This window comes from Trachypithecus francoisi, unplaced genomic scaffold (assembly GCF_009764315.1).
Source record: "Trachypithecus francoisi isolate TF-2019V2 unplaced genomic scaffold, Tfra_2.0 Lachesis_group11, whole genome shotgun sequence".
NCBI classification, from domain to species: domain Eukaryota; kingdom Metazoa; phylum Chordata; class Mammalia; order Primates; family Cercopithecidae; genus Trachypithecus; species Trachypithecus francoisi.
The window spans coordinates 109,285,867-109,357,955 of record NW_022681456.1 but is presented as its reverse complement, the minus strand read 5'-3'; the positions used below and the strand labels follow the sequence as shown (position 1 = coordinate 109,357,955).

The following is a 72,089-nucleotide window of genomic DNA, read 5'->3' as shown; positions in this document are numbered from 1 at the left end:
TATTTGAAGTGACATTGTCAAAATCTTGTTCTTTCAAGTGGAATTAAAGCTTTGCAAAATTTGTTCAGGCACAGTGGCTCATGCCTGTAATCACAGCACTTTGGGAGGCCAAGGTGGGTGGATTGCTTGAGGTCAGGAGTTCATGCCTCTAATCTCAGCTACTCAGGAGGCTGAGGCAGGAGAATCACCTGAACCTGAGGGGCCAAAGTTGCAGTGAGCTGAGATCACACCACTGCCCTCCAGCCTGGGCAACAGAGACCCGGTCTCAAAATTTATGACACTTTGGCTCTGAATTCTGGCTCCACCACTCCATCACAGATTAATTGATGAGTAATCTTCAGCCAGTTAGGTAACCTCTAGCAATTTCTTCCTCCAGAACAACAGAAACAGTGTTAACTTTCTCAGAATTGTCACAAAGAGTAAAAGAGATGGGCTATAGAAAGCACTTAATTTAGAACCTGGCATATAGTAACATTCAATAAATCGTTCAATAGGCTTTTCTATAGCTTGAAGTCTGCTCAAAAGATAGCTAATCAAGGTTTTATGCGAAGTAAAGTAATTCCTCATAGCATAAGAATCAGATCTTCCTCAGTCTTAGAAATACAAGGGCTGGGGAGCCCCACTGGACTTTGATAATACAACAACTAAAACAACATTTAACAAAGAAACGGAAAACCTCCCTGAACCCTTCCAACTTTATCCATACTCCAAATTTTTTTCTGTTTGGCAGGGAACATAATTTGAGTTTCATAGGAGTATAACAGAACTACATAACAAAATAACATAACAAAATGATTTCCTGCTTTTGGGTAAACTGCTACTCTATTTCAATTGCTTTGGATGCTTCATTAATACCCGGCTGAAACTGCTAATTCATTTTATCCCTGTGATTGGTGGTGGCCAACAAGAGTAGTATCACTATGTTGAAAGAAATTGGAAAGCAATTGATAATATCCACTTGTTGTAAGTGTGATTCTTGCTTTTGTTTTGTGAGGTACCAGGTTCAAATTATAGCCCTTTCTTTCTGCTAGATGCTCATGGCAAAGATTGAATGTAACTCGCCTTTGAACCTCAAGCTTAATTCCTAGCATATCAATCATGATACGTGGTTGTTGATCTGAGCTGTACCACATCATATCTCAGTCCTCCTTGTCCTTTCTGCTGTATCACCAGGGCTTTGTGTTGGCATGAGCAAGAACAGTGTGAAGGTAACACTAAGCCCAAAGTCACAGAGAATGGTCTTTCATTAACTCATAGATGTTGGAGGTTTACGATTCTCCCTCTTCCTTTCCCCCACAGAATGGCATAGGAGGACTTCTTGTGTTATATTATCTCAGCTACTCAGCTACTTTACATAACCTTAAATTGGCCCCTCAGGTCACCAGAGAACTAAATTGACTCTCATAAGCAAGGAAGCTGTTCATGTGGGAAGTGTTATTCCCATGGGATCTTTTGCAGAACCGTTCAAATTTAAACAATATATCTGGGGAAAAGAAAAAATGTGGGAAAGAAATATAGTAAATTGTTCCTGCATGTTTGTATAATTTCTGCTTTTTGGCCAAAAGGAGTAATATGTAATCAATGGTTTTACGTTTTTTTGGCACTTGGTCCTGAGCCAAATTGAAAAATAGCTCCTCTCCCACTGAGGATTATTCTAAGGCTTTAGTGTCTCCTTTGTGTTGTGAGAACCACAACCCAGGATGTTTCCCTTGTTGGGAAATGGGGAGAGTGGACGTGCAGACCTGAGCGCTGTGGGCCTGGTCATTAACACTCACCAGCTGTGTCAAGACATGTGATCTCAAAATAAAAGTCATGCAGAACATCCTCAAGCCTCAAAAGTCACTCGACTAACACCGGGGCATGAGAGAGGAAAGAACTTTCTGGGAGTCTGAGTTGTAGCTTAAGTGCCAAGGGAACACTTTCCCTGGTGGTAGTGCCACAAAACGGGTATGGGGAGAATCTGGGCTCTGTTTGATCATTAGCCGTCTCCAGAAAGCAGGGGTGGGCAGCAGATGTGTGAGTTAGGCGATTTCATTTCATTTCAAAACAACAGATGACCCTTGCATGCACTTTGCTTATGTTTTGCCCTTTGAGTCATTATCATCTGGAGGCTGGGACCGGAAGCAGAATCTACTTCAGACAGAAGAATTTTGTTCTATTTTTTTTTTCCATCCAAGTTTAGGAGAGGAGATAGATAGGGTAATTTTTTTTGGGAATCAACTCAAAATCTAGCTTGGCGGGGATCAGGTGGATTTTATTATAAAGATTACCTTGTTTTGTAATTTATGATGGAACCAAAGAGTTGAATGTACAATAGGACTTGAAAAACACTACCTTCAGTTATCCAGATATAGAGCACGAAGGGACCTCACATGAGTGTTTCTTTTTAATCTATTTCTTATCTAAATCAAAATAAAATAAAATAAAATTCACCCTGGACCAAGGTTGAAATTGGAGGTGGGTCTAGAAGTTGAGGTATCTCCGGACCATAAACGTTAGCAAATCACTGATTTGTCTATCTGATTTTTTATTTACCTGTACTTGGTCTTGGCACAACAAATACATTCTGTTAAAGATTTAAATATATTTCCTCTTAAAGAATAGTGAGGCAGAATCATGTCATTAATGACCATGAGCTTAGGAATCAAAACTGGATTTGAACCCCAACTGTGCTCCCAAGTAGTATGTGATGGTGGTCAAGTAATTATATGTTCCCAAGCCAAAACCTCCAAGTCAGCAAAATTAGGGCAATACCTACATCCCAGAGTTGCAAGGAGTAAGTGATAATATGTGTGTGAAAGACTTGTAGTGCCATATGTATGTTAATAGCCCGATCAATGTCAATTTCCTTTCTTACTAGGCAATCTGGATATTCAATATATTAAATATTTCTCAAATCTTAGATACCTTCTTATTATACCTTAAATTGTGTGAATTATATTTTTAACTAGGCCAGCTGTATAACACTTTGAAATTTCATTCTAGTTGAACCTACCATTGGTTCAATCAACTTTAAAGAAAAAAAAACTACTATATCAGTGAATCATCCTTAAAAATCTGAGTGATCATTTCTAAATTAACAATCTAAGCAATCTTTAGAGATCCTGAATACTGAAAAGTTTGTGGTGAACTATCTTCCCACCATTCATTCATTCATTTATTCATATTTAATATTTATTGATTACCTATAATATTTATTAACTACCTAAAATTAGGCATTGTTCTAATCACTAATAGAGGATTGATTCAAAAAGACAATCTCTGTTCATATGAAGCTTATATTTTAGTACAGAAAATAATAAATATAATAAACCATTATATAATTTCTATATTAGTTATAAATGTATATTAGCTATAAATGTATCTATATTATTTCTAAAATATGTTTATATTTTTATATACTATATAAAAACAATATATACATTATACCAAAGATGACATATTATTTGGTGAAAATAGAGAGTAGGGTAAGAAAGACGCGATGCTGGGGCCAGTGATAAAGTTTGAAACTGTAAATAGTAACTTCACTATACCCCTCAAAGTGACAGGAGAAGAGAACAAGGAGGAGAGAGAGAGCAAGACACAGAAAGAACAAAAGGATGTCCGGGCACAGTGGCTCATGCCTGTAATCCCAGCACTTTCAGATGCCAAGGCAGGCAGATCCCCTGAGGTCAGGAGTTCAAGATTAGCCTGGCCAACATGGTAAAACGCCGTCTCTGTAAAAATACAAAAATTAGCCAGGCGTGGTGGCACGTGCCTATAATCCCAGCTACTAGGGAGGCTGAGGCAGGAAGATCACTTGAACTCAGGAGACAGAGGTTGCAGTGCCTGAGATTGCACCACTGCACTCCAGCCTAGGCAACAAAGTGAGACTCTATTAAAAAATAAGTAAATAAAGAAGAATAAGAGGGAAGCTTTTCAGGTAAAGGAGACACCTTGTACAAAGACCCTGAGATAGGAGTGCACCTGCTGTGTTTGAGGAATAGTAAGAGAGGCCAGTATGGTTGAAGTGGATGAAATGGAGTGAGAGAACGGGAGTAGTAAGAGATGAGCTTAAAGAGGTAATAAGGACTATGTTATGTTAGGCCTTAAAGTATATTTTAAGGACTTTGATTTTTATTCTGCATGAAAAGAGGAATCACTACAGAATTTTGAACAAGTGTGAAATAAACTGACTTCCACTTTGAGAGGAACTCTGGCTGCTGTGTTGAAAGTGGATTGTAAGGCAGTCAGGATGGAGGTTGAGAGGTTAGTTGGAAGGCTAATGCAATAACTCAAGTGAAACGTGATAAATGATTGGATGGTGGTAACAGTGGAGATAGTGAGAAGTGGTCAGATTCTGGGTATATGTTGAAGGTACAACCAACAGGACTTCCTGGCGGGTTGAAAATAAAAGAGTCAAGACTGCTTTCAATGGTTTTGGCCTGAGCAATGGAAAATATATGTAGTTAACATTACCTGAGCTGAGTAAGACTGAGGTGGAGGAGGTTTGGTGGTGGGAAAAAAATTGGGGAACATTTAATTTGAGATTTTAATTAGATATCCAAGTAGAATTGCCAAGTAGGTAGTTGAATTATATTTGAAATTCAGAGAGGAGGTCTAAGCTAGAGATGTACATTTGGGAGTTTTCACCATAGGAATGGTGGTACACAGAGATTACCATAACACATCTCATGATTTTGTGGAACTTAAATGTAACTTGATTTGCAATCAGGTTCCCCTTAAAATACTGTAATAGCTCCTTTCATACAACCGAAGCTTTTGAACTCCACTTAAAATATGAAACTTTTACTTATATTTAAAACTATAAATCTGGATGATATCAGTGAGGTAATGAGTGTGGGTAAGAAAAAAATTGACCAAGAACCGATCTCTAGGGCATTCAACATTAAAAGATTCAGGGCAAGTTGAAAAAGCAAAGAAAACAGAGAAGGACCAGTCAGTGATACAGAATGAATACTAGAAAGGTGTGGTGTCCTAAAAGCTTAGGGAGGATAAAAAGATGTTTTCAGGAGAAAAGCGTAGGGCTGGGAGCAATGGCTCACACCTGTAATCCCAGCACTTTGGGAGGCCAAGGCAGGTGGATCGCTTGAGGTCAGAAGTTCAAGACCAGCCTGGCCAACATGGTGAAACCCTGTCTTTACTAAAAATACAAAAAATTAGCCAAGTGTGGTGGCAGTCACCTGTACTCCCAGCTACTACAGAGGAAGAGGCGGAAGGATCACTTGAGCCTCAGGGGTGGAGGTTGCAGTGAGCCGAGATCACGCCACTGCATTCCAGTCTGGAAAATAAAGAGAGACTGTCTCAAAAAAAAAAAAAAAAAAAAGAGTAATCTGCTGTGTGAAATACTGTTGATACGTCAAACATCATGAGGCCTGAGAATTGAAAACTGGATTTAGCAGCGTGGAGGTCAGTGGTAACATTTTTTAAAAGCACATTAAAAATTCAAAGTAAAAAAAAAAAACTAAGAAGACCAACAAAATTCTAACTTTGACATTAAGTCTACTTTTTTTTTTTTTTTTAAGACCGTCTCACTCTGTCATCCAGGCTGGAATAAGTGGCATCATCATGGCTGGCGACTGAGCTCCAAGGCTTAAGTGATCCTCCCACTTCCACCTCCTGAGTAGCTGGGACTACAGACACATGTCACCACACCTGGCTAATTTATTTATTTTTATTTTTTTGTAGAGATTGGATCCCATTATGTTTCCCAGGCTGGTCTCAGACTTCTGACCTCAAGCTATCCTCCTGCCTTGGCCTCCCAAACTGCAGAGATTACGGTCATGTGCTACCATGCCTGGCCTGATTTCCTCTTTAAAAATCAGTATTTAAAAACTGGGGGAAAGGTAGCTCGTTTGTCAGTGCCTAAGGAATATACTCAGTCTTTATTTTGGATAATGTAACACTGAAATGATTGACTCATTAAAATTATTCACTATACTAAATTAAACAATAATTTGGTATTGCAATATCAATAACATAATATTTTTCTACTCTCTCTCACATACAGACACGCACACACCCTTAATAGCTATAAATGATAGTATTTCAAATGAATTTTGGATATACATTCTAAATATATCAGAAATGTATTTCTAGACATTAGACAATGGTCCATTTTTTGAACAACGTTAAGTGCAACAACTTCAAGTATTAAATACAAATTACATGTTGGAGTTTATTATAAATTAATTTGGTCTCTAATGAATGCATACTTATAGTGCCACCTACTGTCTGGTAGTAAAATCATAACATCAATCATCCATACAGGTGAATTAAGATAAAGAAATAAAACACATAATACTCTTATTATCAGTAATCTCTTTTTGGAAATCAGGCATTCTGTGTGATAACACTAACTTAGAGAACATATCACATTATCTCAATGAGGAAAAAGTTAACAAACACTACTTATCAACCTGCAACTCCTATCAATTTTATAAAATACACGAAAGCCTACTAAAACACACACACACACACACACACACACACACACACACACAGACACACCCCAAATTATTATGTTAAGATGTAAATGCTTAAAACATTACTTTTTGATTACCAATCACGATAGTTTTTAGTAAGCAGCTCTTTCGTAGTATGTGGTAACATTTGTTGACCACTGACATATATTCCAAAAGTCTACAAATGATTGCAATTTTATTTGTGGTGTTACTTTAGGTTTTTTCCCTAATCATTCTGTTAAATATTTATATCTACTATAATACTATAGAGTTACCTGTAGGGTCTATCATTAAGCTTAAAAATGTAAGGTAGAAAACATTGGCCATAATCTATCATTTATTTAAGAAAAAGAGGAAAATATTATAATATACAGTGACCTTTGAGCAGCATGTGTTTGAACGGTGGGAGTCCACTTAATGCACAGATTTTCTCTTTCTCTGCCATTTCTGAGACAGCAAAACCAGTCCTTTCTCTTCCTGTTCCTCCTCAGTCTACTCAACATGAAGACAATGAGGATGAAGACCTTTACGCTGATCCACTTTCACTTAATAAACAGTAAATGTATTTTCTCTTCCTTATGATTTTCTTTCACATTTCCTTTTCTCTTGATACTTTTTTGTAAGAATACAATATATAGGCCGGGCGCAGTGATTCATGCCTGTAATCCCAGCACTTTGGGAGGCCGAGACGGGCGGATCACGAGGTCTGAATAGCGAGACCATCCTGGCTAACACGGTGAAACCCCGTCTCTACTAAAAATACAAAAACTTAGCCGGGCGCAGTGGCGGGTGCCTGTAGTCCCAGCTACTCGGAAGACTGAGGCAGGAGAATGGCGTAAACCCGGGAGGCAGAGCTTACAGTGAGCCGAGATCGGGCCACTGCACTCCAGCCTGGGCGACAGAACAAGACTCCGTCTCAAAAAAAAAAGAAATAAAGGATATTCAGTTAGGAAAAGAAGAAGTCAAATTGTCCCTGTTTGCAGATGACATGATTGTATATTTAGAAAACCCCATCGTCTCAGCCCAAAATCTCCTTAAGCTGATAAGCAACTTCAGCAAAGTCTCAGGATACAAAATTAATGTGCAAAAATCACAAGCATTCTTATACACCAGTGACAGACAAACAGAGAGCCAAATCATGAATGAACTCCCATTCACAATTGCTTTAAAGAGAATTAAATACCTAGGAATCCAACTTACAAGGGACGTGAAGGACCTCTTCAAGGAGAACTACAAACCACTGCTCAATGAAATAAAAGAGGACACAAACAAATGGAAGAACATTCCATGCTCATGGATAGGAAGAATCAATATCGTGAAAATGGCCATACTGCCCAAGGTGATTTATAGATTCAATGCCATCCCCATCAAGCTACCAATGACTTTCTTCACAGAATTGGAAAAAACTGCTTTAAAGTTCATATGGAACCAAAAAAGAGCCTGCATTGCCAAGACAATCCTAAGTCAAAAGGACAAAGCTGGAGGCGTCACGCTCCCTGACTTCAAACTATACTACAAGGCTACAGTAACCAAAACAGCATGGTACTGGTACCAAAATAGAGATATAGACCAATGGAACAGAACAGAGTCCTCAGAAATAATACCACACATCTACAGCCATCTGATCTTTGACAAACCTGAGAGAAACAAGAAATGGGGAAAGGATTCCCTATTTAATAAATGGTGCTGGGAAAATTGGCTAGCAATAAGTAGAAAGCTGAAACTGGATCCTTTCCTTACTCCTTATACAAAGATTAATTCAAGATGGATTAGAGACTTAAATGTTAGACCTAATACCATAAAAACCCTAGAAGAAAATCTAGGTAGTACCATTCAGGACATAGGCATGGGCAAGGGTTCATGTCTAAAACACCAAAAGCAACGGCAGCAAAAGCCAAAATTGACAAATGGGATCTCATTAAACTAAAGAGCTTCTGCACAGCAAAAGAAACTACCATCAGAGTGAACAGGCAACCTACAGAATGGGAGAAAATTTTTGCAATCTACTCATCTGACAAAGGGCTAATATCCAGAATCTACAAAGAACTCAAACAAATATACAAGAAAAAAACAAACAACTCCATCAAAAAGTGGGCAAAGGATATGAACCGACATTTCTCAAAAGAAGACATTCATACAGCCAACAGACACATGAAAAAATGCTCATCATCACTCGGCATCAGAGAAATGCAAATCAAAACCACAATGAGATACCATCTCACACCAGTTAGAATGGCAATCATTAAAAAATCAGGAAACAACAGGTGTTGGAGAGGATGTGGAGAAATAGGAACACTTTTACACTGTTGGTGGGATTGTAAACTAGTTCAACCATTATGGAAAACAGTATGGCAATTCCTCAAGGATCTAGAACTAGATGTACCATATGACCCAGCCATCCCACTACTGGGTATATACCCAAAGGATTATAAATTATTCTACTACAAAGACACATGCACACGTATGTTTATTGTGGCACTATTCACAATAGCAAAGACTTGGAATCAACCCAAATGTCCATCTGTGACAGACTGGATTAAGAAAATGTGGCATATATACACCATGGAATACTATGCAGCCATCAAAAAGGATGAGTTTGCGTCCTTTGTAGGGACATGGATGCAGCTGGAAACCATCATTCTTAGCAAACTATCACAAGAAGAGAAAACCAAACACCGCATGTTCTCACTCATAGGTGGGAACTGAACAATGAGATCACTTGGACTCGGGAAGGGGAACATCACACACTGGGGCCTATCATGGGGAGGGGGGAAGAGGGAGGGATTGCATTGGGGAGTTATACATGATATAAATGATGAATTGATGGGTGCTGACGAGTTGATGGGTGCAGCACACCAACATGGCACAAATATACATATGTAACAAACCTGCATGTTATGCACATGTACCCTAGAACTTAAAGTATAATAAAAATAAAAAATAAAAAAATACAATATATAATATATAGAATATAAAAAATATGTGTTAATCAACCATCTATGTTCTTGGTAAGGCTTCTGGTCAACAGTAGACTATTAGTAGTTAAGTTTTGAAGAGACAAAAATTATGCATGGATTTCTGACTGCATGGGGAACCTGCATTCCTAACCCCCACGTAGTGCAAGGGTCAATTATCTATATATAGTTATATAAACAAATAAGTATATATAGTTACATGTGTGTTAAGTAGTATCCTATAAAAGGAGGAAGAAACTCCAGCAGAGAAAAAAAATGGAAACAAATTTTCCTTAAATATACCTTGCTTAGTAGATTCAACTACATAATTATAAAGCACAATTAAATAGGAGAAGCAATTCAATTAAATACTGTGAAAGAAATTAAAAGCTGTATTGGGTTTTAGCAATGTAAATAGAAAATATATAAACCAGCGAAAAAAATTGCAGTAAGGAATAAATATGTTCTATGAAGTTAGGGTATGAAACACCAACAGCCATTTTTAACAGGAAACTGTTGAATAGGGAGAGTTCTGTGGGGGCCTGTGGACTTTGGCACATTGAGGAGAGTAAGGACTAAATTTCTATTAACTAATGTCTGTGTGTTGCACAGACTTGTCACATCTTTGATAGACAACAACCTGACCTGGATTCAAATATTATCACTTAATTTCAGATATTCACAAGCTTTAACAAAATTTTATATTCAACATTTTCTCACCTTATGCTCCCTTTTTAAAATTCCCTTTAAAATTACACAAAGATATTTTGTTTGATAAGATGACTTTAATTTAAAAACTACTAGGATACAAATCTTTGTGTTTTCATAATGCAAGATCATTGTTTGACTCTTTTATTTTTTTCTGGGCTTTAAGTTCTCTGCATCTACAACAAAGTTAAGTGTCATTTTACCTGTCAACATTCTAATTATTCTACAATAAGTTTACAGAAAAACTGGTAAACATTAAAGATGTGAGGTTATTAAAATAAAATGAAGGAATTGTAAGTGCAAATATCTTTATGCAGCTGAGCACGGTGGCTCCTAGCACTTTGGGAGGCTGAGGCAGACAGATCGCTCGAGGTCAGAAGTTCAAGACCGGTCTGACCAACATGGTGACATCTCTACTGAAAATAGAAAAATTAGCCAGGCATGGTGGTGCATGTCTGTAATCCCAGCTACTCCAGAAGCTGAGGCAGAAAAATCACTTGAACCCGGGAGACGGAGGTTACAGTAAGCCAAAATCATGGTACAGCACTCCAGCCTGGGCGATAGAGAGAGACTCTTGTCTCAAAATGAACAAACAAAAAGTCTTTAGGCTTTCCTCTGTTCCTTCCTCGCCTCTATACTTGCATTTGGTTAGTCATTCAGCAAATATTTATTGAATTCCTGCCACTTGTAGCCTGCGGGTATGCAGTGGTGAGCAAACTTTGGTGTCATGAAATGAAGTGTGAATCATAGGAATAGAAATGGCAAGGAGAAAACAAAGACAAAAAGTATATATGCAGAAGATCTCAGTAGGTTTTCATTTTATTTTAGCCCATTATTCTTCAGCCCATAGTAATACTCTATTGTGTTAAAAATAAAAATGAACTCTCAAATTCACTTGTGTCCTCAAATTCACTTAGTAGGCCAAGAAAAAGAGGCTTTGGAGGAAGAGGGCGCGAGAGAGAAAAAGGTAGTGATGAGAGAGAAATAAAAACACCTGTAGTATCTAATAGCATAAATTTTCCTGTCCCATCCCATCAATATCTGTTAAAATTCCCATACCTTTGTAGGGCTCATTTCAAAGGGCCATATAATCCTTGAAGTCTTTTCTGATCCTCCAAACTTGCTGTAATTTCTCCGAACTCAATGTAATTTGTTTCTCCCTTTAAACAGCCAAACTCTACTATTCACTTTTTGGTACTTATGTTTCTCCACTTATCTTCTGTTAAATCTGTTTGTATAATGCCCTTCAATAATTCCCTTAGGACAGAAACTGTCTCTTATTCACGCTAGTGTCTTCTACATGACGTGAGCTGAATAAATGTTGATTTGATTGAACCTCGAAAAGGTATAATTCATCTGCCTGTAAGCACGTTACTCAAATCAAACTGACTTGTTTACCACCTATTGTCATTACACAGCTTGCAATGTAAATGTGCTCATTTCAAAACTGTATACACTCACACACACACACACACACACACACATATATATATATACACATGGTCACACATATTTATAAAAGTATATATTTGTATTTTATTTAGTGAAATGTTTCAGTTTACATGCTATTCTATTGCATTTCCTAGGAGATCACTTTAAATTTGAAAGATTACTTCTTCAGCACTTCCAAACTGATCTAATTTAAATAAAATAAAATCATTTTCCAGGTTACTGAGCTATCTTTCATCTTCAATTCATAACCTTTTACATGAAAGTAAAAGTTATGATAAAAATTATTTGTTCATTTGAAACCTCATAGGATATAACCCCCCAGCACTGTGTGAGGCCTATGAAAGAGTATTTGTGATTGAAAGATCAAATCAAAAGGAGGTAACAAAGGTAAAAGTAATATTTACACAATTTTGTTTACTTAGCAAAGTGAACAGTATTACAAAATCTGTCATATCATTCAGGAATTGAGCATAATGCAAAAATGACATTTTGTAGTCATCTCTGGGGAAGGCCTCTTTCCACATTTTCTGAAAATAAAATGCCTATGAATTAAATTTACTAAAAACCCAAAAGAAAGTGGCAGGTTACAATGTAGGTAGTCAGAGAAACAGTCCAGGCTATTAGAATAACCATAAAGATGCTTAGTGCTAGAACCCAAAATGTTCAAAATAGATTTAGAATTAGAATCATGGTAACTAAGGTACCAGACATATAAAATATGACACCAGAACAAGTGCTTCCTATAGGTACTCCCTTGATTCATGTCTATAGTGGAGACAAACATCTACTCAAGCAATAGTTTTTGTTAGGATTTTTAATCTTCATTAAAAGAGTATTATGAATAACTGATAACAGTAGTTAAGCATGTAGGTAGTAAATTAAGGCAAAATAGTAGCATGATTGTTAATCTTATTTGTCAACATGGTGGGGCCAAGGGGTGCTCAAACAGCTGATAAAATATTATCTGTGTGTCTGTGAGGATACTTCTGGGATAATCTGAATCAGCAGACTGAGTAAACATCACCCTCAGCAATGTGGGGGAGTATCATCCAATCCACTGAGAGCCTGAATACAACATGAAGCTGGACCAGATCAAGTTATTGATATGGGCTCACTAAGCAGATTCTGCACTTAATGTTGCAGCTACAGAAATCTGCGCAAGTAATGAGGAACCAAGTGTTAACCACCAAGAAAGTGGGGAAAATGTCTCCAGGGCATGTCACAGATCTTTGCAGCTGCCCCTCCCATCACAGGCCTGGAGGCCTAGAAGGAAAGAAATGGTTTTGTTGGCCCTCTTGCTATGTGCAGCCTAGAGATTTAGTGCCCTGGGTCCTAGCCCTTCTAGCCATGGCTAAAAGAGATCAAGGTACAGCTTGGGCCATGGCTTCAAAGGGTGCAAACCCCAAACCTTGGCAGCTTCCGTGTGGTAAGTGCACAGAAGTCAAGAATTGGGGTTTAGGAAGCTCTGCCTAGATTTCAGAGGATGTATGGACATGCCTGGATGTCCAGGCAGAAGTTTGCTGTGGGGCAGGGCGCCTGTGGAGAACCTCTGATAGGGCAGGGCAGAAGAGAAATGTGGGGTGGGCACCCCCACACAGAGTCCCCACTGGGGCACTGTCTAATAGAGCTGTGAGAAGAGGGCCACTGTCCTCCAGATCCCAGTATGGTAGATCTGCCAACAGCTTGCACTGTACACCTGGAAAAACAGCAGACACTCAATGCCAGCCCATGAAAGCAGCCAGGAGGGAGGTTGCATTCTGCAAAGCCACAGGAGGAGCTACCCAAGACCATGGGAACCCATCTTTTGCATCAGTGTAACCTGAATGCAAGACATGGAGTCAAAGGAGATCATTTTGGAGCTTTAAGATTTGACTGCCCTGCTGGATTTCAGACTTACATGGGGCCTGTCATCCCTTTGTTTTGGCCAATTTCTCCCATTTGGAACAGCCATATTTATGCAATGCCTGTACCTCCATTGTACCTAGGAAGTAACTAACTTGCTTTTGATTTTACAGGCTCATAGGTGGAAGGGACTTGCCTTGTCTAAGATAAGACTTTGGGCTGTGAACTTTGAGTTAATACTGAAATGAGTTAAGATTCTGGGGGACTGTTGGGAAGGCATGCTTGGTTTTAAACTGTGAGGATATGAGATTTGGGAGGGGCCAAGGATGGAATGATGTGGTCTGGCTGTGTCCCCACCCGAATCTCATCTTTAATTGTAGCTCCCAAAATTCCCATGTGTTGTGGGAGGGACCTGGTGGGAGATAATTGAATCATGGGATCTGTTTCCCCCATGCTGTTCTCGTGGTAGTGAATAAGTCTCATGAGATCTGATGATTTTATAAGGGGAAACCTCTTTCGCTTGGATCTCATTCTGTCTCTTGCCTGCCACCATGTTAGAGGTGTCTTTTGCCACCCACCATGATTGTGAGGACTCCTCAGCCACATGGAACTGTGAGTCCATTAAACCTCTTTTTCTTTATAAATTACCCAGTCTCAGGTATATCCTTATCAGCAGCATAAAAATGGACTAATATAGCCAGGCTGGTCTTGAACTCCTGACTTCAATTAATCTGCCCACCTCTGCCTCCCAATGTGCTGAGATTACAAGCGTGAGCCACCATGCCTGGCTATGTGATGGTTAATTTTATGTGTTAACTGAGCTGGTAAAACATTATTCCTGGGCATGCCTGTGAAAGTGTTTGTAGAAAAGATTAGAATTTGAATCAATAAACTGAATAAAGATCACCCTCACTAATGTGGGTGGGTATCATCTAATTTATTTAGGGCCTACAAACAGAACAAAAATGCAGAAGCAGTATGAATTTTCCCTCTGCTTCAGTTGGGACACCCTCTTTTCAGACATCAGTGCTCCTGGGACTCAAACTATTGGCTCCATTCTCAGGCCTTTGAGTTTGGACAGAAACAACATCAGAAGTTTTTCAGGGTCTCCAGCTTACAGATATCAGATGAACTTTTCAGACTCCATAGTAGCATGGGCCAAATCTTCATAATAAGTATTTTTCTATTTCTTACAGTAGCAATATTTATAATAGTAAAGACATGGAAACAAAACAAATGTTCATGAAGAGTTAACTGTATAGAGAAAATGTAGTATACACTGCAATAGAATGTTGATCAGCCTTTCAAAAAAGCAGGGGAATCCTACCATTTGTGACATCAGAGAAAAACCTACAGGTTATTACACTACATGAAATAAGCCAGTCACAAAAAGACAAATGCTCATGATTCTACTTACATAGGGTACCTGAAATAATCAAACTCATAAAAAGCAAAGAATAAGTGGAGATTGCCAGGGGGTGGGGGAAAGGGAAAATGGGAAATTATTTTCAATAGGAATAAAGGTACAAAGTTTTAATAGGTATAAAGTTTTAGTCATGCTAGATAAATAAGTCCTAGAGATCTTGTGTACAATATAGCGCCCTAGTTAATAGTACAGTATTGTGCACTTTAAAATGTGTTGAGGATACATCTCATGTTAAGTGTTCTTACCAAAACACACACACACACACACACACACACACACACACACACACACATACACTTTTGGAGGTGATGGATATATTCAGTACCTTGGTTGTGGTGATGATATCACAGGTTTATGTATACATTCACATTCATGAAATTGTATACATTAAATATGTGCATTTTTTGTATATCAAATATACCTCATTAAAGCTTTTAAAAATACTGATATGATACTAAAATATATTCACATTGAAAAATATTAAAAATAAATGCAAACCATTCTGTTATATAATGAATACTTAAAAGTTATTAACATTATTAAGTATTTGCAAATTTAATTAAAGATTTTATTTTATTATTGTGCGTCTAAGTAAGCCAAAATTAAATAAGCCAGGCAGAATAAACATTCTGAAGTAATCCGACGTTTCTCTATTCCTTATCAACTTGCAGAGGATTATAATTTTAGAGCAAGGAGTTATTTTATATATCAGCAAACACATGAGGAAACTTTCATGCAAATGCTAAAGGAAAAGTTTATAGTGCTAAATGCCCACATCAAAAAGTCTGGCAAATCACAAACTGACAACCTAACAGCATACCTCAAGGAACTAGAAAAACAAGAACAAACCAAAACCCAAAGCTGGCAGAAGGAAAGAAATAACGAAGATCAGAGCAGAACTCAATGAAATTGAAACCAAGAAACAATACAAAAGATTAATGAAACAAGGAGTTTATTCTTTGAAAAGATAAACAAAATTGATAGATCATTAGCTACATTAACCAAGAAGAGAGAAGATTCAAATAAGTTCAATTAGAAACGAAAATGAAGACATTATGACCAACACCACAGACATACAAAATATCATTCGAGCCTACTATGAACACCTCTGTGCATACAAAGTGAAAAATCTAGAGGAAATGGATAAATTCCTGGAAACATACAACCCTCCTAGCTTGAATCAGGAAGAAATAAAAACCTTGAACAGACCAGTAACAAGCAATGAGATTGAATCAGTAATTTAAAAATTGTCACAACTAAAAAATTCCAGGGCCAGACAGATTCACAGCCAAACTCTACCAGACATTTAAGAAAAATTGGTACTGGTCTTACTGAAACTATTCCAAAAGACTGAGAAAAAGAGAATCCTCTCTAACTCACTCTATGAAGTTTTACTCTGATACCAAAGCCAGGAAAGAACATAACAACAACTACAACAACAAAAAAAAAAAAAAAAAAAAAGAAAAGAAAGCTACAGAACACACTAATATCCCCAATGAACATGGATGAAAACATCTTCAATAAAATACTAGCAAGCTAAATCCAACAGCACATCAAAAAGATAATACAACATGATCAAGTGGGTTTCATTCCAGGAATGCAGGGAGAGTTCAACATATTCACCTCAATAAATATGATTCATCACATAAACAGAAGTAAAAACAAAAACCATATAATCATCTCAATAGATGTAGAAAAAATATTCAATAAAATCTAGCATCCTTTTATGATTAAAAAACCTCAACAAACTAGGAATAAGAGGAAATAACTCAAAATAATAAAAGCCATGTATGACAGACCCACAGCCAACATCATACTGAGTGGGGAAAGGTTGAAAACATTCCCCCTAAAAACTGGAACAAGACAAGGATGCCCACTTTTACCACTTATTTTCAACATATTACTGGAAGTCTTAGCCAGGGAATCAGGCAAGAGAAAGAAATAAATGGAATCTAAACTGGAAAAGAGGAAGTCAAATTATGTTTGCTGATGATATGATCATATACCGACAAAAGTCTAAAGACTCTTCCAAAAGACTCCTAGATTTGATAAAGGGATTCAATAAAGTCCCAAATTACAAAATCAATGTGCACAAATTAGTAGCACTGCAATACATCAATAATGACCAAGCTGAGAATCAAATAAAAAACTCAGCTCCTTTTACAATAACTGCAAAAATAAAATAAAGCAGAATCCCTAGGAATATACTAAGCCAAGGAGGTAAAAGATCTTTACAAGCAGAACTACAAAACACTGCTAAAAGAAATCACAGATGACACAAACAAATGTAAATACTTTCCATGCTCATGGATTAGAAGGATCAATGTTGCAAAAATGACCATGCTGCCCAAAGCAACCTATGGATTCAAAGCAATTCGTATCAAACTACCAAAATCATTTTTCATGGAATTAGAAAAAAAAATCCAAAAATCCATATGAAACCCAAAAAGAGAGCCCAAATAGCCAAAGCAATCCTAAGCAAAAAGAACAAACCTGGAGGCATCACATTACCCAACTACAAATTATACTCTAAGGCTATAGTAACCAAATCAACATGATACTGGTATAAATGTAAATACACAGACCAATGGAACAGAAAAAGACAAGGCAGAAATAGAGCCAAGAACTTATAACCAACAGATCTTTGACAAAGCATACAGAAATGTAAATTGGGGAAAGGACACCCTATTCAATAAATGGTGTTGGGAAAACTGGATAGCCACATGTAGAAGAATGAAACTAGATCCCTATCTATCACCATATACAAAAGTTAACTCAAGATTGATAAAAGATTTAAATCTAAGACCTGACGCCACAAAAAGTCTAGAAGAAAACCAAAAAAACCTCTTCCGGACATTGGCCTAGAGCAAGAATTTATGACTAAGACCCCAAAAGCAAATGTAACAAAAATAAAAATAAATAAATGTGATCTGATTAAATGAAAATGCTGCTGCACAGCAAAAGAAATAATCATCAAAGTATACAGACAACCCAGAGAATGGGAGAAAATATTTGCAAACTGTACATCTGACAAAGAACTAATATTTAGAATCTACAAGGAACTCGAACAAATTAGCAAGAAAAAAAAATCCCATCAAAAAGCAGGCAAATGATATGAATAGATCTTTCTCAGAAGGAGATATACAAATGGCCAAGAAACGTATTTAAAAAGTTCAACATCACTAATTATCAGGGAAATGCAACTTAAAAGCATAATGAGATGCCACCTTACTCCAGCTGGAATGGCCATTATTAAAAAGTCAAAAAACAGTAGATGTTGGTATGGATGTGGGGAAAAAAAAAAAAAAAAAAAACAAGAAACACATACACTGCTGGTAGGAATGTAGATTAGTACAAACTCTGTAATGAAAAACAGTATGGAGATTTCTCAAAGAATTAAAAGTAGATCTACCATTTGATCCAGCAGCATCAAAGGAAAGGGAAAAGAAGTCATTACATCAAAAAGACACCTATGCACATATTCATCACAGTACAATCCACAATAGCAAAGATGTGGAACCAAGCTAAGTGCCCATCAACCAGTGAATGGATAAATAAAATGTGGTATATATACACCATGGAATACTAGTCAGCCATAAAAAGAATGAAATATGTCGTTTGCAGCAACTTGGATGGAGCTGGAGGCCATTATTCTAACTGAAGTAACTCAGGAATGAAAAACCAAATCGCATTATGTTCTCACTTATAAGTGGGAACACAGAGGCATACAGAGTGGTATCATGGACACTGGAGACTCAGAAAAGGGGAGAAGAGGAAGTGGGTGAGTGGGAAAAAAAGCATATATCGGGTATAATGTACACTACTCAGGTAACTAGTGCACTAAAATCACGGACTTCACCACTATATAATGCATCCATGTATCCAAAAACCACTGTACCCCTAAAGCTATCGAAATTTTTTTCAAAAAGAGAAAGAGACTTGGCCAAGTTATCAAAGCTGGGTAAGTTAAGAACCAGGACGAAGTATTGAATTGGTATTGAGGTGATGAAGCTAAAATATGACATTCGACTGTGTTTTAAGTTCTCTTTTTTTAACCAGTTTTATCAAGGTGTAATTAACAAATGAAAATCGTATATATTCAAAGTGTACAAAATTATGCTTTGATATATGTATACACTGTGAAATGATTACTGCAATAAAGCAAATTAACATATGCATCAAATTTAGGTCTGGGTAAGGGAATTAAGAAGGGAAACTTGGGCCGGGCGCGGTGGTTCAAGCCTGTAATCCCAGCACTTTGGGAGGCTGAGACGGGCGGATCACGAGGTCAGGAGATTGAGACCATCCTGGTGACACACGGTGAAACCCCGTCTCTACTAAAAAATACAAAAAACTAGCCGGGCGAGGTGGCGGGCGCCTGTAGTCCCAGCTACTGGGGAGGCTGAAGCAGGAGAATGGCATGAACCCGAGAGGAGGAGCTTGCAGTGAGCTGAGATCCGGCCACTGCATTCCAGCCTGGGTGACAGAGCAAGACTCCGTCTCAAGAAAAAAAAAAAAAAAAAAGGGAAACTTGGTGTGATAAACATGCAAGAGTAGCAGCATAGGGGACAGGGTCTGCATGTCTTGTTCCAATAGCTATCTTGAGTTATTGTCAGTCTGGTACAGACTTGTATCATCTTGACAATGGCTGTGTTGTAGATGAACCAGCCTGAGGTAATCTCTAGATGGGGAGGATTCCACAGCCGGATCTCCATGCTGGGTTTATTTCAAGATTAGCCCCTGTAATTTCTAAGCAAGTACATAATTAGATAAACTAGCCCAGTGCAAAAAGTACCCAGCGAAGGGAGGGAAATAAAGGGCTTCAAAGTACATGTCAAGGCCAGAGAGAAGAAAAAAAAGCATTTTAAAATGAATTATGAAGCTAAGTTACTTGGTTATGTTATTACATATTATAAAATGAAATTCAGTGAAATACTTAAAAATATTGTATTAGTAAAATCAAAATTATAAAAATATTTAAATAAATACAGATTAAAGCCAGGCATGGTGGCTCACACCTGTAATTCCAATACTTGGAGGCCAAGGCAGGCAGACTGTTTGACTCCAAGAGTTCAAGACCAGCCTGGATAACATGGTGAAACCCCATTTCTACAAAAAAATGATACAGAAGAGGGTCAGGGAAGTGCTGGGTTGAGAGGGTGGGGTCTCTGGCAAGCGGTCCACCATTGGGCCTGTGACCACAGACCTAAATGAGAACAGGCACTCCTGTTCTCATGCCTAAATGTTGCATTTTCCAAGACCATTCTGGCCCACCCTGTGCCCATATAAACCCAGGACCTTAGTGGGCACACATGCAAGCAGCTGAATGTTGAGACCTGCAGGCCAGCAGACCAGACATGGCAGAATGACGTGACAAGAAAGAGAGAAGAGGAGGGACATCTGGATGCTGAGGGGGGTTCGGCTGGGGGCTTTCAGAGAAGAGTTTGGCCACTGGGCAGCCCGACTCCAAGGAAAGACCACCTTCCCACTTGATCCCTGCTTCTGGCTTCCCATCCTTCTCATTGAGAGCCACCTCCACTACTCAACAAAGCCTTGCACTCATCCTTCAAGCCCGTGCGTGATTCAATTCTTTTGGGACACTGGGCAACAACTCAGGATACAGAAGGCCGTCACACCGGCCCTCTGTCCTTGTGATAAGGCAGAAGGTCCATTGAGCTGATTAACACACAGGCTGTCTGCAGACAGGAAATCTGAAAAAGCCATGCCAATGCCCACTTGGGCTTCGGGAATTGCAGACATCCACCCCTAGACACTGCCATGGGGCCAGAGCCCAAAAATTGCTTGCGCTGGCCTCTGCACCTGCCTGTCTGCATGCTCTCCTTACCCTCTATGGGTTTGAGATTTGGGGCAACCAAGCAGGTGAGCCACACCCCTGTCACATGCCCTGAGAGGGGAATCGAGGAACTCTTCTGTTTCAAAAATACAAGAAAACTAGCAGGGTGTGGCGATGCATGCCTATAGTCCCAGCCACTCAGGAGACTGAGGTGGGAGGATCACCCTAACCCAGGAGGCTGAAGCTGCAGTGAGCTGAGATCATGCTATTGCACTCCAGCCTGGGTGACAGAGTGAGACCCTGTCTCAAAAACTAAAAAATAAAACAATACACACAGATTTGTTGATTTCAAATATCACAATTACTATACATTAAATATTGCTATGGCTTAATTAAATGTTTATGTCCCCTCAAAATCCATATGTTGAATTCCTGCCAAGCTGTCTCTTATGGGGAAACTCTACAATCTGAAGAGAATCCCCTTCCTTTTTGAGGTCTTTTTCCTTGATCCAGGAGAAAATTAACTAGAGTCTGGCTCCCTTTTAATTCTAATAAGAGACAATCTATTCTCTCTGAAGCCTGCTACCTGGAGTCTTCATTTGCATAAAAATCCTCTTGATCTCTACAAGTCCTTATCTTAATATAGACACTCAATACTATTGATTCCAGGTCTTTAGATAAACGCTCTCAACCAATTGCCCTGTGAATCCACCTGGAAACTCCCACTTCGAGTTGTCCTGCCTTTTCAGATCAAACCAATGTACATCTTACATGTATTGATTGATGTCTTATGTTTCCCTAAAATGTATAAAACCAAGCTGTAGCCTGACCATCGTGGGCACATGTTCTCAGGATCTCCTGAGGGCTATATCACAAGCCACTGGGTGGCCATATTTGGTTCAGAATACATTTCTTTAAAGATATTTTTTAAATCTATATATTGAAATTCTAATCACCAAGGTGATGGTGTTAGAAGGTGGAGCCTTTCAGAGATGATTAGGTTGTGAGGCTTCTGTCATCACGAATGGGATTAGTGCACTTATAGCCAGTCCCTTCCACCATATGAGGGTGCAGCAAGACTTCTATGAACCAGATGGTCCTCACCAGACACCAAATCCACTGACTCCTTGATCTCGAATTTCCAGCCTCAAGAACTATAAAAAATAAATTTACGTTTTCTTGATTTATTGCATTTTATTATAGCAGCTCTAAAAAACACTTTATATTTATTTCATTTTATTAGAGCTACTATAAAATAGCAATAAAATAAAATTATTTGGTTTTATATGTATATATAAAATTGGCCAGTTATATATATATATGAAACAATTTTATATGATTTGAGATATATATTCACACTACACATAAAAAATACTTTTTATACTATATATAAAAAAATTTGGATATATATTCAAAAAATATATATACGTATTCAAAGTCAAATACAATCAGTAGGATACACTAGAAATATATTAGCACAAGTTATTTAAATTCAAATCAAAGAATCGTATCCACTCTGCAAGAACCTGTGTTATGTAGTGTGGTTAATATAAGCTGAAAAAGGCATGGCTCCTGTGCTTCAGGAAATCCAAAAGTAATGAGGAAGGCAGACACATACATGGCATGCATTGTTGGGTATAACACTTAAGTTGAGAAAAGGAAAAAAGAAGGCCAGGTGCAGTGGTTCACACCTGTAATCCCAGCCTTTTGAGAGGCTGAGGCAGGCGGATCACTTGAGCTCAGATATTTGAGACCAGCCTGAGCAACATGGTGAGACTCCCATCTCTACTAAAAATACCAAAAATTAGCCAGGCGTGGTGGTGCATGCCTGTAGTCCCAGTGACGCCAGAGGCTGAGGTGACAGAATCGCTTGAGCCTGGGATGCAAAGGTTGCAGTGAGCTAAGATCACACCACTGCACTTCAGCCTGGGCAACAGAGTGAGACCCTGTCACAAAAAAAAAAAAAAAAAAGAGAGAGAGAGAGAGAGGAAGGAAGGAAGGAAGGAAGGAAGGAGAGTGTAAGGAAAGGAGTGACTTGCAAATGGACATTTTGAAAGGTCCTCTTTAAGCATAACCTTGAATTAGCTTGATTCAATCATTCCATATTGTATACACATGTCAGAACATCCTTGTGTAGCCCATATTTATATGTAATTATAATTTATCAAAAAAAAATAATTGTTTTTAAGAAGAAGATCCTTGCAAGCTAATCATGACATCAGCAAATGGGGATAAATAAATAGTCCTATCAGGAAAAGAATGAAAAATAAAAAAAGTTATAGCAATCGATGAATGAAGAGTAGAAAAGAACCAATAATTTTATGTTAGTAGAGACTTTAGATGCCAGTTTATGGAAGGTTAAAGAGATTATTCTGTGTTGGAGAACCACAAAGAGTTCACAGGAAAGAGTAACATGAACAGATAGATAGATAGATAGATTTTAGATAGATATATATATTTTTTCTGTCATCTGGGCTGGAGTGCAATGGCACGATCTCAGCTTACCACAACCTCCACCTCCCAGGTTCAAGTGATTCTCCTGCCTCAGCCTCCCAAGTAGCTGGGATTACAGGTGCCTGCCACCATGCCCAGCTAATTTTTTGTATTTTTGGTAGAGATGGGGTTTCACTACTTTGGCCAGGCTGGTCTTAAACTCTTGACCTTTGATCCGCCTGTCTCAGCCTCCCAAAGTGCCGGGATTACAGGCGTGAGCCACCACTCCAGCCAGGTCAGATATATTTAAGGAAGCTAACTGTGGTACAATAACCAGGCTAATTAGATAAGACAACCAAGAATATTAGGTGGTATTCAGATGTGGGGTCCAGACTAGGGTCTTATTAGCAGAAATAAAAAGGAGACAATGAGACAAGCGATATTTTGAAAACAGAATGAACAGAAACATGGCATCAAATAGGATTCCAGTCGTTTCAGCCAGGTTAGCTGGGAGAACCTGTGATGCCATTGATATAGAGAATGACAATAATGGAAGTCTCCTGGGAATATCCATGTGAAAATGACATTAGGGCAAAAAAGAGACTAACCAATAGGAGAAAAGCAAGAAAAAGACAATGATTCCATAGTTATTTCATTTAGATGAAACTGTGAGCAAAGATGAAATCACAGAGAAGAGTATAAAGTGAAAGAACAGGGGGAAGAAAAGCAAGTGCAAGAAATGTCCAAATTCGAGAAGGAGATATTTGTTTCAAAATAGTAGTGTAGAGTTGCCATTTCCGACTTTTCCTAGAACTCATCCAAAAGCAATGAGGAAAAAGAGGAATAAAAGAGTAAAACTATTTTTGGCAAGACGAGAAGTCAGTTAAAACTTTACCATAATATAGGTGAAAGCAGTAAATTCTTATAAGGAAGCAGAAAAAAAAAAAAAAACAAAAAACATGCTGCTGCTGTTTACCTTGGAAGGAGCCAGAAAAAAAGGACATTTCATGAAATAGGGTGACACCCTAAAGGACAAAAATCTATGTCCCTGGTCCACAATGGTAGGAAGAAGAAGCATGCACTAAATGTAAGAAGTCAGTTTATTTTCAAATGGTGCAGGCTAGGCCACATGAGGAACCACACACAGGGGCCATTTTGGTTGAAGCAGCCTGTCTCTGTGGCAGTAGAGGAGAGACTTTGCCTTGCTAAAGAAACAAACAAAACTTAGCTTGTCTATCCAGCTATTCTGACACAAGACCTTGGTCCTCCCTCATGGCCCCAAATTCCTGTAGATATCTGGAGGAATGTACTTGTTTCAGTGATAAATAATAAGGAGGAAGTCTGTTCAGAATCCACACAAAGATACTAGAAGGAGAAGGAAAATAAGAATGGGGTGAGAGGAGAAAAAGAAATAGGAAAATCAACTGACAAATTAGGGACACTCAGTAGAATAAATTTGCAAAGGAGTAAATATACACCATGGAATACTATGCAGCCATCAAAAAGGATGAGTTTGCGTCCTTTGTAGGGACATGGATGCAGCTGGAAACCATCATTCTTAGCAAACTATCACAAGAAGAGAAAACCAAACACCGCATGTTCTCACTCATAGGTGGGAACTGAACAATGAGATCACTTGACTCGGGAAGGGGAACATCACACACTGGGGCCTATCATGGGGAGGGGGGAGGAGGGAGGGATTGCATTGGGGAGTTATACATGATATAAACGTTTGCACAGTACCCTAGAACTAAAGTATAATAAAAAATAAAAAAAGAAAAAAAAAAAAAAATTCTCACCGGATGTTTGATAAAATGAGAAAATCTTAATGTAGCAATTGCCTCTGTGGAAGAAAAAAAAAAAAAAAAAAGAAGCAGCAGCAGCAGCAAAGATCCACCAACTCAGCAAAGATTTAGTGAGAAAATAGAATGAGATGAAATAAAAGCCGGGAGAAATCAGAAATGAGGGGAATACATAGAATCATTACTAAACCAATATGAGGTGGAAGAGACACAGCGGGAAACAGGTACTTGTGAAAGTATAGCAAGTGGCATCAAAGATAAAAATAAAGTGAGCCCACAAAATTAAATGAAAATGAAGAGTTACAAATGATCAAAGAAAAAGTAATAGAAATTGACAAAAGGCAAAGACAGATAACACACATCACCAAAATTCCCATGTTAAATAAAACTTCAATAATAGGATAGAAGATGCATTTGAAGTGACAGATGACCCCTGAACAACACGTTTGAACTGCGAAGTCCACTTATATGTAGTGTTTCTTCCACCTCTGCCACCCCTGAAACAGAAGATCAACTGCTCTTCTTTCTCCTCTTCCTCTGTCTACTTAATGTGAAGATGACGAGGATAACTTATTACGATTTTCTTAACAACATTGTCTTTTCTCTAGCTTACTTTATTGTAAGAATACACTATAAACACATGGAACACTCAAAATAAGTATTAATAGATGGTTTACGTTATCAGTAAGTCTTCCAGCCAACAGTAGGCTGTTAAGTAGTTAAGTTTTTGGGGAGTCAAAAGTTATACGCAGATTTTTGACTGCACAAGGGGTTAGCACTCCTAACCCCAATGTTGTTCAGGGATCAACTGTGTACTAAAAAAATTTCCTGAAATAAAAGTGGATATGAATCTTTTCAGGGAAACAATCAACCCTAACTCTGAAGTCTTACCATTTCCCCAGTCTCTGCTTAGGAACAGGGCATTGGTCTCTTCTGCTTCTGGCATCTTCAAGGTTATCTGGTATTTTTGCTCCCCTCCTTATACCAGTAGCCTGGTATATATTCTGGACACACTTAAGTGAAAAAAGGAGTTTTGTTTTAGTACATAGTATTTTTAAAGTACAGAAACCAAAGCTACATCCACATATACATGCGTAACCAAAGACATATATGAACCATAATAGGGTAAGTGTCTGTGAACAGGAATAGAAAGTTAGTAGGGAGTAAGAATGAAAGGGAAAAAAATAAAATTAGAGGGAAAAATAGAATTAGGTCTCATAGACCAGTGATAACAGAATGTAGTAAACAAGACTGTTGTCTCAAATCTCATCACCTTAATGTAGGAAACAAAACAAAACCTGCTGCCCAAACAGTGAGAAGGACAACCAGGTAATCGGGAGAATACATTAGTATTTTTCAAATATTATTTGTATCTCAAAATATTATTCTACTACAATATTTTTATTTGTTTCCATTTCATTTTTCGTCATTTAGAGAACAAAGTAAAATTCTCTATTTTTCCCATTTCCTGGACTTTCTAATGATTTCAGATCAATTTTATGGATAACTTGTCATTTCTCTTATGTCTAGGGATATGACTGCTGAATTTATAATGGCTGTGTTTCAAGATTTTATTTTTTGTCAGTTGTTTGGAAGCTCAAACACATTTTCCTAGTGTAATAATATTAAAAATGTTAGTGAAAGGAAGTGGCAATGTATCAAGTATTAAAATAAAGAATGTCTGACAGTTGAATGCATGAAGATTGAAGACAGCTTATATTATATATTTTATTTCCCATATGTCATATTTAATAATTTACATATCTGTTTTCTTCCATGAAATCTTAAGTTTCTTTACAGTTAGAGCTGTGGGCTTTCAAAAAAATGTATATAACCTATCACAATACTTAGTGAATGTGTTCTACTCAGAATAGGCCTTCAATAAATGTTTGATGAAGAGATGGATGAATATATTGTTGTTAACAACATTTAAAGTGGAAAACAGTTAAATTATTTTGTATTATATCCTTCCATCCTTCTAAAAAGGAGAAAGAAACTAAATCTTTGAAACAAGATTAATTTCAGTGTTTTTCCCTCCTACATTTCAAGCCTACTAGGTAACATAGAATGATATGACTTCATAGATAAGAAGGTCCTGGTCAACGTGCAAGTGACCAAACACTTGTAAGTAAAAGAGAGTGAAAAAAAGGAGCGTGTGCATTAATCTAACCCTGTAAAACAAACAAGCAAAAATAGTACCCGCTGATTATAAGTCTCAGGTTATTGCTCTGGCAAACCATAACGATGTGCAATAAGCTCAAACCAGCCCCCTGGGCTCAAATCAAGGCATCCACAGTCCTGAGTTCCTTCTGGAGGCTACAGGGGGGAATTATTTCCTTCCCTTTTCTAGGTTTTAGAGGCTGCCTGCATCCTTTGGCTCATAGCCCCTTTCTCTGTCTTCAAAGCCAGCATCTTCTTCCCTCCATGACCCCTGCTTCCATTTTTACAAGGTCTCTGATTCTGACCCTACTACCTCCCTCTTTAAGGGCCTTTGTGATTACACTGAGTACATTGTCCCCACCTGGATAATGCAGGGTCATCTTGTCATCTCAAGATCCTTAACTTAAATGCCTCTGCAAAGCCCCTTTTACAATGTAAGGTAACACAGTCACAGGTTCTAGGGATTCAAGTTTGGAGATTTTTGGGGAGCCAATATTCAGCCTACTGCACTGTCCTTCAGCCTTCATGAAAACAAAGATAATTGGGTAAAGAGCCATCACCATTTTTGGCAATCATTCGCCAACATTATTAAGTTTGGAATCAAACTAGTAATAATTGTAACCTAAGTATCAGTTGTGTGTAAGTCATCAGAGTCCTTGAGCCTGGTGTGGTTACAACTGAAGTACAATTTTACTACAAGATTTAAAGAAAATTTCCTCCAACTCTTGCATTACATATAATTGGATAGCCATTATCTCTCTGTGTTTCTCAGAGCGCTTGGGAGGCTTCCACTTCTGCTCATCAGTAGTTCTGACTTCTTGCTTTTGCAGTATTCATAATCTCACTTACATCTGGTATCCTGTGCTTTCTATGCCCCTTTAACATGCTCTCCCACATGCTGGACATAGCCCTGAGGACTGCACTTCCTTAACCCTGACCTTAATCCAGACACAGTTTATTTGGATAGCTGACTCTAGTTGAAACAGGAAGGCACAGAAGGTGTTTACAGCAAAGCACAGCAGGAACACAGTGAATATCTTAAAATGCCCTAATTCTAGCTCATCCAGGCCATGCCCTCCACCTCTTTTATGCAGAGCCTCTCTCGGTATTATGCTTTAAGAAACTAAAGCACTTCAGTTATCTTCTTATGAAATATGTTATTTTGCATCTGCTTATAAACTAAACTTTGTTGACATACAAATATTTTAATAACTCCATTTGTTGGACTCTTATTATATGCTATTCACCGTGCTAAATCCTTTTTATGCATTGTCACTTAGTCTTCAAAACAACTTTATGATGTGGTCATTATTATTATCATATCTATGAGACGGATGAGAAAATTTAGACTCATAGAGGATAAGTAATTTTCCCAAGGTCAGTCCACTCATATATGGTCAAGAAAAGATCTGAACACATAGGCCATTGAGCACAATGCATGCACACGTCACATCGTGGCAGTTGGAGAAATGGGCAATGTGTTAACTAGGACAATCTGGTATTTCTGGCTTCTTCCCAGGGTCACAGATTCCTACTTGTTGAAAGGAGCAATGCTATCCAGTCCGATTCCCACAGTGAGAAGCAGCAGCACAAGGGGGCAGGGACATGGGGCAACGTTGTGACATTCCCTACAGATAACTCACCTTTGTCTAGAGCCTCCTTTTCCCCAACATGGGCTCCTTCACCAATGGGGCTGGTCCCTGTTGATATATTTCTGTGTGACTTGGGGATAGTAGCTGTCTTCTGCTCAAGACATCTGAGGTCAAAGATCTGGTAAGATGACTCACCCTCTTCATCCTTCAATGAGGGGTTACACTTTTGTCTTTACATCCTTGGGGTTCCAACTGGAACAATTCCTTCCTACCCTACTCCAGCCTTAATGCCTCTATAGCGAGTGTGTGGTGAACAGTGGAATTCTCCATCAGCTCCCTTTTAGGAAGTAACCTGGGAGGACATTTGATATTATCAGTACCAATCTATTCTTGGCCTCACTCCTAAAATCTCATCTACTATCTTGCCCAAGGGCCCCATCTATCTCAAAGAAGAGAACATGCTATAAGGATATCGCTCAGTAGATCGTATCTATTCTGAGTCTGGGTAGATGCTACGTGCCTCTATTTTTTCTCTCCCCATCAAATTCAACTTTACTAAATCATTCAAGTGGTTTTCATAGCATAAGGGCTTAGAATATTGCTTCTAGAGCTTAAGACTACGTTCAAATGAAACTCTATCTCTACTAAAAATACAAAAAATAACCAAGTATGATGGCAAGTGCCTGTAATGCCAGCTACTTGGGAGACTGAGGCAGGAGAATTGCTTGAACCCAGGAGGCGGAGGTTGCAGTGAGCAGAGACCACGTCATTACACTTCAGCCTTCAGCCTGGGCAACAAGAGAGAAATTCCATCTCAAAAAAAAAGTCTTATCTTGACCACTTGCCAGCTGTGGGGATTTGAATAGGAGTTAAACATCTCGAAATGAGGCTCCGTTTTTTATCTGTAATTGGGGATGATATTAAGTGGTTAAGAGTTGTTGCAGGGGGCCGGGCACGGTGGCTCAAGCCCGTAATCCCAGCACTTTGGGAGGCCGAGACGGGCGGATCACAAGGTCAGGAGATCGAGACCATCCTGGCTAATACGGTGAAACCCTGTCTCTGCTTAAAAATACAAAAAACTAGCCGGGCGACGAGGCGGGCGCCTGTAGTCCCAGCTACTCGGGAGGCTGAGGCAGGAGAATGGCGTAAACCCGGGAGGCGGAGCTTGCAGTGAGCTGAGATCCGGCCACTGCACTCCAGCCTGGGTGGCAGAGCAAGACTCTGTCTCAAAAAAAAAAAAAAAAAAAAAAAGAGTTGTTGCAGGGATAAAATGAGATAATGCATGTAAACACTGAATAGTCTGAATGCCATATAAGTTCTCCATAAAGGTAAACTGAATATGTTTAGGTATCTCTAGAAAATGACCATTCTCCATCAACATTATCAAAGTAGTCAGCATTTTTCATTCATCATATTGCAGGGTATTGTTCTGGAAGCATTCTTTTTCCAGGACTGCTAGGCAGAACCTTTTCTGGTTTTGGTGGTCTTCAATCAGTTTGAGGATTAAACAGATGCCAAAAGAAAGAGTTTATTTGGGATTAGGAGAGAATTATAAGTCAGGATATGCAATTTATGGTGGATCAGAGGCACATCCAAGGTTGTGGTAAGGGTAAGGTTCTAAAGACAGAAGAGAGAAAGAAAGCCAGGCACAGTGACTCAGACCTGTAATCCCAGCACTTTGGGAGGTCAAGGCGGGCAGATCATGAAGTCAGGAGTTCGAGACCAGCCTGGCCAACATGGTGAAACCCCGTCTCTACTAAAAGTACAAAAATTAGCCAGGTGCGGTGGTGGCACCTGTAGTCCCTACTTGAGAGGCTGAGGCAGGAGAATTGCTTTAACCCGTGAGGCGGAAGTTGCAGTGAGCCGAGATCGTGCCACTGCACTCCAGCCTGGGTGACAGAGCAAGACTCTGTCTCAGAAAAAAAGAGAGAGAGAGAGAGAAAGAAAGAAAGAAGTACATACAAGTTGTTTTGAAACCAAAAACATTGGTTACAGAGTCTTATGGCAGAAACTGACATCCATTTATTAGTGGAGACAGTCAGGCAAGTGTTCTTGTGCAAGCAGCTAGCTGTCCTTGCATGGCTAGCTTTGTGTCCTTGTGTGGCTGCTAGCTCTCATTGTATGACTCATGTAGCAAGCTGTACTTTGAAAACATTTCCTGTGGTACTTTTTTTGGTGGAAGCATAGAGCATGAGCTCCCCTCCTTCATGACCTCCTGGCTCTATTGTCTTAGGGTTAAACATAAGCAACTTCATTTTGGTATTGATGACTTTCACAGTGACAATCACAGCGTTTGATATAATTGATCACTTTTCCCTCCTTCCAACACTTTTATTCCCACAGGTTTCAGGGTACCCTATCACCTTCTGTTTTGCATTCTGTCTCAGTCTCTTTTGCTGTGTCTTCTCATTTCCTTAACCTCTACGTGTTGGGAAGCCCCAGCGCGCAGTCTTCGGACTCGTTTTCTCTTCTGTTAACTTTTCAATCTCAGTTGATCTCATCTAGTTTCTTCTCTTTTATGTCTACCATCACCTCTCACTCTCATCTAGTCCTATGGCTGTGAATAGTACCCATATGCTGATGACTTCCAAGCTATATTTATATCCTAGACTTATGAACTCTAGGCTAACATATTCAATAGCCCACTGTTTATTTCCCTTTGGATAGCTAATAGATGTTCCACACATGGCATTTATAAAACAGAATTCATAATTTTGTCTCCAAACCTTAGTCCTTCTTATCTTTTCCATCTCGGTTAATAGCAACTCCTACTCATGGTCAGGCCAAAGATTCTGGAATCACACCAAATTTCCTCTTTCTCTCATGCATTTCACCTAGTCTGTCAGAAAATCCTATTAGCTATACTTTTAAGATATACCCAGAATTTGAACACTTTTCATCACCTCAGTGTATTTTCAGTGCCCAGGAAAGTGCCTGACACAATTGTCATGCAGTAACGATTTGTTGAAAGAATGGCATGAATCAAGTTATATCCCTCCTATCTGTAACTTCCTTAACAAAGCTGAACACATAAGGTCTTTATGTGCTGTAATCTGGGCCACGCTTTCCTCTCTATTTTCATCTTTTGCCACTAACCAACCAGTATATTCTGCTTCAGTCACAGTGACTCACTTCAAGTTTCCCAAATCATACTGTAGTTTCATTCCTCTGCACCTTGCACAATGCCATTCCCTCAGCTGAGGTCTTTTGTATACTTTAACAGTCTTTCAAGAGCCATCTCAGCCAAGAAAAATCTTACTGTAGCCGAAATACCTCCCTCTGTGCTTGCCTACTTCATGTACACTCTTTCACAGCACAAACCACACTACTGGGGCGTGCCTGTCTCCTGTCATAATGCTAAGTTTGCTGCCTTTCTCCTCTTGGTTTGGTATTTCTAATATATAGCACAGAGCCTGGCTTTCGGAATGCAGTGAATGTGAACGAATGAATGAGTGAAAGGACTCCTCTGTGTACAAAGTTTGTTTACATATAAAATCATAAAACAAGAGATAATATAAGGACATATTATTTCACAATAAATATGAATGAATTATTCTTCAGCAGCAACACTTCATACTGATCTTTAAAGGAAAGATGACCGAATATTTGCTTTGAGAGTAGTTTATTTTATTCTTCAAAATTAATCCGAAGAAAAAGATTGATAACTCATCCTCTTCCTCTTCCCAGAACAATCATTCTCTCTTTGGACTAAGTAAAAATATTGTTAATGAGTAAACTCTAATTTCATTTTTAAAAAGTCATCACATTTCTGTGTGCCATATACTGAACTAGATGCATCACTTTCCACTTTTACTACCACCACCTCTCTCTCTTCCTTTGTCTCCCCGTCTCAAGATTGGGAACAGCCAATTGTCAGGTCTAATCAAAATTCTGCTGTAACCATACAAAGGATATAAAATGTTTTATTATCATAAGTTTGCAACTATATTTTAAAAAGCATGTGTGGGCAGAGACTGAAAAAATAATATGAGAGGCAGTTCACCAATGTTTACTGAGCAGTACTGTGACCAATTCATTGTTCTGGATGAGAAGATTACAAAGAAGGAACAGTCCGTCTCCTGGAAGAGTTCAAAGTCTCTTGGTATTTATGTAAATCGCTGTAATCTCATTTGATAAAGTAACAGTGGTGCCACTTGCTCTGTTCCCAGCTTAGAGGACACCAATGTGTTCCAGGAGTCAAAACTACTCAGGTGTCTGTAGCCCACTAGGATTGATTTACAGGCCTGTAGGGAATTACTGTGGAGAAGGGCAACTACATCATTAATAGGAACCAAGATTGTTATTGGGGTGTACTCGGGGTCCTCACATGATTACTAAAAGCTCAGTGCTGGCGTCTCTGAAGCACAGCAACTGCAAAGGCCCTACTCAAAGAGCCAGTGTATAGGGACAAGTTGTCCCCTTGCCCTTCAGTGCTGGAATGGCTCATAGAGCCTGCCCCTTTCCCAGGCATGGCATTGATGTCTGTTCACAGCCTCCCTTCTCTGTGTCTGCACGAAGCACCTTCTCCCAGCACCAGTCCCAGGAAGGGCTGGGTCATCAGTTAATTCACAGACTAAGAGATGTAAAGTATCCAGTACTTCTCCTAGGACCCAAAACATCAAAGACTTCTCTCCTCTCAAAAATGGCCAAGACCAGAGAAGCACAAAATCCTTTCACCCTCTAGGAGAAGGCAAGGCGATACACTACAATCCATTCCTTCTGTTTGTATCAGCCTCCATCTCAGAAATGTAAAAGACTACTTTCAAATATAGGCTTGCAAACATGCTGAAAGACAAAATGAATGCTAGGTCAGAGATGGCAGCTTTAAAGTATTATTATTATTGTTTTTTTCTAAGAGAGGTGTGTGTGGGTGTATGTCTTTGAGCCTCTTGACTGGATCAGGGTTTAAATGGTCAGGAGCGGCGGCTCACGCCTATAATCCCAGCACTTTGAGAGGCTGAGGTGGGCAGATCACTTGAGGTCAGGAGTTCAAGACCAGCCTGGCCAACCTGGTGAAACCTCCATCTCAACTAAAAATACAAAACTTACCTGGGTGTGGTGGTGCACCTCTGTAATCCCAGCTACTCAGGATGCTTGAGAATGGGTGGCGAAGGGTTGCAGTGAGCCGAGATCGCGCCATTGCACTCCAGCCTCCTGGGGCATACAGTGAGAATCTGTCTCAAAAAAAAAAAAAAGAGCTTAAATGATGCCTTCAGAGTTCTTTCTCTTTAATCCCTACATGTCTTTGTTCTGCTTCCTCAGGCTGAACATCAGTCTCCCAGTCCATTTCAGAACAGCAAAGACCCCCTGCCACCCTACCCTACGCTTGCCCTGAGGCTTCAGGTTAACAAGGTCCTTAGCACCCAAAAAATCAGCACGAGAAAGATCCTTTCTTTCCAAGAGTCTCTGGAAAGGACTCCAGTGGGCTCTGCTTGGTCATATGCCTGTCCCTAGACCTCAGCTGTGTTCAGGAAAACGGGGTGCTTAGATGGACCAGCTTGGGTCACACACTTACTATTACAGTGCAGAGAACGTGAAGGAAACCCTCACCGGGTGAGAGAGTCATCAATTCCTAAAAGGAAAAGATTTTTAGCAGACAACAAAACAAAACCAAAAAACCAAGTGTCCGCTACACTAGAGGTGACCAGTAAAGCTGACTTCCAAATTTCTGCTGCCAAGGAATGCTGATGTTGATCAAAGTGCAGAGATAAAAGCAGTTTGAGCGCATATGAAAAACTGAGTTTTTAAAACGTTGAGTTTAAGGCACCTGTAGGATATTTGAATGAGCTGGTCAGTAATTTCGTGGAAAAAAATGACCAGGGACATTTAAAAAAAGGTGTATATTTAAAATATACATTTTAAAATATAAAATGAATTCGTGTTAGGGTGCATCAAGGTATGCAACGGGAAACCCACTACAATTCTAAAGTGGGGAAGTTCTTTAGCAAACATACTCTATTTTTTAGTTTCAGAAATCCCCAGACACATGCAAGCACCCCCAAAAGCCGCACTTCCTCCAAATATCTCCGGACTCCCACTGCTTGTCTTAGCTTTGGGTCACCTCATCAGAGCCTACTCGGCCTACTGGCCCCAGACGAGGAGGCTGCGGACTACAATTCCCAGCGAGCCCTGCGGGGAGCGGGGGAGTGGGCGGGGCGAGGGACGGCCGCGCGCGCCAGCTGCCAGGCGGGGATCGGGCGGCGCCGAGCAGAGGTGGTGAGGGACTAGCTCCCGGATGTGGAGAAGCTGGGGAGAAGGCGTGGGAGGAAGATGGACTCGGTGGAGAAGGGGGCCGCCACCTCCGTCTCCAACCCGCGGGGGCGGCCGTCCCGGGGCCGGCCGCCGAAGCTGCAGCGCAACTCTCGCGGCGGCCAGGGCCGAGGTGTGGAGAAGCCCCCGCACCTGGCAGCTCTAATTCTGGCCCGGGGAGGCAGCAAAGGCATCCCCCTGAAGAACATTAAGCACCTGGCGGGGGTCCCGCTCATTGGCTGGGTCCTGCGTGCGGCCCTGGATTCAGGGGCCTTCCAGAGGTGCGCATGTGCGAGAGTGGGCGGCGCGGCCTGGGCGGGGGTCGGGAGAGGGAGTCGGGCTGCTGGAGGGGCTGGGGCCCCCGGGGCCAGAGCTCTTGGAAGGGGGCCATCTCTCTTGCCAGAGACGTGCAGGATCCGGGGTGCCTGGGGCCGGGCTGAGAGCCCAGGAGGAAGGGCTCCAGCTCCTTCCTTGTTCCGTAGCTGCCAATGGTCATAACCTGGGACAGTTCCTGTCTCCGCCCTTGAGAATCATCCGTAAAAGGGGACATTACACCTCCCCAACCGTCCCCTACTCCTGGGTTGACCTTACGGGGAAAGTAAAGGAGGCCACCCCGGTGCAACGTCTGTGATAATATGTGAACTCCTTTGGATGGGGGCCATCGAAGCTCCCCTGTTGCTCAGCCTCTGATAACTGCTTGGTGCTGATCGATTAGGGAAGCATCAGGTTCATGAATGGAGTGTCGGGGTGTCAGAGCTGAATTTCAAGCTCAGCTTGGAGATCTTTTCCTAACCTTTGAAAAATACTCTAGCTATTCTGCCTGTGAGTCAGCACAATCTAGAAAGCTCCCTACATTTATAAATACGTGAGACCCAGTGGGAAGGTATACAACTGACTGTTTTATGGTATATTAATGCTTACAAATCATTTAATCATACCTTTGGAACCTTGCCTGCCCTAAGGACAGTTTTAATTATGCATAATTTAGATACATTGCCAAATTGGTCAGGAGTTACAAGCTGATGTCATTCATAAAAGAAGGGAGATGAAATTCTGTGCCAAGAATGAATTTACACATATAGCTTCAACCTAACTACATTTGAATGTGTCGTTATTATGGAAATTAATTTATGTTAACCTTTGAATGTTTCGATTTTTAAAGAGATGACTGTTTTTGAAGTCATCTCTTTTTCTTTTTGAACCTGTATTTGCTTACCCATGTTAATACATGGGCAAGTGATTTTCATTTAACCAGTCTTGTTTAAAAAAGGGAGATTCGAAAAAGTATAAATGTACTAATTTTCTTAATGTTTCAACCCAAAGGAAGTCCTGGATGGAGCAAAGCAAATAGGAGCTACCACTCAGAAGATAACACTAGTGCAATAGGAAGTGTGCAAAGGAGAGATAGGGAAGGAGCTGGGGATTTTGTTCAATTCGGTAGCTATTTACTGAGCCCTAATTTCTGCTATACATGTCCAAGGGAATACCAAGATGATTGGGACACAGATTTTGTCCTTGTGAAGCTCACAGACTTTGGGATATTTTTACCTTCTTAGAAAGGGTACAAACTAAAAAGGACTGAAAGAAGTAGGTGCATCCAAGCTACAGTAATATAGTGAAATATAATCTTTGTGAAATGAACTAGAGATCAAAATCATATTCACAGTAAATGGAGAAACTTTACTCCAAATAACAAAACTGTTAATACCATTTACAACTCTTAGGTTGTATGTCGGAAAACCCCGTTCAAACTGGCATAACAAAAGAGGGAAAGGCTTGTTAAGGTACAATCAGATTCAAGGACAAAAAAATGATTCATTCATTCAGCATACTTACTACCTACCTACTGTGTAACAGGCACTGTTGTATGTACCGAACCAGGTGTAGTAGCAGTAGAGACAGCCCTTAGTCTCATAGTGCTTATGTTATAATAAGGAAAGACATGCAGTATACAAGAACATTAATATGTGTTGTATCAGGTTATGATAAATGTTTTTAAGAAAAAGTAAAGCAGGATAAGAGGATGGGGCACTTTGTTGCCAGAATCTTCAATTTCTTAGTTCTGGATAGATGCTTTATGGCTTCAAAGTGGTTGTACTGAGAACTGCAGAACTCTCAGGGTACCTAATGACTTGCTCCAAACCTCTGCCCCAAGAGACTTGACCAAGCCCTAGCATGGCTTCTAGCAGCTTAAGGCCATGTCCCTAGGATGATCTCAGGTTCCCTTAAAATGCCTTCCTGAAGAGGCTCAAAGCTGCTAGAATTTCCTGATGGTTCCAGGAAAAACCTGGTGATAGGCCCCTGAACCCTCTTTTAGAGCAGTAAGTTTAGAAAGCTTGCAATTATAGGCTGGGCACGGTGGCTCAAGCCTGTAATCCCAGCACTTTGGGAGGCCGAGACGGGCGGATCACGAGGTCAGGAGATCGAGACCATCCTGGCTAACCCAGTGAAACCCCGCCTCTGCTAAAAAATACAAAAAACTAGCCGGGCAAGGTGGCGGGCGCCTGTAGTCCCAGCTACTCGGGAGGCTGAGGCAGGAGAATGGCGTAAACCCGGGAGGCGGAGCTTGCAGTGAGCTGAGATCTGGCCACTGTACTCCAGCCTGGGCGGCAGAGCGAGACTCCGTCTCAAAAAAAAAGAAAAAAAAAAGAAAAAGAAAGCTTGCAATTATAAAAACTTTCTCTGCCTTTTGAGATGTAAATCTACCACACAAAACTGTTTCCTCAAGGACCCGAGAGCCCCAGGACCCTGTCTCAGTGAAATGCGAACATTCTAGCTCCCACTCTCCTTCGCAGTCCCTCTGGGAGGATAAAAGGCGAAGTTCAGTGGACACCTTGCTTCAACTTGCCCAATTGCTTTGTCTCATAAAGATAGAAGATTATTTCTCCTCCAGATAAGCACCAGTTAACAAATCCAGATGGCCTAGTCACATGGACTAAGCCCCCTTAGCACCCTTCAGTGCCTTTCCCTTAGCGCAACTCAGCCTTTAAAGTCTCCATCCTTTCGTTTTCTGGGGCTGTGAATGCAATTTGCGTTGGACTCTTTTCCCTATTGCAGTAGTAGCAGAGTATAATCTGTGCTTAACACTTTAGTCGCCAATTTTGTGTGTCTTTGATAGCGGTCCTCATATTCTTCCAAGTTTAAATGTAGTCGGGAGTGCTCTCCTCGAAGCTCAAAGTTTCATTGTGCTCCATTGGGTACCGTGCTCACTCTTCAGCCGGTCTCTATGGCAAGAAGAACACAGTGCTTGTATTGGTACAGTATAGCTGCATCTTCCGCTCTTGTAACCAGCGATGGAGCCCTCACTGAACGACATGACAGGTTCATCAAGAGGAAAATTGGAGTACAATTACCAAAAGTGAGAGGGAATAGATTCTGTTGGTGAGAACCCAACAACCAACCATTACATCACGCATTGGGGATTTTGCTATGAAATGATTGGAAAATGTGTGTATGTTGACCAATGATTCTCCCATTTCCACATTTTAGCATTTGTATAACACTTCTTTAAAAAAAATGACTCTAGTATCAACTTTTTCTGTACCAAGTAGTTTTATTTAATACATGTAGACTAGAGTATAAACTCATTGACCACAGGGATAATGTTTTATACTTCGTCAAGCCACCTATGGTATCTGTCACTATATCAATAGTGGCGATTAGAAGAAATAAAATTGGCTGGGCACGATGACTCACACCTGTAATCCCAGCACTTTGGGAGGCCGAAAGCAGGCAGATCACATGAGGCCAGGAGTTCAAGACCAGCCTGGCCAACATGGTGAAACCCCATCTCTACCAAAAGACAAAAATTAGCCAGTTGCGGTGGTGCACGCCTGTAATTCCAGATACTCAGGAGGCTGAGGCAGGAGAATCACTTGAACCCGGGAGGCAGATGTTGCAGTGAGCCGAGATTGGGCCACTGCACTCTATCCTGGGCAACAGAGCAAGACTCTGTCTCAAAAAAAAATTAGTGTTTCTAAACTAGCAAAATGAATGTATTTCTAACTTAACAGTATCATGTAACAATGTGAATTTACTCTTTTCAAGTTTTGTGGCTATGTGCTATTTGTCATCCTTTCCAGGCATCTGGAGAGATTAGGTCAAAAGATAATAGAAGGGACCAGCACTTCTTCCTCCATGAAGCCTTTACTGATCCCCTCAGTGAAAAGTAATTGTGCCTTTGTTTTCCCATACATAGCAACATTGTTTGTACCTTCATGTGCATGCCCTATGCAGGGAGATAAGATCACAGACTCTGAAGTCAAACTGTGGATTTGAATTTCAGCATCACCGTGTATTAACTGTGCAAACTTGGGTAAATCACTTAACCTCTCTGTGCCTCATCTCTTCATCTGCAAAATGTACTGAAGTGTCTGCCTCACAGGCTTGTTGAGGGAATTAAGTGAGATAATGTATGTGGAGCTCTTAGAATAGTGCCTGGCACATAGTATGTAATTTATTATTGGCATTTTCCTCTTGTTCAGAAGGTTTTTCCTATCTTCCATGCTTGTAAAAGGGAAACTCTCCCATTGCTTGTAAAATGGGAAAGTTGTAATGATCTTCAAAATTCTTTCTAGTGCTAACATTCTTTGACGTTGAAAAGTTAATGGAAAGATATCTTTGTTCTCTTTTTCAGTTTCAGTGGCCGGCAGACTTTCTGTAAAGGGCCAGATAATACATATTTTAGGTTTTGCAAGCCAGATGGCCTTTGTTGCAACTACTCAGCTCTGCTGTTGTGTATGTTATGAAAGTGGCCATGACAATACGTAAATGAAAAAGTGTGGCTGCATTCCAATAAAATGTTACCGAAACAGGCTGAGAAGTGGGCAGAATTTGGCCTGGGGAGACTCCTGCCATACTAGGTGAAAAGCTAAGCTGCTTGTGAGCAGGTGCCCTCTTATTCATCATGGTATGCTTTATATATTAGATCATTAAAATGTGTTGACTTGAATTCACTTGACTTGCTGTGAAGCTGTAGGAGGACTTTGGAGCACCCTTCCTGCCTCCTACCCTCTCTTTTCTTCAAAAAATTTTTACCTTAGGAGAGAGCTGAAGAAAATTGCAGCTGTCTGATTTGTGTTTTTCAGGGCTAGAAGATACCTTTGAGATTATTTTGTTCAAAACCACGATTTGACTTAATTGAGGCAGATTTCTCTGGCTTGCTCAGAATCAAAGCTAACAGTACTTTTCAAGGTTGCCAACTTTGCATACTAACTAGGCTAGTTAGCAGTTAAGAAAAATGCTGAGATTTTTTTTTCCCCTTTAGTACAGAGTTATTGCCAGAGTAGATTTTGTAAGAGCTTAATTTTCAACAGTGCTTCAGTGCTGTGTAAGTAAACCTCAGAACAAATTGATTTGTAAGTGTTGCCTAACATACTTGTGAAAAATAAACATGTTTTAGTTTTATGCTTAGGGTATAGACTTTTGATTAATGAAAGGCCTATGCTATTATTATCCCTAAAATGGCAGCTTCTGATTTAAAATAGTTGTCACAGGCACCACAGTTGATATTCCTATTGGTCCTGTTAGGTGTAGTGTGACTTCATTTGAGGATAAAGCCATTGGCATTAGACTTTGGTATTCACTCTGCTTGACTGGCCTGTTTGTTCACTTGCTCATTTTCTCTTTTGCCCATCCTCATCTTATGTCCCTGAACCAAAGAAAATTATCTACTCAGTCCCTTTCATAGGTGATGATCATAGTATTTTAAGTGTACATATGGGATACTATTTTCATATTTTTTCACAGTGTAATTGCTTAATATAACACAGACAAATTAGACATTTGGACCTTTGAAGGTCTGGAAGCAGGCCTTCAGTCTACCTTCTGAAGATTGTGAGGATCAAATGAGACAGAGTAGATATTACTTTATTACCATTCCTATTTTAGTATTTTGAATAGCTAACATTTATTAAATGTTGATTCTGTGGTTAATGGTTTATATTTAATCCGCTAAACCATTTGAGGTACCCACTATTATTACTCCTCCATTTTACTGAAAATTGAGGCATAAGGAGATTATGGATTTTTCCCATGGTCATATAGCTAGCATGTGGTGGAGTCAGAATTGAACCTCTTCCTTCAGAACCCATCCTCTTAATCACTTACTGTTTCATTCATTCAGCAGATCTGTATCGAGTACCTGATGTGTAGCAGGCACTGTGAAAGTACTTTGTAAAAAGTAAAGCATTGAAAAGACCATCGTTACTTAATTGATCCTTTACTTCTCTTTCCCTGATGGTTTAAAGAGAATTACAGTGCCATACTGGTCTCAGTCTCTATTGATAGGCCAAGACTTTCTCAAGAAAATAAACTATACTGTATACATTATTATATCCCTAGTGTCCAGAATCATGCCTGGGACAGAATAGGCACTTAGTAAATAGTTCATAAAGGAAGGAAGGAAGGAAGGAATGAAAGAAGGAAGGAAGGAAGAAAAGCAAACCTCCTCCAAAATTCTTTTTTTTTTTTTCTTACCTTTTAAACATTTCTTAAAGACCACTGAACCCTCTGGTATTGAATTTTCATTGCAGTAAAAATCAGGATAGTAAAGTAAATGGCTTCAGCAGCTTATTTCAATTAATAATGTAAATTAGATGCCAAATTACCGTGTCTTTTGCTTTCCCTATTTTTTATTGTATTCTAATTCCATCTTATCATCCTCCCCTCACCTCTGTTTTAAAAATCCACTAGGTTTTCATTGGTACTTTGTTATATATCTTTGACTATGACATTTCCCAAGAGAACATTTTTTCCCCACTATTTCAGATTTCAAGATGGAGGAAAATGGGGGCTCCTGTGTTCCGCCTTGCATAGAGTGACATGAGTAGATATCATGGGACTCTTGGCCCCTAGCCAGTGGGTCATTTTGTTTGCTAGGCTTCCTTTGATTTTTTTTTTTTCTTACTACTTTATCCCTTGATTTAAATCCTTCTATAAATATTAAAGGGAATAAGTGAAATAAATAAATGAACTCCAGGGATATTAGAAACTTTTCTTTATTTTCTCACTTTCTTTTCACTCATGATAATTGAGCATAGACATATTAAACATGCAGTTCAGCCTTGTGTGGTGGCTCACACCTGTAATCCTAGCATTTTGGGAGGCCAAGGTGGGAGGATCACTTGAGGTCAGGAGTTTGAGACTATCCTTGCCAACATGACGAAACCCCATCTTTACTAAAAATACAAAAATTAGTCGGGCGTGGGTGACACATGCCTGTAATCCCAGCTACTCAGGAGGCCAAGGCATGAGAGTCGCTTGAACCTGGGAGGTGGAGGTTGCAATGAGCAGATATCAGGCCACCGCATTCCAGCCTGGGTGACAGAGCAAGACTATCAAAGAAACAAACAAACAAAACATGCAGTTCATCTTTCCCTCAGTAGATATTGAAAGAGTGTGATAAAAGGAAAAAATATATGTATGTGTGTATATACACATTATTTTATATATATAATTTTGTATATATATGATGTGTATATGTGTTTGTGTGTATATATATACTATATATGTATATACCAAAGACTGTAAGTCATTAAGATATCTTTGCATAAATCACTATTAAAACATTGTGGGGTTTTGTTGTTGTTGTTTGTCTTTTTGAGACAGGGTCTCACTGTCTCTCAGGCTGCAGTGCAGTGGCGCGATCTCGGCTCACTGCAACCTCTGCCTCCCAGGTTCAAGTGATCCTCCTGTCTTAGCCTCCTTAGTAGCTGGGATTACAGGTGTGCACCACCATGCCCAGCTAATTTTTGTATTTTTAGTAGAGACCAGGTTTCACCATGTTGGCCAGGCTGGTCTCGATCTCATGACCGCAGGTGATCCACCCACCTCGACTTGCCAAAAAGTGTTGGGATTACAGGCGTGAGACTCCAGGCCCGACCAAACATTGTGGCTAGAGGAGTAGTTACATCTTCGACTTCTAGTAGTGGGAATTTGTGACTGTCCAGGAAACAAAACTTCAATAGAAACTGGTACCCCTCTCCAAAATAGCATTTTGCCTACTCATCATTTTATGAAGTCTAAACAGGCAACTGTGTAACCTGCGCTTAATAGAGTATTAAGTTAAATTATTTTGAGCCAATGAAGTCATGTTCTCTACGTTTGTTGTTATCAATGGCTATAACCCAGCTGATTCTATATCTGTATACCCATCGTTTGTTGTTTAAAAAAGAAAGAATTGTATTATCTGATTGTTTTTGAGCCCAGACTTGGGCATTTATTATCTTCTAAGCTTGAAACTGTTTCACCTTTAGGGTTTGGCTAAGCCAGGTCCATTTATATTTTTTTTAGCAAGCATATTAAAATATTTTATACAATATTTTGGATTTGAATGGAGAATAAGCAAGATCTTTAATTTTCTTTAGATTTGACTTCTAGTGTATTTTAAAAAAATGTTTATTTTAGGTTCAGGGGTACATGGCAGGTTTGTTACAGAGGTAAACTGCATGTTGCGGGGGTTTGGTGTACAGATTATTTTGTCATCCAGGTAGTAAGCATAGTACCTGATAGGTAGTTTTCTGATCCTTACCCTCCTCCCACCCTCTACCCTCAAGTAGGCCCCAGTGTCTGTTGTTCCTTTCTTTATATAAAATATATCTAGGACTGTATTTTTATTCATTAATATGTTTATATACAAAATACTTTATGATTTCTTACATTTTTATACTCCTTTGGATCTGTAACATTATTATCATTGTGCAAAAAATATTCTCACATTATATAAGCTGTATTTTATGGTTACAGAGCTCCATTTTATTATTAATGATTTCTTTTGATTTAGCTGTTAATTTTTCTTGATATCTAAACAGTGTATGGGTTTCGACAGACCATGATGAAATTGAGAATGTGGCCAAACAATTTGGTGCACAAGTTCATCGAAGAAGTTCTGAAGTTTCAAAAGACAGCTCTACCTCACTAGATGCCATCATAGAATTTCTTAATTATCATAATGGTATGAATTTGATTAATAGTTTATTCAAACTGTTATGTACTTTTCTACTTCCTTTATTATCTCATAAGACTTGTTTTAACATTTGAATTCCAAACCTTAATATTACTTGCTTGCAAGGAACTTTTTTTAAAATATCCTTTTCATTTCTCTCGTCCTTTTAAGAGGTTGACATTGTAGGAAATATCCAAGCTACTTCTCCATGTTTACATCCTACTGATCTTCAAAAAGTTGCAGAAATGATTCGAGAAGAAGGATATGATTCTGTTTTCTCTGTTGTGAGACGCCATCAGTTTCGATGGAGTGAAATTCAGAAAGGAGGTAATCTCTTATCAGTCTTTATTTTAGCTCATTTAATTGAGAATCAATTTTTTTATATATAAATATTCTTTAGACATGAGGAGACTAAAAGGGAGCTGTAAAAGAGAATATTTGACTCATTACTTTAGTAGGTAATGACATTTACAATCAGTTCTAAATGTGTTATTGAGCCAGCACAGCTAGACCAAATTAATTCTTTGCTTTACTCTTTACAAAGGGACATTCTAATCCTCTTATTTCTATTTGCCTTTTAAGGCAGACATGCCGTTTTTCTAGATCAAATACTTCTATGTTGGTTCTAGATACGTTTGATGAACTCCATACGAATCATATAGAAATAGAAAGCATCCACCAAAGTGTTCTGGAGGGTCTTAAGAATGACATTTCGAAGTTCTTCCCCAAATTCCTAACTCTATATATAAAAGGGGTTTCATAGGGTTTACTAGGCATTTCGCCTGCCATGTCCAGTGTGCTGTAAATCTTATCCAGAGAATTATTATAAACACTGTGTTTTTCCATTCAGTACATTTCAGTCGTTTCTTAGGGATTCCATTTTCCGTTGAAATTCTCCATTTTTTAAATCCATTTAAACAAAAAAGTCCTTTCCTCTAATTTAACATATTATTGATAGCTATTCGAAAGTCCTTAATGCATATTTCAACATCTAGTCACTTACAGTTCTGTACTCTGACTGCTTCTCTCTTGATTGTGAGTCACCTATTTCTGCCTCTTCATTTGGCTCATGTTTAATTGTATATCTGGCATAGACACTTGAGTACATATTTTCCTCCAGAGAGGTTGCACCTTTTCTTCTATCAGGCAGGATAAGGGGCTGATCCCTTTGATCCAATTAGGAGTTGGACTGGGTTGAAACTTTAATTTCATCTCACCTCTTAGTTTAGGTGTCTTATTAGGAGATATATCTCGTATGTGTTACTGACACTCACACCCATCCCCTACTCTTGCTAACAAGACTCTTAAGGGATCTGAGGACCACAATACTGTAATGATATCTTTCCAGCCCATTCCGAGCTTCCCGCGCAGTACACTCAGCCAAAGTCTTGTAGGAGGATTAGGTGGAAAAACTAGCTGTATGTTTGTAGTTCCTACAGATGACAATCTGTAACTCAAGTTCACAAGGCCATTAAAAGCCATTCTAGTTTTTGCCTACCTCAGCAGAGTCCCTTTGATTATGCAAAGCTTGATCTTTCTTGCACCTTCTCCTCATACTCAGCAGATATGCCCAGGGAGAAAGCAGCCACTGATACTAGGAAAGACTTGTCCCTCTCTTTTCTTCAGAGTACCACTTGAATTATCTAGTTGGTTTAATTACCTGTCTCTACCCCTAGATTGTACACCTTTTGAGAATAGAGAGGGTTCTGGTCACTACTCTGTAGCCAGTGCCTGTAAAGCTATGTTATCTCTAGCTATTTAATTTGTATTTGCTAAGGTTTTTTCCTGGGTTATTTCAAATACCAGGGTGGAACTGAACAGGGGATGGTTTAGTTAAACAAGTAAGTAGAGGTTATTCCTAGAAGCCTTTATACACACAGAAATGACAGCAAAAAGTGAAGAAAGATTCTGGAGAATAAGCAGCTGTTAAACACATACACATACACACACACACACACACAGGCACACAGATTTGAGGAAAACTCAGTGAAAAGACAAGAATCTCTATGTGGCAATACCAAAGGCTTCATTGATTACAGTATGTTCTATTCATTAATATTGACATTACTGAGCCTTTATTATCAGGTATACTCATAAACATAATTTGTTGTTATGTTTAGTATATTTTTAACTAATGGTAAGAATGTATAATATGTTACATAAACGTTTTCATCAATATAAAATCTTCAATAATTTAATGGAGAAATCTATAGTTTTCAGCAATAATTGTATAAAAACAAGTTCTCAACCACATTAGATAAATAAAACTTATTTCTGTATGCGCAGACAATGAGAAAAGAGATTAAAGGGCTCAAATATTGAATATAGGTATTTTGTGACCAATTCAGTTCTTTGAAAGCTGCTTTAAGGTTGTCTTGATGTCCTCCCAAAGCATTATATTTGTATGAATACCTTGTTGCACATTTCATTATAAAATACTTTATTTTTCTAGTAGCTATTGGAAAGCAAATATAAATCATCAGAATCATTACAGATTTGATTCCTTTAAAAAAAGTTCTTTTTTTTTTTTTTTTGAGATGGAGTCTTGCTCTGTTGCCCAGGCTGGAGTCCAGTGGGGCAATCTCGGCTCACTGCAAGCTCCGCCTCCCCCACCCTGAGTTCAAGCAATTCTTCTGCCTCAGCCTCCCAAGTAGCTGGGATTACAAGTGCCCACCACCACGCCCAGCTAAATTTGTATTTTTAGTGGGGACGGCATTCCACTATGTTGGCCCGGCTGGTCTCGAACTCCTGACCTCAAGTGATTCGCCTGCCTCGGCCTCCAAAGTGCTAGGATTACAGGTGTGAGCCACCACATCCAGTCTAAAAATAGTTCTTTATCAGGCTGGGCGCAGTGGCTCACACCCATAATTCCAGTACTTTGGGAGACCGAGGTGGGCAGATCACAAGATCAGGAGTTCAAGACCAGCTTGGCCAACATGATAAAATCCCGGCTCCACTAAAAATACAAAAATTAGCCAGGCATAGTGGTGGATACCTATAGTCCTAGCTGCTCAGGAGGCTGAGGCAGGAGAATCACTTGAACCCAGGAGGCAGAGGTTGCAGTGAGCCGAGATGGCACCGTTGCACTCCAGACAGAGCGAGACTCTGTCTCAAAAAAAAAAAAAAAAAATTCTCTATCTCGATAGAGGAATGCTCTGCATTCTGAGTTCGTTTTTATTAACTTTTTTAAAGTTACTAAATGAACACTTTCTATATTCAGAGCAACATGGACTTACTCTAACTTTTTGCTTTTAGTTCGTGAAGTGACTGAACCTCTGAATTTAAATCCAGCTAAACGGCCTCGTCGACAAGACTGGGATGGAGAATTATATGAAAATGGCTCATTTTATTTTGCTAAAAGACATTTGATAGAGATGGGTTACTTGCAGGTTTGTACACTCATTTTGCATAATCCTTTTAAGTGCTTTTGTAGGCATACTTTGAGTTCTAGGGAAGAAGTATGGTACAATTTCTTTATGATAAAAGTATCAACCTATAGAGGAAAGGTAATAGCTAACAACATTTGCTATCTGAGACATTTATCCTGCAGGTTTACCCCAAAGTGATCTTTGGAATCCATTCAGTAAATATACAAGGAATTCTGCTATAATGATAAAAAAAAGAATCAAGTACTGCGTGTCTACATATGCCCTAGTACTCATATTATTCAATTTAAAACTATGTAATCCATGTTTGTGTTATAGTTGTGTTGTGGCTGTAGGGTTGGATAACTTGTATTGCTCTAAAAAGATAAATAATTTCATAGAGGTGAAAAGAGTTACAACCTGGGCGACAGGAAACCCGGATTCTTACTCTAACTGCCTCTTACTGTGTAAGCTTGAATATGTATCATTTTATCTGTTCTGACTCTCATTTCTCTCATTTTCAAATAACGATTTAATGTCTCTCTCATTTTAGAGCCTGCAACATGGTTGCATCATATATTTCTTTACTTGTTAATTTTAGTTATCATTATTATTTATTATTTACTGTGTACTGTGGAGTATGTGAAACACTTTGCATGTGTTATCTTACGTAATCTGCATAGCAAATGAATGAAGTGGACTTTTCTACCCAGTTTTATAGAGGAGAAAACTGCATCTCTGAAAAATGAAGTAATTGACTCAAGGCAAAAACAGCTAATAAATGGTACTGTCAGGATTTGGATTCAGGTTCTTATGTTACTCAAGAAATAGCATTTTTAAAGAGAGAGAGGGAAATCTGTCCATTGTCTAATAAAAATTCTAATGGGACTCTTATTTTGAGCAAAAGAGAGAAAAACATTTTTACAAATTTTCTGGTCAATGTATAGGCAAACTATAGACTGGCTGTATAGTTAAATTTAAGTGTTCAGAGAAATTAGATTTGACACACATAGATACTACTATTTTTAAGCTCTTTTCTAAGGAGGACCATGGTGCAACCCATTCCTAAAGTGTGGAGAAAAATGTTTCTCATTAAAACAAGATTTATGAAGAGGCTGACAATTCTGAAAAAAAAAATGAAATTGAAATTATCCAGTAATTGATCTGGTCATTCAAATAATTACTAATCAGAAGAAAGGCCCCTTCTCTTGCCGACCCTTGCCTAGAATCAAGAGACTGCCCTTGCCATTGCCCACATGTGACTTGGATGACTATTAGTCATTTTCATCAGTAGCTCAGGGATCTAAGAAAACTCTTTACAACAGATGCTACAGTTACTTTTCCTCCCCTGTGTTGCCTGTTAGTTGCAAATTAGAACAGAAGTTCCAAAAACCTTTATACTGCTTTGGATAATGACAGGAGAGAATTCTTGAAAAAAAGGAGGATATGATTAAGGGATTTCCACAAAACCCCATGTGGTCAGAATCCTGGAGGCTATAATATTTCTGCTTTTTTCAATATTAAAATAGAAATGTTCTTAAATAGAGAACTTGAACTGTTTAGATAGAATTTGAAAAATGTTAAAGTTATTTTATGTGAGCTTTCTCCTTAAAAAAAAAAAAAAAAAAAAAGCTGGGCATGGTGGCTGAAGCATGTCACCCAGCACTTTGAGAGGCCAGCTTGAGGCCTCAAGAGGATAGCTTGAGGCCAGGTTTCCAAGAGCAGCCTTGGCAGCATAGCAAGATCTTATATCTACAGAAAACTTTAAAAAAATGTAGCCAGACATGGAGTTGTATACCTGTAGTACCAGATCCTTAGGAGGCTGAGGTGGGAGGATTGCTTGAGCCCAAGATTTCAAGGTTATAATGAGCTATGATTGCAGCATTGCTCTCCAGCCTGGGTGGCAGACTGAAACCCTAACTCAAAAAAATAAAGTAAAAATAAATTAAAAAATCATTTTTATGTGACTGATTTTTACTGGGTTATTCATTTTTCTCAGTACTGTAGAAATGAATTATTTGTGCTGTATTATAATAAAGTTTTGATATACATGAATGAATATTAAAAACAGTATTCATGACATTTGTACTGTCTTTAGGGTGGAAAAATGGCATACTATGAAATGCGAGCTGAGCATAGTGTGGATATAGATGTGGATATTGATTGGCCTATTGCAGAGCAAAGAGTATTAAGGTAAAAACAAACAAACCTGTATAACCTTTGTACTAAATCCTAATAATTATACTTCTAGATACTGATTTCTGATACTTCAAACATCTTAGGATCTTTGTAATTACTTTGTTCATGTGGGGAAGACGTATGTAAAATGTGTGTTTACATGGCTTCAATAAAGTAAGAAATTATCTGGTTAGACCACACTACTTTTAGTTACTGCACTAAAAGTTGAAATATATATGTGAAGTAAATTTGAAGAGCAATGTTTGAATAGTTGAATGGAGGGTGACATTTAATGTATTGGTTTAGCCAGTTGAGAGGGAGTGATTAATATTGCACTTATACTCAAAGGTCTATTTTGGTTTCTTTTAGATATGGCTATTTTGGCAAAGAGAAGCTTAAGGAAATAAAACTTTTGGTTTGCAATATTGATGGATGTCTCACCAATGGCCACATTTATGTATCAGGAGACCAAAAAGAAATAATATCTTATGATGTAAAAGATGCTATTGGGATAAGTTTATTAAAGAAAAGTGGTATTGAGGTATGTGCTCCCTGAATATAGCAGTATTCCATAATATTTTCATTCAAGGTCAAAGAACATGCAAGGAATTAAGAGATTTAAATTTTTAGTATTAACTTTTAAAATATCTGAAATTTGGCCTTCATATGCCTAGAAAATTATTATACTATTTACTTTTAGAATAGAATTAGGAATTTGTTAATCAGCAAATAATATTTCTTGTTTATTCAGTAAGTATAAACATACTACTTTTAAATGGGAGCTATCTAGTGTTTCCCGTAGGATCTTGCAACAAGAAAGATTTCCTAGATAATAGGTATGCTATTTCAGAAAAGGACAATATCTTGTGGATTTTTAAAATCTAGCTTATTCTTATGAATGACATTTTTGATTCAAAATAGCTTAATGTAAGTGTATTTTTTTAAATGAAAGCTAAGATAATTATAATTTACCAGAAATCCTAAATATGTGTTGCTAAGCAGCACGAGATAGGTTATAGACTTTCCTTTGGATACATTGAATTATAGGAGAATCTTAGATTAGTATCAGACAATATATGTTGTAATTTTTACCTATAGATAGAATCCTTTCTGTTGTAGAAAATAAAATACTGTGTCTCACCTTTACTGGGCTATAAGAAATAAGCTTTGTTTTAAAGCATCATGATTTTAAAATGACAGTCAGTTTTCTTACTTGGACCTTCAGAAGGTCAAAAGATGACTCGTTTGTGATTTGGACTATCTACAAGGTCAATTATTATGAAAGATTTCTGTTCTCTTCATTTTTTAATTTTTCCCTTTTTCCTCCGATCCTGTTTTTTTTAAGGTGAGGCTAATCTCAGAAAGGGCCTGTTCAAAGCAGACGCTCTCTTCTTTAAAACTGGATTGCAAAATGGAAGTCAGTATATCAGACAAGCTAGCAGTTGTAGATGAATGGAGAAAAGAAATGGGCCTGTGCTGGAAAGAAGTGGCATATCTTGGTTGGTATCTTTTTATTCACCCGTAGTAAAATGGACCAGGATTTATTTACTTATTTTTACAGAAATGAATAAATAACAAAGCACATCCCCCAGGTGGGCATGATTGTAGGAAATAGGAACTCTCCTCTACTGCTGATGAAAGTGTTAAACTGGGACAGTCTTTCTGGAGGTTAGTTTGATAATGTGTATCAAATGAGGAATGATTACTAGCCTAAGCTGTGAAGTCAGACTGCACCACGGATTAGCCAGTTGTGATAAGATGAATGTTGTTTCCTCCTCTGTAAACTGAAGATAACAAGAATATCTATTATCGTAGGGCTCTGGTAGGGATTAATAAAATAATATGAGTAAAGCACTTAGCAGAATTTCTAGTACATAGGAATTACACTCTGAATATTTTTTGCTGTTAATTGAATGTACATACTTTTTCCCCAAATTCCAATTCCAGGAAAGAAGTGAGACAAATGGGCCAGTAGTGAAGTTAAAAGAATCCACTTAAATGTCCTGCGAAAACTAGAATATCCCTAAAAAGGAATACTATGCAATCATTACAAACAGTGCTGTGACCTGTATTTATTTGCATGATCAAATATAACAATAAGTTTTTCACTTTGATATTAAGCAATACACTTATCAGGTACCCACGATGATACGCAGCATGGAACTGGTTGTGGGAGCTGTAGGCTTGCTGCTTGCTGAGCTTACAGCCTGATGATGTCAACATTTAAAAATTGATAATCATAAGTTATTAAGATGCATAATAACTATAAATCATGTATGAAAGCAATATTTACAAGGGTAATATGAGCCTCAAAATAAGCAATACAGGAATACTTTGGGAGCGTATGATCTAGGGACTTCAGGAATAACCCTTAAACCATGCATGAAGATTCAATGGACATAAATACTGCAGAATGTTTGTGAAAGGCAGATTCAATTTTTATTAGAAGAAAACAATTTTAATGGGATGTATAACAAATTCCAACTAATTATCTTTGGGATATTAAGCAAGCTTCTATATACCTTAGTTTTCTACTTAGAATATAAACACAAACCAAATTTTATAAAGCCATCAGAAAGGAAAACAAAGATAATATACGTAACATAGTGCCTACAGATAGTAATAAGTGTATCATTTATATAGGTAAAACTCTAGAATTATATGTGTCAAAATGTAGTGATTATCTACAAATAGTGATAATTAGGATGATTTTGATTTTTTTGCTTCTGTTTTTTTAAAAAATATTTCTACCATGAATATGTGTTATTTATATGACATTAAAAAAAAAAAAAACTTTAAAAGGAGAGGTAAGAAAATAGAGAAGAACATTTAAATTTTGATTTTAAACTCAGAGCAGGCCAGGCATGATGGCTCATGCCTGCAGTCCCACCACTTTGGGAGGCTGAGGCAGGCAGATTCCTGGAGCTCAGGAGTTTGAGACCAGCCTGTGAAACATTGAGGCCCCATGTCTACTAAAAAAAACAACTCAGCAATGTTTTATATGGGTGACATAAATGTATAAAAATATATTTCTTAAAAAATCAATACTTTTAAAAGTAAAATTTAGTAAATAGAGCTTAAAGGCTGGATTATGCAAAAACTAACTTTAACTTTTATTATCTTTTAGTGAAAACAATTCAAATCTCAACACATTTAATAATAAATGAGAAAATTTCAGTAGATAAGCATAGAACAAATTTAAAAGAAACTCTTTTCAACCAAGATTGTATGGTTGTATGTGGTCTAAACTATGGTAATAGTTTTACTCAGAATGGTGAATTGAAAATACTGGGAGCTTCTGAAATACATCCTATTCCAAAAAAGGAATAAACAGAGAGGGAAGAAAAGGATATCATTATGTCAGTGTGATTTAGTATTTATTTTTATTCTTCAAAAATGGTAATTTTTCAGTAAATATTAGTAAGTGGCATAGCAATCAGAACTATTACAGATTTAAAAAGATTTAAGATATATACAAGAGACCATATGTTAACCTTATTTCACTCCTGATTCAAATAAGTCAACTATAAAAGGACAATTTTGAGACAGCTGGGGGTATCTCAACATATACTAGGTTATTAGAGGATATTAAGGAACTATTATTGGTGTGGGTTTAATGATATTCTGTCAGATAAAAAATTATATTTATCTATTAAAGATAAATGCTGAAGAGTTTCTGGATAAAATATTATGTCTGGGAATTCCTTCCTCTCCCTCTCCCCAAATAAACTAGGGGGCAGGGCATAGAAAACAATATTACTGCGTGATTTTAAATTCTGGTAATTTTTCAATATAAAATTGGGGTTCTTGCATATGTTTGAAATTTTGCTTAATAAAAGATTTAAATAACTTAGAATTCATATATAAAATTTCTAACATTTGTAATATGCGTGGCAGGTAGGAAGTATGCTCCATTCTTCTTCTCTAGCTCATAAGAGTTCATTTTTGATTGCTTAGGGAAAACCCTGGACCTCAATTACACTGTGAAATATTTTTGTTCCATCTAATCTTTAGTATTCTTATATGCAGTGCCCCTAGGTCTTACTGAAGTTGCCAGTTACCTGTTGGTTGCTGTCTGCATTATTTAGCTAGAATATTCTTTGTCTCTTTAAATGTTTGCTCAGTATTTATTTTACTTGATAGGAAATGAAGTGTCTGATGAAGAGTGCTTGAAGAGAGTGGGCCTAAGTGGCGCTCCTGCTGACGCCTGTTCTACTGCCCAGAAGGCTGTTGGATACATTTGCAAATGTAATGGTGGCCGTGGTGCCATCCGAGAATTTGCAGAGCACATTTTCCTACTAATGGAAAAGGTTAATAATTCATGCCAAAAATAGAAATTAGTGTAATATTGAGAAAAAAAGATACAGCCTTCTTCAGCCAGTTTGCTTTTATTTTTGATTAAGTAAAATTTCATGTTGTAATGTTACAGAGAGTGTGATTTGGTTTGTGATATATATATTGTGCTCTACTTTTCTCTTTATGCAAGATAATTATTTAGAGACTGATTATAGTCTTTCTCAGATTTTTAGTAAATGCAAGTAAGAACATCATCAAAATTCACTTTGTATTGTACCCTGTAAAACTGTGTTTGTGTGCTTTCAAAGATGTTGGGATTTTATTTATCTGGGGACAGTGTGTATGGTAAGACATGCCCTTCTATTAATAAAATTACATTTCTCAAACTTGATGAAAACTGCCTTGTTGCTGTAGAAGAAATTTACCAAGCATTTTCTTTCTTTCCTTTAAACATTAACCAATCTTAGAAACAAGCCATTCGATGCCGGGGTAGAGCATCTGATTGTACTTCCCTTATGTATACGTGACAGCATATGGTCTATGTGGGGGATTGGTTCTAGGACCACCCACATATACCAAAATCTGCATAGTCAAGTACCACAGTCAGCACTGTTGAACCCACATATACAAAAAGTGGGCCCTCCATCTACTGCATGATTCACATCCTTAGAATATTGTATTTTTGATCTGCACATGGTTAAAAATTCATGTAAAAGTGGACCACACAGTTCAAACCCATGTTGTTTAAGGATCAACAGTATATACAAATATAAATATCCAAATAAATTTATGTATTATGAAGGTTATGTATTTATTTGGAGGAAGCAAATTATTTGCAGTTACCCCTGAGATAATGGTAATTTTGCATACAGGAATATCTTGGAGATATTACGGGTTTGGTTCCAGACCATTGCAATAAAGCGAGTCATAGGAGTTTTTTGGATGCCAGGTACATAAAATGTTACGTTTAAAGTAAACTGTGGTCTATTAAGTGTACAGTAGCATTATGCCCAGATAAACAATGTATATACCTTAATTTTAAAATATTGCTAAAGAATGCTAACAATTATCTGAGCCTACAGCAAGTCAGTCTTTTTGCTGTTGAAGGATGTTGCCTTGAACAGTGGTGGTTGCTGAAGGTTGAGGTGGCTGTGGCAATTCCTTAAAATAAGACAACAATGAAGTTTATCGCATCAACTGACTCATGAAAGATTTCTCTGTAGTGTGTGATGCTGTTTGATAGCATTTTACTCACAATTGAGCATCTTTCAAAATTGAAGTCAGTTCTCTCAATCCACTGCTTTATCAGCTACATTTATATAATTTTCTAAATTATTGGTTGTCACTTCGTGTTCATAGCATCTTTACCAAGAGTAGATTCTATCTCATGAAACCACTGTTTTTGCTCATCCATAAGAAGCAACTCCTCATGCATTCAAGTTTATCATGAGATTGCAGCGATTCAATTACATCTTCAGGCTCCACATCTAACTTCATTCTCTTACTATTTATACCATATCTACAGTTACTTCCTCCACTGAAATCTTGAGCCCCTCAAAGTCATCCATGAGGGTTGGAATCAACTTCCAAACTCCCATTAATGTTGATATTTTGACCTCCTATGAATCATGAATGTCCTTAGGGCATCTAGAATAGTGAATACTTTCCGGAAAGTTTTCGATTTACCTATTTCCAACAGAGGAATCACTATTGATGGCAGCAATACTCCTAGAACTGTATTTTTTAACTACTAAGACTTGAAAGTTGAAATTATGCATTGATCCATGGCTTCAGAATGGATGTTATATTAGCAGGCATGAAAACAGCATGAATCTAGTACATATCCATCAGAACACGTGGGTGACCAGGTGCATTGTTCATGAGCAAGTACGCTTTGAAGGAATCTTTTTCTGAGCAGTAGGTTTCAATAGTTGGCTTAAAATATTCACAAAACCATGTTATAAACAGGTGTGCTATCACCCAGGCTTTTTGTTCCATTTATATATGCAGCACAGACGGTAGACATAGCATTATTCTTAAGGGTCATAGGATTTTTAGAATGGTATTGAGGTTCAGCTTCAATGTAAAATCACGGCTGCTTTAACCTTCTAACAAAAGGGTCAGCCTGTCCTTTGAAGATTTGAAGCCAGACATTGATTTCTTTCTAGCTATGAAAATACTAAATGGCATCTTCCAGTGGAAGGCATCTTCCAGTGGAAGGCATCTTCCAGTGGAAGGCATCTTCCAGTGGAAGGCATCTTCCAGTGGAAGGCATCTTCCAGTGGAAGGCATCTTCCAGTGGAAGGCATCTTCCAGTGGAAGGCATCTTCCAGTGGAAGGCATCTTCCAGTGGAAGGCATCTTCCAGTGGAAGGCATCTTCCAGTGGAAGGCATCTTCCAGTGGAAGGCATCTTCCAGTGGAAGGCATCTTCCAGTGGAAGGCTGTTTGGTCAACACTGAAAATCTGTTGTTGAGTGTAGCCACCTTCATCAATCATCTTAGCTAGATCTGGATAACACGCTGTAGTTTGTACAACAGCACTTGCTGCTTCACCTTGCACTTTTATGTTATGGAGATGGCTTCATTCCTTAAACCTCATGAACCAACATCTGCTAGCTACCTGCTTTTCTCCTGCAGCTTCTCCATCTCTCCCAGCCTTCATAGAATTGAATAGAGTTAGGGCCTTGCTCTGGATTAGGTATTGGCTTAAGGTAGTGTGGCCTGTTTGATCTTTGCAGACCACTCGAACTTTCTTCATCTCAGAAAGAAGGCTGTTTGACTTTCTTATTATTTGTGCGTTCACTTACGTAGCACTTTTGAGTTTCCTTCTACAACTTTTTCTTTGTATTTACAACTTCACTTGACCATTTGGCACAAGAGGCCTAGCTTTCAGCCTATTTTGGCTTTTGACATGCCTTCCTCACTAAGCTTAATCATTTCTAGCTTTTGATTTAAGTGAGTGATGTGTGACTATATTCCTTTCACTTGAGTTCTTAAGGGCCACTGTAAGCTTATTAATTGACCTAATGTCAGTATTGTTGTGTCTCGGGGAATAGGGAGGCCCAAGAAGAGGAAGAGAGATGAGGGAGCACCTGGTTGGTGGAGAAGTCAGAACACACATTTATGGATTAAGTTTTCTGTCTCAGCATAGTTCACAGCCCCCCAAAACAATTACAACAGTAACATGAAGAATCACAGGTTCACAGATCATCATAACATAATCATAATGAAAAAGTTTGAAACATTGTGAGAATTACTAAATTGTGACACAAAGACATGAAATCAGTCCATGTTGTTGGACAAGTGGTGCCAATAGACTTGCTTGATGCAAAGTTGCCACAAACCTTCAATTTGTAAACAGTATCTGTGAAGCACAATAAAGCAAAGCGCAATAAAACACGGTATGCCTGAATTATATTTGGCTATCGTCACGACTTTACAGCTGACATAAATCACTCTTCTATCTGATTAGATTCCAATGGTGAAGCATTATCTCATAAATGTGGACACTTACCTGATAAAAATCATTTCTGGTGGAACATTTACATCTATTTCCACCATAAAAATAATTCATAAAAATAATTCATGTAAAACTATGACGAGAGGTTGATCTTTCAGGCCAACTATACAGGAAGCTGCTTTCCTGTGTGAGGACTGTTGGATTTGCATACTGCAGAGCATACCCCTATAGAACACACATAAGTCGGAGGAAAAAAACAAAACACCAATTTATTTTAAAAACTTTAATGGTTTATTAATTTATTTTAATAGCTTTAAATAAAAGCTATTTATTTTAATAGCTTTAAAATAAATTAATGGCTTATTAATTTTCTTTCTATCTTGTCCTAGTTTTACTCTCATCCTTCCGGTTTTCCCGCTACTAACTTTATTTTTTCCCACCCCTTTACATTTACATATCCACAAAGGTTCTAACCCCACCTCTTGTTCTCTCCCAGGTATCACATCTCTATTCAAGGTTTCAGCTACAATCTCCATGCAGACAAACCTCAAATATAGTCTTCAACCCCAATCCTCAGTTGTAAGTTCTAGTCACATCTCAAATTCTTCATGTTATAGGCCAGACTCCTGGACTTCATCCCTCAAGTTTCTGATTTTATCATTATTAAAATGTTATAGTTTTTCAGTTTCTCCTTTTCATCTCTATTCAGACACCAAAGCTTGAGTTTGATACTACTAGCCCAGTGTCCTTTCAGTTTATTCAGTACTGTCACCAGATTACTTGTTCAGATTCTTGCTAGTTATTAATCTTTTTGAAATCTTTTAGTGACTCCATGCTGACCACAGAATAAAGCATACTTCAAACACTATAGCCTGGTCACAACCTAATATTTCCAGCCATCGTTCCTACAAGTTATTGTTGGCTTTTCACCTCAGTCGTAGCTTATTCTCAAGTCCTAACTTTATCAGCATGAACAATTCATTCCTCAAAAAACTTCTGCTAAAATACTTCCAAAATCAATTTCTCTGTATGAATGTCAATCATATTGGAGTCCTTGTTTTCTTTCAATGACTCCAAGCCAAGTACAAGGAGATAATTCAGTTCTCACTGTGACAACTACTCCCTGTGTTCCTAGTAGTAGGAAATATTACTCAAGAAAATACAGTATGTTCAGCTCCAATATGTAAGGAACTTAGAAGTTGCCTTTCCCATCCTTATGTCAAGAAAAACTGAACAAACTGAAAATCAATGACTTTTGGGCCCACCAGAGAACCAAGGACTCAGGGCAAACAGCCACCCATCTGGAGAGATATGCACATCCCGAGAGATTCAAGAGCATCTGATACTTGCAGATACATCCAGCAGAAGCTCCTGGATGCCCTAAGCTGATTGGAACACTTACCTAGTAATTTTCATGAATTGCTAGACCCTGAGTATGGTCTAATGTGAGAGTGAGAAACTCCTGGTGGTTGCTGTCATGCAGGGGGCGGGCGTGCACATACACTTTCCAGAAATACCAGTAGGTTCTCACAAGGAGGTTCCGAGGATTCAAGATAAATCTCCCAATGGCCCTGGTAGGAGGAGGGTAAAGAATAGTCATTGTTAAATCCTGCCAGCCCCTTCTCCCTAACAAAGGCCTTGTCTCCAATAGAAAGGACTTCTCCCCAGAGGGCAATACTGAAAACTCGCCTAGCTAGGAGAAGGGAACTCTGCTCAACTCCAGCCCACTTTCCTGTCTCACCTAAGGGACAAAAAATCCATAGTCAGCAGGGGAGAAGGCAGCAAGGAAGTTGATTGAGAATGCCACAGCCAGGAAAAACGGGGAGCAATGGGATAAAAAACTATCCCCCTGGAGGAGAAATTGAAACACTTGTGAAGGTCATCTCCCAAGATACAAGCCCACTAAAAGACCAAGACACAGATGATTTTAGAATCCTTCCTCTCTTCACACCATACACTACACCAATAAGTCTCCAATATAATAAAAGTGAATTTCAGCCAAAAGAAGCTGCAAGACACAGATTTTCTCTAAGGAAAAATACAAAAGGAAGTTCCAAAGCCAAAACCAAGGACACTGAAAGGATTTGAAATCTCTGGTATTTATGGCTATAAGAAAGATTAAATCGCATTTTAACTCCAAGCAAGATTAATATAACGCTTCACACTGAAGACTTGTCTTGGTACCTATTACCTTACGCAGTATATCTGGTTTTCAACAACAATAACAACAGAAATTGTAAGATATATCAAAAACAAGAAAAAGCAGAGTCTGAAGAGAGAAAACAGTCTTCAGGTTCTGGCTCAGATATGACACACGCTGGTACTATCAGGCAGGCAATTTAAAATGCTATGGTAACCAGAACACAGGTTCAGTCACTTGCCACATGCAGAATCCAATCAATTAACAAAAGCAAGGTCTGGCATAAAGAAAGTGACTTTTTATTCCAAAACTTGCTTAGGGGAAGAAGTACAGGCTCTTGCCTTTAAGAGTACTGCTTTGCTTTTGGAGCAGAAAGCAAGTGCTTTTAAAGGGGGCCTGGCATGCTGGCATGAGTGGCATCCAGAGGAGAAGATGAGCAGGTGTGTATGAACTGCAGTGGCTTATTTACCCCTGGGCAGTTTAGCAGGTGACTGCTGGCCCCTTCATGGGCAGATCTAGGTTGTAAAAGCATTTGAAAATTCTCCAGGTGAGAGAGAGTTTTGTAGTAGGCACACTTTGGATTGTAGATGGACTGTTTTTCGAGACAGCCTCCTGGTGGAGAGTTCTGCTCTGGAGCTTCTAAGCACATAGTTAAATGAATGTGCCCTGCAGGGAGTATCTGGTGAAGTAGGTGTCACGACTATAATTCCATTTTTAAAGAGCTAGCTAGAGAAGTGGGGAAATGGAAGAAAGAGAAAAGAGTGAGAAAATAAATTATCTCTTAGAAAAATGGGAGTATAGCCGGGTGTGGTGGCTCACGCTTGTAATTCCAGCACTTTGGGAGGCTGAGGTGGGCAGATCACGAGGTCAGGAGTTTGAGACCAGCCTGACCAACACAGTGAAACCCCGTCTCTACTAAAAACACAGAAATTAACCGGGCGTGGTGGTGGGCACTTGTAATCCCAGCTACCCGGGAGGCTGAGGCAGGAGAATCACTTGAACCCGGGAGGCAGAGGTTGCAGTGAGCCGAGATCGTGCCATTGCGCTCCAGCCTCGGCGACAGAGCTAGGCTCCATCTCAAAATAAAAAAAAATAAAAATAAAAATAAAGGAGATGGGAGTATTGGGTTACGATTCTCCACTGCCAAGTTCCATTTCAATTCTATGGGATTTAGGTGCCGTATTCATTCTGACTGCTTCCTGCTGAAAGGGGCATAGTCATTGTGCATCAGAATGGAACTGATCTATTTGGAACTGAAAATATTCATGAGTACCCGAATTTACAGATGATATTGGTTGGAATATTATAGTGTGAGGTCTGGAAAGTCTACGGAAAATCCTGTCTTGCATTTCTCTACACAGGGTGCAACAGTAGTAAAATCCAAAGCAGAGAAGTATGCCTAGTCTTGCAGCCAGGGCTAAACTGATAAGTAGCTTCCATCACCAGGACAATCCTGACCTGAAACTGAATGCTAACTATTGATCTAGCAATATGTGGGGTTAGAAATAGCTTTGATTTGTTGGTTTGTGTCTTGCAGGCTATCAAGACATTTCCTGAATTATCTTGGATCTATATGTAGCATTTAGTCTTGTCATGCAGGCTCCCCACTGCCAATTATAACCAGATATGATAACAGGTTGGTTAAATATATGTTTAACGGATTATAGGAAGATCTGTGAATATTCACGAAGGTGGTCATAAATCCTATCTAGTTTCTGAGAATGAATCAGTTTAGTTAGCTAGCTGTGTCTCTTCTAGGAGGTGGCATTGCAGATGGGCTAGTCCTCTGTATGTGATGAAGGCAAACAGATTTTTAATAAGAGGCATTTCTATGGAAACAGAAGAAAAACAAAGGTTAATGTGGACACAATTTATCCAGATGTTAGACTCAAAGCATCTTTAGTTACAGAGGAGGGCGGTAGCAGCCTGACACATTTTTCTCTCCTGTATTATGACGAATAAGGTAGTAGTGATTTCATCAAGTCCAAATCAGAAAAATGCAGGAAGGCCAGGCACAGTCTTACACCTGTAATCCCAGCAATTTGGGAGGCTGAGGCGGGTGGGTCACTTGAGTTCAGGAGTTCAAGACCAGCCTGGCTAACATGGTGAAACTCCATCTCTACTAAAAATACAAAAGTTAGCTAGGTGTGTTGGTGCTCGCCTGTTGTTCTAGCTACTCGGGAGGTTGAAGTAGGAGAATTGCTTGAACCCGGAAGGTGGAGTTTGCAGTGAGCCAAGATCATGCCACTGCACTCCAGCCTGGGTAACAAAGTGAGAGTTTGTCTTAAAAAAAAAAAAAAAAAGAAAAGAAAAAAATGGAAAAAGAACTTGAAAGCATTTGTTTAGAGACTTGTAACCCAGAAAGAATTCAGGATTTAGTCCAAATTGCAGAAAATAATAAAAACTCAAAAACAAAGGACAAAACTAGAATCAAACAACAGGTGTACTATAGTTTTTTCTGAAATATAATTTTTTATCTCTCCAGTTCCTGTTATTACTAAAGACAAATCATAATAGGACAAATTTATTTGCAAAATAAGTTTTAATCTTACTATGTTTGGCCTGATTATTTGCAAAAAGTGCAGCAAGAATAACTATTTGTCAAATTGGCTCCTTTTAAAATTGGCTTTGCTGAAATTTTTACTTATAAGAAATCTTAAATTGACCTTTTAAAATGTTGAGCACAGCCACAGACTTATCTGTACTTGCAAATACTTGTATGAATTGGGTGAATTCCTCTTCTTGAGGTCTCAAGATAATTTGGAGCTCTTGGGCCTATCAGAAAGTGACATTCTTTACTTACTACAGGTCAGGAAATTCTGTACAGGGATTTAATGAACAAGGTATGAAGCCAGTTTTTTCCAAGAGACTTTAATTGGCTCCATAAGTCAACTTTGATTCCTTAAAGCAGTCTATGTATACCTGAAAGTATGCCATTTCAGTCAAAGCCTTGGCAAAATAACCAGTGTCTTCAATGGTGTCCTTTCACAGAAGAAAACAGATTCTTCTTGAACGTATGCAGATAACTATACGGCCATAAATTAAGTTTACGTACAAATAGTTTTCAAATTCTGGAGAAATCAGGTAAAAAGAAAGAAAAATTCTCCAAATTTTGCTCACAGGAATATACTTTACTCAACTATAAAAAGCTGTAAATAGCTCAAAAGGAAAAAGGTTTTTTGGACTCTGAAAAATCAAAGAATTAGCAGTGTTTCAAACAAAGTGTCGTAAAGATTATTTCAGTCTTCCATTAGTTCAGTCTATGTAATTTACTCCTGTTCCGTTTGATATTCATAAATGCATTAGCTTTTTATGGGAGTTTTGGAAGTTTTTTTCTTTATTCTAATGTCAAAATCTCCAGTTATCAGAAACCTGCGTTCAAGAGCACCTGTCAGAGTCCTATAGCTGGTTATAAAACCACCTTTGAAAAGAATCGGAGTAAAATAACAATTTTGGGTGACAAAAGTCTCAGAATAGCCACAAAGACACAATCAATGAGGAAATCTGGCTATGTGGCACATAGTGATTTAGCATAACAATCATAATTATTACTGACAACATATGCTAAGACATATCAGAATTATAGGAATCATACAATTTTGGAACACATGCTCAGAATGTATTTGCATAAATATAACTGAAAGAAATGTAAACATCATTTTATATTTGACAATGTTTCCTGTATGGTTTTTATATGCCAAATAAGCCAGATATGTCTCTTTTAGACTTTAGGGGACCTAATATCTGAAAAGTTTAACCAGGTTAAAAAAAAAAAGAACTTAATTTAGAATTTCACTTTGGAAAGTTTGTCAGATATCAAAGGTTTAAACACTTGGTATTACAAAATAAAATCTCAGGTCACTATAAGTAAAAGGGAAAAATTTTTACTTGTTGATGGAGGACAGACAGCTTTTCAAACAAAACCCAATAAAGACAGTGTGAGGCCAACTGAATCTGTCTCTTTTCTTTCCCCTCTGTTTTCTGTCATTTATTCAAACGGCAAACAAATTATTTTTTATTATTTTTTAATTTTACACAAAAATTTGTTCAAAAGAGAAAGCAAAATTTCACCTTTGCATTAGTGTACTATTAATGTTAAACCCAATTCTCAATAAAACCTTATAAACAAATCTATCCAATCTTAATTAATATGACCATAAGGTAAAATTTCCATAAATTTTTTATAATCCTTTACAATGTTGTGTTAAAGAGCCGATCAGCTTTCTAAGAAAACCTTGTTATTCAGACACATAGGGCCAGATTCTCATCCTGCATCAGTGTGCTTTTATTTTAATGTTTGATTTATGGAAAAACTAAATAATCCCTTTCAAATTTTAGCCAGCTTTCTCACACCCATGGAACTTCTTTTGCAAGATTAATCTCTCACAAATCTTTCACAATTTGTTTAAACTTTCAGTTTTGTTCTATTGTTCTTTTAGCTTAGACCAATCCTTAAAAAACCTCTGAATTAGACAAAATTACATTCCCTTTAACAAAAACCATATCATAGTTATATGCCTTCTTATAACGTTCTACTAAAATCACATTCTACTTTCCTTATATATCTTGTGTGTGAAACTATTTCTCCAGTAGTCTCAATTACATGTTACAATGTTAACTCTCAGCAACTTTTATTTTTGGTGAAAAACCTGGTAAGTAAGTAATTTTAACCATATATTGGATTGTAAAGCCCAGGACAAGGACAGAGCTGCAGACAACTGTCTGACTCTTCCAGCCTAGGTTGGGAACCTGGCTAGCTCTGTATGTCCCTAGACCTTACCTAGAATCTAATAGCTGTAAAACAGGCAAGTCAAATAATTATTATAACTCATAAATGTATTTTATAGCCTTAAAGCATCTAGCACCAGGTGAGCACTCACAGTACCTGGTTTTAACTTTGTATCACTGAAAGAGGAACTGAAGAGGTAGAAAAAACACTCTTGAATCACCGATGCCACTCCTTGCCCCCTGCCCCAAACCACCGTGGCAGCAGCAGTGTGGGCCAAAGAGTGTCTCTGAGTCCTGGGGGAGGGAGAGCATTCCAATTGTAAGGCATTGAACTCAGTGCTGCCCTGTTATAGCAGAAAAAAAAAATCAGACCAAATTCAGCTGATGCCTATCCATAGAGGGAGCATTTAAACCAGCCCTAGCCAGAGGGAAATCACTAATCCCAACTGTCAGATCTCGAGTTCCTGCAAGCCTTTCCACCATGAGCTAAAGTGTTCTGAGGCTCTAAATAAACCTGAAAGACAGTCAAGACCACACGGACTGCAACACCTAGTAGCGTCCTAGTGCTGGACTGGGTCTAGAGACAGTGGCCTGGAGGGACACGTGACCTACTAGACACCAGCTGGGGCAGCTAAAGGAGTTCTGGCATCTCCCCTCCCCAACCCCAGGTTGCACAGCTCCTGGCTCCAAAAGAGACCCCTTCCTTATAAAAGAGAGAAAAAAAACCAGACTCACCTTTTCTTCCCTCAGTTGCAGAACAGTTTCCGACGTTTCCATTCTAGTTAGACCACATGAGTCCTGTCTCAGCACCAGCAGCTTAGTAACAGCATATTTAAAGCGGGCAGGAAAGAAGAGAGAGGGAAAGACAGCCCTCGCTGGAGCCAGGCCTATGCTCCTGTGAAATCCACACTGGGCATAGGAGCCAGGTGTCACAAGGAGGGTGAGAGAAAGAAAGGAGGAGAAGGGAAAAAAAACATAAAGTGACCAGATGGAATCTTGGGAAGCTTCCAACCATGACACAGTGTGGGGGCACTAGGCCCACCATTCTCATTTATCTTCTGTCAGGGAGAGTCTCAGCACCCTAGGTGGGCAGCTCTCCAAGATAGTCAGGAGGGTGAATCGGGAGGTAGAGAGTACAGAAAGGCAACAGGGCCCACCCAGAAAGTCATTCATTCACACATGCAGACAGTGTGCTTCAAATGAGTCCCCAGTCAAGGGTCTGGGTGAGGTCCTGAATCCTCTGCCCCAGTTTCAAATGGCTCCACAGGAAGCTAAGTCTGAGCCAAGTTCCTATGGAACTTCATATTCAAATAAATACAAATGCATAAAATGCTCAAATGCTATCACTAGCAGCCAAGTCTTAAATACAGCAGGGCCTTGAGCCAGGCGTGGTGGCTCACGCCTGTAATCCTAGCACTTTGGGAGGCCAAGGCAGGCAGATCTCCTGAGGTCAGGAGTTCAAGACCAGCCTGATCAACATGGCAAAACCCTGTCTCTTCTAAAATACAAAAATTAGTGGGGCCTTATGGTGGGTGCCTGTAATCCCAGCTACTTGGGAGGCTGAGATGAGAGAATTGCTTGAACCCAGGAGAAGGTGATTGCAGTGAGCCGAGATCAGACCACTGCACTCCTGCCTGTGCAGCTGAGCAAGACTCCATCTCAAAAAAAAAAAAAATACACACACACACACACACACACACACACATATATATATATATGGCAGGGCCCCAGTGACACTCCAAAAGAGCCAAGTCTAAAATAGGGCAAGACCCCAGTGATACCTCAAAAGACCCACCCAGTTCGGGTGCACTCCGACTACTCAGTTTCAAAGTTTGTCAGTGTCTTAAGAGGCCATTTTGCTTGTACCAGTGAAACACCAAAGGCAGCAGATGTCATGCCATGAGGCAAAAGGGAGCTGCCCCCAAAACAAATTCATTTTTGGCAGCTTCTGGGAAGTTTCCTAATGTTCCCATGATGGGGTCTGCTAGCCATGAGCAGCTGGCACTCACAGGTGACCCCACACCTCACCCGGTAGTGAAACTGGGCTGACAAACTTAGCTCACCCAGGGCATGCAGCATTTCCCCATATAAGCCACAAAAACTGTAACCAAAACACAGGTTCAGTCACTTCCCACTCCACATTTTGTAACCAAAACACAAGTCCAGTCACTCCAATTAATAGGAGCAAGGTATAAAGAAAGTGACATTTTATTCCAAAGCTTGCTTAGGGGAAGAAGAGCAGGATCTCGTCTTTATGGGTACCTCTTCACCTATGGGAGCAGGAAGTGGGATGCTTTTAAAGGGGGCCTAGCATGCTGGCATGAATGACATGCAGAGGAAGCAGTGAGCAGGTGGGGGGGTCTGCATACTAGCTTTAGTGCCTTATCTACTGGGTGGTCAAGCTGGTGACTGCTGGTCCCTTTGTGGACAAGACTAGGTTGTAAAAGCAGCAGAAAATTCTCCAGGTGGGAGAGAGTTTCATAGCAGAAATACTTTGGGTAGTAGATGGACTGTTGTTTCTTTAGGCAGCCTCCTGGTAGAAGAGTTTCACTCTGGAGCTTCTAATAACATAGCTAAATAAACTTGCCCTCTAGGACTGTCTGGTGAAGAGGAGGTAAAAGCTATAACTGCATTTCTAAAGACCTAAGTAGGAAGTAAGGAAAAGAAGGAAAGAGAGAAGAAGAAAGAGAGTAAAGAACTCTCGCCGGGCGCGGTGGCTCACGCCTGTAATCCCAGCACTTTGGGAGGCTGAGACGGGCGGATCACGAGGTCAGGAGATCGAGACCATCCTGGCTAACACAGTGAAACCCCGTCTCTACTAAAAATACAAAAAATTAGCCGGGTGTGGTGGTGGGCGCCTGTCGCTCCAGCTACTCGGGAGGCTGAGGAAGAAGAACGGCGTGAACCCAGGAGGCGGAGCTTGCAGTGAGCTGATATCGCTCCACTGCAGGCCAGCCTGGGAGACAGAGAGACTCCGTCTCAGGAAAAAAAAAAAAAAAAAAGAGAGTAAAGAACTCTCTCTTAGAAAAATGAGGGTACTCAGTTACACTATGATTAATAAAAGGATTGAAAAAATACACAAATGCAAAATCAGATAGATAATGTCAATACAGATAGAAACTATAAGAAAGAATCAAAAGGAAATGCTAGAAATCAAAGAAACAGTAGCAGAAATGAGAAATGCCTTTTGGTGGTTTATCAGTAGACTTGACATAGCTAAGGAAAGAACAGGTAAACTTGAATATCGGTCAATTCTTTTTTTTTTTTTTTTCTGAGATGGAGTCTCACTCTGTCACCCAGACTGGAATGCAGTGGCGCAATCTCAGCTCACTGCAACCTCCATCTCCCAGGTTCAAGTGATTCTTGTGCCTCAGCCTCCCAAGTAGCTGGGATTACAGGCACGCACCACCATGCCTGGCTAATTTTTGTGTTTTTAGTAGAGACAGAGTTTCACCATCTTGGTCAGGCTTGTCTCGAACTCCTGACCTTGTGATCCACCCACCAGCCTCCCAAAGTGCTGGGATTACAGGCGTGAGCCACCGGGCCCGGCCAGAATATTGGTCAATTTTTAAAGCTCCCAAACTGAAAAACAGAAGGAAAACAAATTTTAAAAAACAATAGAATATGCAAGAACTGTGGACCAGTATCAAAAGGTATAATTGAATATCAGAAGGATAACAAATAGAACAGGACAGAAGAACTATTTGAAACAATACACGGCCAAGAACTCTCAAAACTAATGACAAACACCAAAGCCAACCTTTCTGTGGCTAAGCGTCCTGGCTCTAATTGAAGATAATAACAGTATCATCAAATGACAGATCCAGGAAGCTCAGAGAAGGCCAAAACAAATGATTAAAAATAAAATTATACAACCAGGCATTTCATATTCGAACTGCAGCAAATCAAAGACAAAATCTTGAAGGAAGCCAGAAGGGAAAAAAAAAAAACCCCAAAAAACAAAACAAACAAATAAAAAAACAGAAGTAAGGATACAGATTATAGCAGATTTGGCTTCAGAAACCATGCAAGCAAGAAGAGTGAAGTGAAATCTTTGAAATGCTGAAACAAACCTGTCAACCTATATTTCTATATCCAGCAACATTTTTCTTCAGTGGTGAAAAATAAAGGCTTTTTTAGAGAAAACTGAGGGATTTCATTGCCATCAGACCTGCCCTGCAAAAATATTAAAGATATTCTTCAGAGATAAGAAAAATGATATAGGTCAAAAACTTGTATCTATACAAAGAAAAGCATTAGAAAAAGAATAAGTGAAATTAAAATAATATTGTTAATTGATCTAAAAGATAGCTATTTAAAGTTAACAATGTACAGGGTGACTATAGCATATGGACACGTAAAATAATTGACACCAATGTCACAAGGAATGGGAGGAATGAATCGGGAGCACGTTCTTATAAAGTTATATAATGTTACTTGAAGGTGGGCTTATTTTAAGATGTATATTGTAAACCCTAGGGATATTACTAAATTTTTAATAAAAAGTATATGATACACCAAGTAAACATATAAAATCAAATCAGACAAAATGCTTAATTAACCCCAGAGAAGTCAGAAAAACAGCAAGAGAAAGAAATAAAGAACAAATGCAATGAATAGAAAACAGTTACAAAGATGGTAAATTTTAATGCAACTATTTCAATAATCACTTTAAATATGAATGCTCTAAACACCAGAGACTGTCAGGTTGGATTAAAAAAATAAAAACTAGACTTAACTGTGTACTGGCTACCACAAACCTACTTTAAATATAAAGACTCAGAAAAGTTAAAAACAAAGTGATAGGAAAAGAAATGCCATGCTAAATCGATCAAACAACAATATCATATGCTCTGTCAGTTATCAATTACTATATAACAAATTGCTTCAAAACATATTTGCTTGAAAAAATAACTATTTTTTCATAATTCTGTGGATCAGCAATTTGGGCTAAGGTAAGTAGAGTTGTTTTCATGGTCTCACTCTGTGGTTGCAGTCAGCTGATAGTGGGAATTGATGAACAGTCCAAGTGAGTTTCCCTCACATATATCTACTGGTGTCTGGGCTGTTCTCTTCTTGCAGTCTGTCAACTTTAAGGAAACTAGTTTAAGTGTCTTAACTTGGCAGTCTCTGAGCAGCTGGAAGGTGAGATTGGATGCTGCAACACTTTTTGATAACTTCCCCAGAAGCCACACAATGTTACTTCAGCCTCAGTTTTACTGGTCAAAGTGAGTCAAGTTTCTGACCATCCAGCTCAGATCAAGGGGTCAGAAGATGGAGTCTACTTTCTAATGGAAGGAGTTTAATTTTTAATGCATTATATATGCTGATATGTCTGGGTTTGGAAATTTGAGAAGCTGAAAAGAGAAAGATCTTTTTGAGGGTTTTTATTATAATGATTCTGCATTTTACAATTTGGACAAGTTTAGCCAACCTTTCTGTGGCTAAGCTTCCTTGCTCTAATTGAAGATAATAACAGTATCGCCTCATAGGATTGTGAAGATTAAATGAGATAATATACCTAGCATGTTCAGAGGAGTACCTGGCTCGTGTAGGGCCTCTAAATGTTTCTTATTATTGGCAATAAATGAACTTAGTTTCTAGCTTCGACATTGTCACGAACTAGCTAAGGGATGCTTTTCAAGTCATATTTAACACCCCCAAGACAGTTTATTTGACTATAATCTGTGGGGCTTATAATAGACGATCTTTATTGTCCCTTCTAATTCTACAGTTGCAAATGTACTAATGTTTTACTTAGAAGAAATATTTCACATAGAAGAAACATATCATATTTATCATTAACATGAGCATTTAAGGCTCTGGGGATGATTGGCTACAAATTATAGTGCAGAAGTCTTAAATTTCTTAGTACATCAGTGAACTTAGAAAAGAAATACTCTTTATTATTTATTGATTTATCTGTAGAGATGAGGTCTCACTACATTACCAGGCTGATCTTGAACTCCTGTGCTGGAGCCATCCATCCACCTTGACCTCCCAAAAAGCTGGCAGCACAGGCATGAGCCATTGTACCCAGCCAATACTCTGCATTAAACCATGATTCTTTGAAGGAGAAGAGTTATCAAAAGTAATTTTATTTGTGAAGATTGTTTACCTTTTTTCAATTTAACAATGAAGCATTTAGCATGTCAAAGATATGATTATTTTTCCTGAAATTATTAGGTTGGTGCAAATGTGATTGTGGTTAATGGCAAAAACCACAACTACTTTTGCACCAACCTACTAAAAAGCCAAATAAGGCACAAGTTCCCCACGTTGGCAAACAAACATAGGTGAATGGGATGATATAAGTCTGGCAAGGTGAATAAACAGAGGCCAGATCCTACTCGTTTTTGTGAGTTACAGTAAGACATTTTTGCTTTATCCTGAAAATAAGGGTAGAGAGAGACCCTTGAATGGCTTGAAGCAGAAAAAGACATTTCAAATGGAGGTGAAATTTGAGCTGGATCTTAAAGACTAGAAAATTTCATTGGTGTCAAAGGACAATATAAAAAAAATGGAGTTAACATTTATGTTCAGATAATGGAAGAGGCCATTACCTGTATAGGCCCGAAAGGATCTAGAAGGTAATGGTGAGAAATGAGACCAGAAACACAGGCCCAAATTGGAGATGACCTTCAAAAGAAAATGCTTGATTCCTGTGTTGAGTTTAAAATGCTCAATTTCCTTCTAATCTAATCTACTCCACTACCACTTCACTTGTCTACATTATGCTTCCTGTTCCCTTTGTAAAACCTCTCAGTGACTGCATGCTACCCACAGAATAAAGTGAACAATGCCCAGTCCAAGCGTTATAGTTCTTTTTTGTATCCTTCCTGCCACTCTGCCCTGATTATGAAACCAGCAGACAGCCAGGCATTAGCCCTCCTTTCCTTCCCCCAACCCCTGCCCATTCTTGTCTTAAAGCCCTCTCTTCCTTCACAGCCTTAAGTATATATCGAAGTGTTCATTGGCTTAACGCTTATCTTTAAGTTACAGAAGATCAAAAAGCCTGTTTATTTTGTTGGCATCATATTGCGTCAGTGTGGTGGATGCTGTGGTGGGCCATAGAGATCACACTTGAGCCTGGAGGTCTTATCCCCCACCCAGCTGCTGGAGTGTTGTCAGTAGACAAGCCTCAGCTGTCAGGCCTCTTCAGAGCTACCTCACCTAAGGTTACTCCCTTTCTGGGAGTAGCCCACATCCAATGACTGGATGGAGGCAGAGGATAAAAGCCCTGCTTCATTACCCCAAGAATGGACAACACTGAGAGGCCAGGCTAGCTTCAGAGAGCTCTCTGTGAGGTCAGCTGAGGCTGTATAGGAACCATCTCCTCTCTCTCTCCCCACAATCCTCCTCCTTCATTTTCCATCTACAAGTGTGATCCCAAGAGCCTGCCTTCACAAATGTCATGGATATTAATCTCCCTCTCCAAGTCTGCTTCTCAACCCAGGACACCAGGAAATATTTTTGAATGAGCAAGTGAAACAATGTACAAAACATCCTATACATTTTGGGATGGGTACTGGCTAAAGTAATTAATGTGATCTGAATTGCCAAGCTAAGCATGTTAATGATTTTCTAATTATTTAAAGGGCCATGTGTGAAGGCTTAATAATCTCTGTTTGTACTCTCCTGTATTTGGTCTTTGGTTCTTTGCTACATACTGACACAAATTACTTTTTCCAAGTTTAAAAGCATTTTTTTTTTTTAGGAATGTGTCACCTTTGATAACCCGGTGCTTTTATCTGCCTGAACTGGTTGGGAAAGTTCTACTAAATACAGTACTAAAGAAAGTTGGTTTGTCCACATTTCATTGATGATATTCTCAATGTAGAACATTTTCATGCTTTGTTATTTAATCAAAATTTAAAGTTGATGCAGTATTATTTGTGTGCTGATGAAAATACTGGATATATTTTTTAAATTTCAGTGGTTGACATTTTGGCCACTGGGTGTCATCACAGATCTAGGCTTTAAAATGTGCAGTTGTCACTTGCTGATTGAAATTAACTAATAGAGTCTGATGAGGTTTCATGGCACATCTTCATCATTTGACCTTCATATATCGAATGTTAATCTCCACTATGGGAAATTCT

At 38.8% G+C, this 72,089-nt stretch overlaps 1 protein-coding gene across 6 annotated transcripts; it reads left to right on the top strand.

Moving 5' to 3' along the window:
• The first annotated feature begins 34,767 nt into the window (after window positions 1–34,767).
• Window positions 34,768–71,761, top strand: CMAS (cytidine monophosphate N-acetylneuraminic acid synthetase). Of its 6 annotated transcripts, none has more exons than XM_033222694.1 (9): window positions 34,768–35,157; window positions 43,687–43,829; window positions 43,992–44,147; window positions 47,076–47,209; window positions 49,284–49,378; window positions 49,733–49,904; window positions 50,709–50,862; window positions 57,616–57,698; window positions 71,705–71,761. In XM_033222694.1, the coding sequence occupies exons 1-9, from the start codon at window positions 34,898–34,900 to the stop codon at window positions 71,744–71,746; spliced, it is 1,239 nt and encodes a 412-aa protein (XP_033078585.1). In that variant the 5' UTR covers window positions 34,768–34,897; the 3' UTR covers window positions 71,747–71,761. The 6 variants fall into 6 exon arrangements, with proteins under 6 accessions (XP_033078585.1, XP_033078580.1, XP_033078582.1 ...); XM_033222689.1 differs by lacking the exon at window positions 71,705–71,761 and adding an exon at window positions 69,941–70,066; XM_033222691.1 differs by lacking the exon at window positions 71,705–71,761 and adding an exon at window positions 69,967–70,059.
• Window positions 71,762–72,089: the final 328 nt, after the last annotated feature.

Coding starts and splice junctions, on each gene's coding strand:
- CMAS (XM_033222688.1), top strand. CDS start 34,898: ATGGACTCGGTGGAGAAGGGGGCCGCCACCTCCGTCTCCAACCCGCGG. Junction 35,158..43,686: donor GATTCAGGGGCCTTCCAGAG/GTGCGCATGTGC, acceptor ATATCTAAACAG/TGTATGGGTTTCGACAGACC. Junction 50,863..57,615: donor GAAAGAAGTGGCATATCTTG/GTTGGTATCTTT, acceptor GTTCTCTCCCAG/GTATCACATCTCTATTCAAG.